The 72089-nt window shown below is 36.0% G+C and overlaps 3 protein-coding genes across 3 annotated transcripts; 2 read left to right on the top strand and 1 right to left on the bottom strand.

Annotated features, from left to right (window-relative positions):
- The first annotated feature begins 1403 nt into the window (after positions 1-1403).
- Positions 1404-3568, top strand: LOC143595632 (mitogen-activated protein kinase kinase kinase 1-like). The gene is made up of 8 exons (XM_077074604.1): positions 1404-2229; positions 2307-2391; positions 2471-2533; positions 2659-2816; positions 2908-2980; positions 3062-3121; positions 3196-3306; positions 3401-3568. Exons 1-8 carry the CDS (start codon positions 1502-1504, stop codon positions 3566-3568), a joined length of 1446 nt encoding a protein of 481 aa, XP_076930719.1. The 5' UTR covers positions 1404-1501.
- A 1759-nt stretch (positions 3569-5327) lies between these two features.
- On the bottom strand, positions 5328-8428 carry LOC143595627 (uncharacterized). Its single transcript, XM_077074601.1, has 4 exons — positions 8292-8428; positions 8109-8196; positions 5450-5602; positions 5328-5361 (listed from the first exon to the last, which is right to left on the bottom strand). Exons 1-4 carry the CDS (start codon positions 8422-8424, stop codon positions 5328-5330), a joined length of 408 nt encoding a protein of 135 aa, XP_076930716.1. The 5' UTR covers positions 8425-8428.
- A 28879-nt stretch (positions 8429-37307) lies between these two features.
- Positions 37308-63984, top strand: LOC143595626 (sucrose transport protein-like). The gene is made up of 4 exons (XM_077074600.1): positions 37308-38522; positions 39050-39113; positions 39193-39236; positions 63805-63984. The coding sequence occupies exons 1-4, from the start codon at positions 37308-37310 to the stop codon at positions 63982-63984; spliced, it is 1503 nt and encodes a 500-aa protein (XP_076930715.1).
- The last annotated feature ends 8105 nt before the right edge of the window (positions 63985-72089 follow it).

Below are 72089 nucleotides of genomic sequence, written 5' to 3'. Positions count from 1 at the left end.
GCTACAATCAGTGCTTCATTACCCATGAACCCGCCAACTCCCCCCCCCACCCCACGCACACAAACATCTCACTCTCTCCTCTCCAGAAGCCATGAGTTGTAACACTTATAATATTGTAAAAGTTTTATGGAAATGGGGAGACGGCGGTGTTCTCGAAGTACCTAGTGTACCTACTGCCATGTACTCGAACTAGGGCTGTCCCTTTTACCCAAAACTCGAAACTCAAAAGAAAACCCATACCCGAACCCGAAAAATCCGAACCCAAGATAAGACTAACCCAAACCCGAACTGAAGTAATTTGGGTTGGTTCTCGGGTTTGATTTATAAGTTTCGAGTCAACCCGTAAAACCCGAATAAACTTTTAGTTTTGAAATTAAATATACTTTTAGGTATAATAGGCTAAGTATTAACCACTTAAGTTATTATTATAGTCTGGCTTTTATCGACGGTTGTATTCCAACTATTATGGATCGATTGTTTATTGTTGATTTATGCTTTCGGTTTATTACTAATATCAACCGTAATCGAACAACCAAATCACACCCGATTGAAGACGATTATAGCTCGAGTTAGTTCACTCTTCTTTTTGAATTGTTTTATCAAGTTATGTTGGTTTATTATTTAATTATTTGCGTTACGAGCAAATAAAAATATGTTGTTTTAATTTTAATTTTTAAAATTTTTTTGTTGTTTTTTTTTGGTTTTCTAGGATACTGAAACCCGAAAAAACCCCAACCCGAAAAACCCGTGAGAGATTTGAGTTGGGTTTCGGGTCAAGATTTAAAACCTTGCAACACAAAGAGACCCGCGCGAGAGACCTAAACCCGAAAAACACCTCTAACCGGAACCCACCCCACCTCCGTTAGTATGTCCCAAATTACTTTCTATATATTTTCAAAGGTAATAGCTTAGAGCATTTTCATCTCTTCCTCTATCTCTAAATTCAAAATTACAATAAAAAGTAAAAACATTATATTTCCCTCTTATTTACAATTAAATAATATTTTCATATTTTTATCTGTATCTTTACTCTCTCATCTATTCACAATCACTTTCAACAGATATTAAAAAGTTATTAAGAGTAAACAATAAGTTTTCAAACTTCATTCCTCAATCTTTCAACCACAATACCTAATATACTCTCTATATTATAAAAACACAACTCACTTAATCCCGTGGACAAGATGCGAATGCTCAAAGTTATTAAGTATATTTAATTTTTTATATATAGTAAGTTGTCGTGTTTATCATCACAGAACTTATAGAATATTATTTCCCGGGAAACTTCGTTGAAGGTAAATTAGAACTAACTGTCTGCGGTAACGATATTTTGAAGCCAGCCCACACCTCACCATACAACACAACACAACACAACACAACACACCATTATTATTCCTGCGTTTACCCCTCTCTCTCTCCGACGACCCAAACCCTAATCCAAACACACCTCCATTCCATTAATGAACCAATTGCCAAACAAAACAGACCTCCGTGTCTCTCAATGCGTCACCTACCTCAATTCCTCCTTACTAACAACAACAAGAAGCCACGTAAGCCGAAGCTAGAGCGTCTGAACGCACGGAAGAACATTGACTACGAGTTTCATTCGGAAGATGCTTCTTCGCGGTTTCGAGGTACTCAATCGCTTGAATTGCCTACGAGCTTTAGAATTGATGGAACTGATGATGTCAACCAGCTTGAGACTGTTTACCGTAGCTTAGGGTTAGAGAGTGCTGAAGATTTAGGCATTCCCATGTCCTCGTGGCAAGCTAGTAAGATCCGCTCGAGTTCGGATCTTCCGAGCTCGAGTTTGAATATTAAAATTGAACAATTACCTGAAAATGATGTTAGCGTTAGGGTTAGTGATGGGAATAGAGTTGGGAAGGGGATTAACGGTGTCCGGCCTCCGCTTTTATCTCCTCCATCGATTTCGAAAGCCTTGTTAAAAAGCTTGTGTGATGAAGAGGAAGAAGCGGAAGAAGGTGATTTGGATAATGTTAGGAGGCGGCTTGAAAGAACGACGCTCTCGACGTTTTGTTCTTTTACGACTTCGAATGATGATGATTCGTCTAGTACTACCACGGAGCCTCTGTCCAGTGTTTCATCGAATGGTTGCGGGCCGAATATATCCACTGATGGAAGATTTAGGCATATCAAGATTACGAGCTGGCAAAGGGGACAGCTTTTGGGGCGTGGGTCGTTTGGATCGGTATATGAAGGCATTTGCGAGTATGTGCTTACTGTTTATTATTAACAATTTAACACCAGAGAAACATTTTTTACGATTACATTTGTTATTCTTGCAGTAGTGGATATTTTATTGCTGTGAAGGAAGTCTCTTTGCTTGATCAAGGGGAACAGGGAAGGCAAAGTGTTTTCCAACTTGAACAGGTAAGCAAGGCGTATGCTTTGTACTATTTTAACATCATAGGGTGTAGTTATCATATCTGATCTCTGTTTATTTGTCCAGGAAATTGCTCTTTTAAGTCAGTTTGAGCATGAAAACATAGTCCGATACTATGGGACTTATAAGGTATCGCTTTCAATTATTATCAGTTTGATGCTTCATGGGCTTAACCTTCTGTTTTTAAATTATAATATATGAATGAATGTAAATATGTAATAGCTTGATATTTAAATGATGCGGTTGGCTTGCAGGACGAGTCAAAGCTGTATATATTTCTTGAGCTTGTGACAAAAGGTTCTCTTTTAAGTCTCTATCAAAGATATCATCTTCTAGATTCTCAAGTTTCCTCATACACACGCCAGATCTTACGTGGTCTTAAGTATCTACATGATCGCGATATAGTGCACAGGTACAACTAATTTATGCAACTGGTTGTACTAGGGGCTTCATAGAGTACATGATTGGCTTCTAATGTCGAAATGTTCTTGTTTGTGTACCAGGGATGTAAAATGTGCAAACATATTAGTCGATGCTAATGGCTCGGTGAAACTTACAGATTTTGGATTGGCAAAGGTCGCTTCACTTTTCATTTATTAAATTATTTCCTTGTGATAGTTATTCTTTTTGTCTTAAACTATTCATTGTCTTACATAGGCCACTAAATTCAATGACGTGAAATCTTGCAAAGGAACAGCGTTCTGGATGGCTCCTGAGGTTTGTCACAATATATATCTAGTTTAATTTTTGATTTAATTCTGTTTCTCATTCTGACTTAATGAAATTTGCAGGTTGTTAATCTTAGAAATAAAGGGTATGGACTTGCAGCAGACATATGGAGCCTCGGCTGCACCGTCTTGGAGATGTTGACACGTAGTATTCCCTATTCTCCAATGGAATGTGTATGCAACTCTCTCTCTCTCTCATATGCATGTATGCATATGGTTATAACTTATAAGTTAATTGACAGCATATTGTTATTGTGGTGATGAACAGATGCCTGCATTATTTAGAATCGGAAGTGGTCGTCCTCCGCCAGTTCCAGATAACCTTTCGAGAGAAGCAAGGGATTTCATATTTCAGTGCTTTCATGTTAATCCGAAAGACCGCCCGACCGCTGGTCAACTCTTGGACCATCCGTTTGTTAGAACATTGCTTCCCTAGTCCACGCATTTGCAGTCTGCATACTCCTTGAAACTTCAGGTTTGAATTCATCATCAAGTAGAACTAAACAAGGTGTCTGTGTGTTTTACACCTATTTTTACACTAACATATTGCGTTATATGCCTTTCTTGTGACAGATGCAATATCTCAAATCATACCTTATGAGGTTATGATGAAACTGCAAAGTCCTTTGACTACTTCAGTTTTGGGTCTGGTTAAAGTTCTTATTGGAGCATATCATATTCTTTTCATTGTTTCTCCCTCGGGGACGGATCTGTTGATGCTGTGAGAAATCTTTCTCGTTCTCTGGCGTTGTGTGTTTGGTTTGTAAATTAATTATTTTGGGTGAATGATAGTTTGTTTGTTTATAGATGTAGTTTAAAATGTAAATAAAGGCAGAAAGATTATGTTTGATTAAGTGATGATTAGGAAGCACATATGAGCTGTTGTATTAGCAATAAATATGATCAAGGATATCAAGATAAGTTTGTTACTTAGTTATCTTACTAATGTTATCCTAGATTGGTTTGTTATGTGTATTCATTGTATTATATTTAGTAGATAATATTACATAATCAATTCATCATTGAGTTTACCAAATAACACATCGAATAAGACAGCCTCCGGTCCTGCTACTTGCCGCCTACTAGTATTAAGCCATCTTGCAGTTCTCTCATGACAAAATCGGCAGTTCGGTTTCTAACCTATTCTTGTTAAACTGGTTTCAATGCCGGTCTGGTTCCTAAACAGGTTTTTCTTGACACATTCCAGCCTAGAGATATTTGCAATTGAGGATGTGGTCACCGACTCACCGTGATACTTTTTGAGGATTTGAGGTTTCTAACACAAAAAATGGTCACTTTCTTAATCAAGTATGACCATCACATTCCTACTCAAAACTCATGGCTGCCGCTCTTGCTACTACTGATAGATTATGTTGCATCGCTCAATTGTTGCCCTCTGGCACGTTATAATCATTCGTCCAGGCCTCTGTTATCCCAGTAGTACATTACATTCATGCTAGTCAATTTACATGTTCCTACCATGGCTCATTTTCAGCCCATTAGGCAAATTCTTTGATAAGTTGGAGACACTCTATCTACGGCTCTCATACAACATCACTCCTTGTGTATTTGGATGTAGATTTGGCTCATTGTATCAAAACTAGACGGTCAGCAGATGAGTTCTTTTTTCTGGGTGGCATTAACTAGTAGACATCTTAACAGGCCTTTCACCCCCAATTTTTTGAACATCTCTGTGCCAAGCTTCGTATTGATCCTCCGCCTATTCGCTTAAAGGGGGTATTACTGTATTAGTGATGATCAAGGATAATAGATAAGTTGGCTGCTTATGTCCAGTTTGCCTAATAGCATATTACCTAAATTAGTTTGTTATTTATATCCATTCTTTTTTTCGTTTTTCTGAACGGCTTATTTATATCCATTCTATTATATATAGTTGTCGATGCATCGTCATCCAATCCTACATGTTAAGCATCCATCTTTAGGAACCATTTTTGCCTATTTGGCATTTTGTAATATCAAAATTTTAACCATTATGTTTTATCATTTTGATACAAAACAAAAGGGCGATACACAATACACAGGAGAAACATCAGCTGAAAATATAATTCGGTCAAATCACTTTTACCTTAAGAAAGGTCATAAACATTGTCTCGCTATCATCAACAAACATGTACAAGCATGAGTATGTAAAACCACAAATGACACCTGACACCTTGAAATGAAGACCTCACTCTTTACTCCGAATGCGACGTCCAATACACAAGTCCACTACACATCAATTATTATGAATAAGCTAAATATCTTGTTAGTAGGACAAGTAACACATTGTATTTTCAGCAAATAAAGAAAGACCAACCTAATTAACACAAGCACACACTGCAAAACACCAGCAGTTCCCGTCCAAGCTGAAGGGCCTTCAGGCACAAGTGCATCTTGAATTAACAATCCTACTGATGCTGCCAATGAGACAAACGACACAACATAAGCTAGAAAAAGCCAAAGTTTCAACCTGCAATATTACACACAGTTAACGCCAGTTTTTGGGGCATGGTTGTATAGGACACAATAAAGCACATGGCTGATAGAATACAGTATAAATGCATACAAATTACAACATGAAGGCTATAAGCTAAGCTGAAAACATACACGTTTCTAGAAAGATAGCTTACGAATTGGATAAAATGAAGGTTATAAGCTAAGCTAAGCTTACAGAAGACAATAAAAATGTTTGAAAAACACAGGTTCCCTTTAATAGTCCAATGCCAATGAATAATTTAAAAAAGTGCTCCATGTTAAGTGATTGCTGCACCCATGTCAGCAATCAAGAGTGAAGTACAAACATATAATCAAGTAACAAGAATACGAAAAACGTGACACCTGTAGGCTACTTTCAATTTGGGAAAAAAGTTAATCAAGTTAATCTTCCATACTAATCTCAACAAAACTCCAGATTAAAGTCGCCTACTCTAACGGATTATTAGTGTTCCTAACAAGATAAACCTCTAAAGAATTAAAGGTAAGAATGTAAAATACGTATCAAAATATGATATAATCGTCTTAACAATTTTAACATACATGATACATCAACATCAAATTCTCGATGTTGTTCTTAACAATGAGGTCCAGAATAATCAAGAAATTGTACATGGTACAAGAAAGCCTTTACATTTCTAAAGCAGATCTAATCTAGGTTTTTTTAAGCTTGGAGATATTTGGAATCAACACAAAGTGCCTAGGGATACTGGGGTCTGGGGCTTCTATGTGGATATGATACTGACAACCCATGATCCATGTTATATGCTCGCTACTAAATTCTTCATCTAATGACATCAAAAAACATTTCTGTTGACACATTCAATATCAGGTTTATGGATTTACATTTCAACAATGAGATAGTGATCCACATATTCAGAGAACCTTTCGTTAGCAGACCATATGCATTAGCGTAATGCAGTAAACTGACAATATGTTTGTGATGTGGTTGTCCCGGATCTCAAGGATATTAATAGTATTTTGAAAACCTTATTAAGTTACACAACTTGATCATATCAGCACCAGACGTGATTTAGATCTGATTTTATCTTCCATGTTCCAGGTTTGCTTAAGGGTCCATATTTAGACTAGTAGGCCTAAATGGTAGCAGATCAAGTAAGAATGTAAGATGTACACACCTTTGACTTTAGAACTTTAGATATGGGCAATAACGTGTGGTGTCCAATATTACTATTAAGTGTTAATATTATTATGCGCCTTACCTAGCTCAGGCATATACCTGACATTAAGCTGCTGAACACAGTTAGGCACCATGATAACTATGGTAGATACATACGTAAGTAGTGTACAAATGATAGGATTCGATTCTGGTTAATGGCAATGGAAATTGAATGAAGTAACATAAACTGAAACTAGAAATGATATGAAGAAGATGATCCTGTCGGATCTTACAGACACAATAGACTAACACCGAATTGTTACCAGGACTATGCCCTCTCTAAATGCTAAGCAGAGAGCCTAAAAAACTGAATAAAACTCTCCTTGCCCCCTAAGGAGTCATTGATACCTATCTATAGAATATAAGTTGCACTTGACACCCTCCTAAAAGTGACAAATGACATTTAGACTAGAAACTAGAACATGATTCCTATCAACAACACACAAAAAAAATCCTTGGTAGCCTAAGAAAACAATTTCCTGTAAGAGCATACCCTTGTAAAATTGTGATGCCTAAAATCAGCATAAACACAACTTGTTACTCTATGAACAAGCTGTAATCTCTATAGAGATTAGACTTACATGAACTGAGTAAACCATTACTAATTAAACTAGCGTCACCAAAAAAAAAAAAAAAAAAGAAAGAAAGATAATTTTTGTCTACAGCAACGAAAATAGAGTTACTGGTTTACTTTATCTATGGACTGTTTAATAGACCCCCCCCCCCCTTTTTTATCTGTGCCCAATATTGTTTCGTTATTAAATCCATTTATGATAACTGCCCGCAGATCCCAAATCCTCATCACCATCATCCCTACACTACCCAAAATTAACATGATGTCAAACAAAAAAAATAGCAGCTAAGCAACACAATACAAACATGGTGCATATTCATTCTCAATCAGCCATCAACATAGCATGGCATACTCCATCCAGCTCAAACTAAGCGTGTCATTTCATAAAAGTGCATACACTTAAAAGAATTTAGAATGATGAATGCTTTGAAATGTAAATTACCGTACGTACATAGATCACTACCGAACTCATTTTCCAACAAACATTTAAAAGATAAAACAATGAAAGATCATAAAAGGGTTAATAGATATTAACCGTGAAAATAGATCAAAATCAAACATTGCGAAAGGCATTCATTTTGTTAAGTAAAACACACTACAATAACAAAAGGTATAGAATCATAATTAACTTCCTCATCCACATTCAAAAAAAAATAATAAGAATATCTAATTAGGGCTTAAATAACTTAATTTGGGGCAAAAACCAAAAACTAAAATAAATAGTCGAACCTCCATTCGCCTTCTTCGTAGGGAGAGTAGTCAATATCCTCTCTTCTAACACAATTAAACATCAAAGCAGCCAAAGATGCAAATATTCCTATAATAATAAATAAACTAAAATTAAATTAAATTCATAATAATAGTTGAAAGAAAAGCAAACCCTAACAAGCAAGAGAAATAGAGAAAGAGAACCAGGAAGGTAGTGAAGAAAGGAGACTTGAACGAAGCTGCAAACGACGGCGTCCACCCAAAACCACCACCCGGCTCCGAATACAGCCCCCGCGACGCCTGGTCCGAAGATGGCCCACAATTCAGACAGATCCATCTGATTGATCGATCGAATCAGTTTCTCAATATCAACTGTGCTGCCTGCCACATAAGCTTCCTTCTGGAATCTGGAGGTCTCAAGTATATGATAATTACCCAATTATTTATTTATTTATTGCCTATCTATCAGCTTATTATTATCTTTTTTCATTTTAATAATCCAACCATAGCTTGAGCTTGACTTGTTTAACTTACATAAAGTTTGAGCTCGACTCGTTTCGGTCTTTATTTTTAAAAGCTCAAACTTGACTCGTGAGTAATTTTTTAGGATCAAGCTTAGCTTATTTACTATTTTTTAATTAATTTTTAATATATTTGTAATTATTTTATAACTTTTAGTTATATTTTATATATAACATAAAATATATTATTTAGTTACTTTTATAACATTATATAGATTAATCAATAACTATAAAACATATATGTTTATTACCAACCTTACTTTTCGGCTCTGACTCTTTTCAGCTCAACTAGATCAAGCTTTTTCACGAGCTGATCTTAAGTAGCTCGCGAAACGTTTGACTCATCTAGACTAGTTGGTTGTTAAGTTTTCTCAACTAAGTAGGTGTAGAATGGCTAAAATGTCTTCCCTGCTAAAAGACAAACATACTAAAAAGTTTAACTGATAACGGCTGTCCCACGCTACAGAGCATCTAGATGCACTATATCAAACCATTTGGACCAGGGGCTAAACATGAAATACATGTAAACCACTGGAAACATCCGACCAATTAACTATTTAATAAATTCTTGTTGCATTTTGTTAATATATTTTTTACTAGGATAATAACCCGTGTTACACACGGGTGAAAAACATATCAACAAACAATATAAAATATAAACTATGCATTCAGTCAACACAAATATTTGACATAAGTTTTTTACCCTCAGATGTTACAAAAGATGTTAAACTATATCTATAACATAAAAAAAATACTTTATAAATAAACAATGCAATGAATAAGAAATAATATAACATAAATGAATCATTATACCTGAAAAAAATAAAAAACACATATTAGTAGAAGATTTTGTAATATTAATTGAAAACTAAGTTTACAAATACATACCAACTTTAAACTGTATCACATTAAATTTTTGAAAATCTCTTTGTAAACAGCTTTATTTAATTTTTTTTATATGTTCCTAATTGTTCAAAAGAACGCTTTTTTCTTTTTTCTATAGAGTGTATTTTATAAATAATTTTCAGAGATATCTATATTTTTATAGTATTTTTCATGTCATTTCGTAATAAATAAATAAAACTTAAAGAACATTCAGGTTGATCACCATTCACCGGCTCTTCTTCTTTCCTCAAGAGTAATTAAATCATTGACAAGGTGGTTATTAATTGGAATACATAGACTTAATCATGAGTTAATTGCATTAATTTGAATAAATAGATTTAATTGTAGAATTAATTGAATTAAATTGGAATGCTTATTTTAATTTAGTGGATTAAAATAATTGTGAATATGTGAAAATTATTGATACGGAAATGTGATTACATAGAATCCTATGTGAATAGGTTAGAATAAGGACATATGAAGAATCAACTTGCTTTAATATATTAGTAAGATTTTATAGATTAAATACCTAAATTGCTTTTAAGTTCTAACAAGTTTTATCTCCGTGTTCCAGCAGAAAATTGCTCATATGCAACCAGTAATAACTAGATAAAAGTGCGTTTGTAGTGAAAAAAGTATTGTGATTGTTCGTTAATAGAATTATAGAAGTTACATAGTATAATAATAATTATTGGAATATTAATAACGATTTTAAAACAATTACTATAAGAAAAGTATTTAGTAAACATGAGCGTTTAAAGAAGAAGAAGAAGAAGAAGTTTCTATTGTTGTCGAGTAGTTGAAGTGCGTAATTATATTCCGTTGATAAAAATTTATACTTTATTTTGATTCCAACTTCAAGATCGGTATCGTGCCAAAATTCTTAAACCGAAAATAAGTAAAAACTTAAACCGGATATCGTACTAATTATGGGGGTACAACACCGGTTCAGTATCGATAGTCCAAGAATATTGTAACTAAACCACAAAAATGAATGTTGGTACCACAATGTTGTTCGGTCAGTATGAGTATGGTACCGGTTCTCGATAAAAAATGTTATCATTGGTTTATGATACCAAAAAATACTTTATTTTAAATATATATTTTTTTAACATAGCTATGCATGTAGACTTTTTAAAAATAAATAATGAAATAGTTATTAAGAGAAAAAATTAAATGATAAATAAATGGGTTAAGGATGTATATTATTTATTGTGTAAGTGGTGGAATTGGAATTTTAAAAAATAACAACCCTCATCAATTTTTGATATGCATAGTTACTATTAGTAGAAACACAATTTTTGATACGTAAATTTTATTTAAAACTGCGATGTGAATGTTAATTTACAAGTCGTTGAAATTGAACCTTACAAATTTTAACACCCTCTGCCCCAACACACAGGCTCCTCGTTATAACTTTTCGTAAATAGTTAAATGCCCTCGTAATATTTAAACTCGATTTCTTTTTTAAGTCTTTGTTTACATAATATATATCCAAAATCATCAAATTTTAATACAACAAGAAAATCGGCTAATAGAACCACAAAAGACAACATCATCAAAACCTTGATCGGGTGTTGATGTGCTGCAAGTTGACTACAGTTTGTACACAGTGCATTTGGTGTATGTTTTGGCCTTTCGTTGGGTCTGCAATGTTTAGAAGATATGTATGTCAATATAAAAGCTAATATTTTAAGTTTTTAACATCCATACTAGTAGAAAAAATATTATTAGGGCTTAAAGAGTGCTTGCATTTATTGCACCAAGCTACTTATTAGCAAAGTTTCCATCTTTCTAACATAGAAACAAAACAAAAGATGAAAAACTAGGAATAAAAGAAGTAGATGAAACTTGAAATACGGCTATCACCGTCATTGTCATTCAATAGTGATTAAGCTGAAGTAGGGACGTAGGAGGCCATCTTGAAGATCAAACCATAGATACCAAGACCATTCATGCGTTCTAGGCCGACTTCATAAACTTCAAGTTCACCAAGGCTTCCATGAAGCGGTTGGCCATTCTTCCTATCTTCCTAAATACAATTATAATATAAGGCATAACCTTATGAGTGAATAATTTTGTAAATGAGGATTTTGGAACACCGTTTTTCAACATCATCCATATGTCAGAAATAGGTTGCCATGCACCTTCGTAGTCAAGCACGACAAGAGACTCCTTGAGCTTAGATATGCCGAGATATCTGAGGCCTGCTAAATTATATAGAATATCTACATGTCTAAATTCTTCCCTTATCAAATCAAATGAAATAATCCGATTATTATTTATAATTAAATCATAGACAACCCAATGGAAAACCCCGTCCACATTATTCGAAAAGTGTATTGGTCCATACGGATTCATTGATATGTTTCTCCAAGCCCCTAGATCTTAATGTAAAAACCGCAACCACTGTTTTGAAATGAATCTGGATTGAGTCAGATCTTTAATAGGAACCCTTTGAGATTTCCACTTGAATTTCTAAAGGAATGTTGGCAGACATCTTCACATGGTTTTTCTTTTTTTATTATGGGGTTGTTTGAATTTATGTTTGTATAGTAGGGGATGGAAACATGGAAGTTCCAAGTAGGAATATATAAAGTTTAGATAGAATAGGCCGGTCATGAATTTTGGGCCACTGGGCTTCATACGCAACGGTCCATATGAGTTCATATACATTGGTCCGAAAGTTTTCTATGTAGCCCGTTTAACTTTTGATACTAGAAGTTTGTTTTAATGTACGTTATATTCAGCTTACATCGAAACAGAAGGCAAGCGGGCAACAAGCTGCGCCGCTACCCCCTTTTGAATCGCAAAACCCAATCTTTTAAAAACTATATTTGCTGATCTTGGAGTCATAACATTACTATGCATGATCCGCTGAACACGGGTAAGTAGCTCCACAGCTTCAGGCGCGAGGAAACCAAAAGGGTCAAAAGCAAAAGGAATAAATACATGTTGGTTGTCAAGACACGCCTTCTCATGTTTTGCCACCTTACTTGAAGCAACTTTTGATTAGACTTGAATTCGACTAAGAAGCGAATTATTAGCCAAAATATAAATTTAAATAATAATAATAATAATATGTAAAAGTGTTCCAGAAATAACGGTGATAATCAAAATTAAAGAAAAATAAATGAATAGAAAGAAGAAAATAATAAGCTTACCAATTTAATCTTAGTGACAAAAATTGCACCCACAGTTAAACGTCAAGAACTAATTCGTCATGAATTTTCATTTTGGTCCGAATGAACTATATGAGAAAAATCATAGTGGTCAAACCCATAACTTACTGCTTTAATTACTTTTTATCTTTTATACAAAAGTGATATCTATTCTTTAAATATGACAAGTCTTATTATAAAATTTAGTTAAAGGTTAAACAGATAGTTTTTTTATATATAGATTGTAATATGTCTATTGTTTAAAACATATTATTTTTTAGTTTAATAAGCCATAAAGTAAATCGTCCCCTGTATAAATTATCATTTTAATAACATTTTTTTTTTCTTTTGTGATACATAAGTTAAACAGACAGAACTTATGATAAATGTCGTTATTTTTACATTACATTTTCGAATTTGTTGGTACAAATGTTTTAGTAGTATCCATGCAGACTTATATCAAAAGTTAACTTTCATTAATAAAGAATTGAAAATACTTTTTGAAAATTATAAAAAAGGTAAAATATGTTACTACTAGTATTATTATCAGTATTATAAAAAAAATGAACACACTTTTATAAATCATAAAACTTTTGAATAAAATAATAGTTAATAAATAAAATTAACAAAAGTAAAATATTTAATAATATAAATGAATTGTACTAGTTAAAAATTTAAAAACAAATGGAAAAAAATATTTCTATTATATTTCTGAGTTGTAGATTTAATTGTTTTGATTGTTCAAATATCTAGCTAACATAGTTCATGCTCGGTACTACAATTCTTCGCAACCTTCAAAACTTGCGGTACCATATGGCATACGGATGAGACGATGTTCCTATGAGTACCGCAACGCTACCTCCTCCTACCTCCCTCCAACCCTCCACTCTTACAACACTAGTGACCATCGTTATCATATTCCCCATCCTTTAATATTTTTTTAAATAAAAAATATTTTAACCTTTTGTTTTACAAATTATGCAACATTAATAATATTTAATGTATTTTATTAACAACACATTATGCTAAACATTTTTTAATAGAAAGTAGTCAAATACATTTATATCACTTAATTTAATTGTATGAAATAAAAGCTTCTTATTGAAATTTCCATAAAAGTTGTTGGCCGGCAAATCCATTAATAATATCAATTAATTACATGATAACACATTAATATCAACTACTTCAATGCACTTGTTTTGTTGGACAGCCACGTGTAAGGAGTTTACTAATGCATCATAATATGATTGTGTGTTAAAATGTGATCGGTGGGATGGTGGAAGTTTTGACTACTCTTCAAGCGTCATGGTCGGCACCACAATACCGTCCATCCTTTAAATGTGGTAGTACCGAGGTGGTGTTCTCGTTGGTACCGCCCTATCACATCCGCAATCCCGCTCACATCACTCATGCACTACCTCCGCTTAAGATATCAAGTCAATTGTCGTATAAATGCTAGGTGTAATTATATATTTGCATCAAAGATAATGTTTTGAAACATAAATGATAAAACTTAGTATACATGTAATACTACCTAAATCAGGATATCTCTTTTTTTTCCTTTTTGTTTATACTCTCTTACCTTATACTTTTTGATTATAATTAACTCAGTAAAATAAGTGAAGAGCATGTCAGATAATTACGTAATCCTATATAATATTTTGATATGGATGATTAAACTTTATTCAGTTTGTTCTATGTTTTTCTTGTGTTGTTAACATAATGCTCACAAAACACTTTGTTACAACTTCGTGTCTATACACTTCGCTAGCATATAGTTTATTAAGTTGTTATAGATTTTTCTACTATGCATCTACACATTTTATGCAAATGTGTGTATGCATGTAGAATAAAATACAAAGTGATAATCGTATGGGAAGAAATATGAATATTTTTTTAATCAAATTGATTTAATGATTAATTAGCACAGTGGTAATTTGATAATTTACTAGATACTTGTAATAGTTGGGAGTGTATAATAGGGAATATGCCCCTTGTGTTAAGTTTTTCGACTAGCTACATCAGTTTTTTTTAACTCAAATAATTATTATTTATGTTATCATTTTTTTTATAAAAGTTATACCATAAAATTCAGAATTTTATTATATTTAATATGAGTACAATATTTGATACTGCAATTAATTAGAACTCACAAAGTTCTCTTTTGAGGATGATTAATATAAATTATTACTCAATAGAATAGCAATCAAGTTTTGAAATTGCTTTAATCAGGTTATTTATAAAATATTTTGTTTCGATCAGGTTACCAAAGTGTTATTTGTGTTCCAATCCTAGATATTTTACCTGGATAGCATGTTATCTAGATTTTTTTATTTTTAAATTGTTTGACATTACATAATATTTTTTCTTTAAATTGTAAAAACTAGTAAAAATTAAGGAAAATAATTTTTAATTGTGAAAAATTACAAAAAAAAATCTGAAAAATTGCAAAAAAAAAATCTGAAAAATTACGAAAAATTACAATATAATTAATAATATCTTTTTTCTTTTTGTATAGAAACAATTAATAATTCTACTATTAAATATTTTAGTATCACTTAACAATCTTTTTGAATTTTTTCTAAAAAAATGATGGTTTCTTATAAAAAAACCGCTACTTAAAAAGGGTGATTTCTTACTACCTTTTTTTTTTTGCAATTTAAAAATTATTTTTCTTAATTTTTAATAATTTTTTAAATTTTATAAAAATATTTTGCAATGTCAACCTATTTAAAAATCAAAAAAACCTATATAACCTACTATCTAGGAACAATATTTAGGATTGAAACACAAAAAAAACTTTATTGACCTGATTAGAACAAAATGTTTTATAAGTTATATAATTAAAATAATTTTAAAACTCGATTATTATTCAATAAAGCAATCACCTCATATAATTAGCATAATAGCATGATAAATGTTCTCTTTTGTTCATATGCCTCATACAAGCCTTTCAATGCTTAAATTATTCCACAAATAAAGCCAAGTCAACCGAAGCAATGCCACACGTGACAAACAAATCAAGTCAAACAATCCAAATGTAAATATGGAATATCACACGAGTGAATAAAATCAACTGAAATTTTTTTTTTCAAAAGTCTTCAGATATCGATTGAATGAAATGTTTGTAAACCAAAAGTTATTTCAATCAATTTTTTATAAAACTCAAATAGGTTTATAAAAATTAAGAACTCTATATATTTGTCAATATTATTTGAGTTCAAACTAGTATTACCTAAAGAGAGAAATTCCAACATGGCTACATGAATCATATAGAAAACATAGACTAGCTTAAAATGGATAAAGTAAAGTTATTTAAAAAATTAATTCAAATCTTTCAAAAGTAAGGCTTACTAAATACTAATCATGTGTGAAGACCTTTTAAATAGGTAAGGGTCAAATATCACTCTTGCTAAAGATAAAAATCAGTTTTTTTCTTTTTTCTTTTTTCTTTTTTTTTAATTTAAGAGAAATACCATAGAAATATGAATTTGAATCATTTGATATTGTTCCAGCACATATAAAATTTTCTGGATAGTTGTTTGGGTAAGTAGACTTTATTAGGCGGTAAAAAAGTTGTTGTCTTGATTCCACACTTATCACTCACACCCCTTGCAATAAAAAAAATTCAGAAATATTTATTAGTTGGTTTCTCTTTCGCTATGTCATATATTCCAATTATTTGAAGAAGTTCAAAAGCAAAGCAAGAGAAGAACTTCAAGCTTTAACATTACAAAACTTGTATTAGGTGATCATTGCATTATTTTATAAGACGTAGAAAGCGATCACTACCTTGAATTAATGAGATGCTTGTAAAGTAATCACTACCTACACCTAGCGAGGCAAATGCATATCGGTGATCTATACCATTCTATATAAGCATTTAGTGGAGCAATTTTTTATGTAAAAACAATGAAGTAGATGATGTAACTGGACCAGTTAACATCTACTTGAAACTTTATAGACTGAGTTTCATCTTTTCATCTATTAACTGATCAACGGTCCAGACCAACTTTGCACACTTCACACGATTTTTTAAACTTCTAATTTGATATGGCAAATGTGTGCATACATATACATATACATATACATATACATATATATATAGAGAGAGAGAGAGAGAAAGAGAGAGAGTGAGTGAGTGAGAGAGTGATGCTCATTCCAAAACATTGCATTATTGCAATTTGCAAGAGAAAAAAAATATTAATCGGTTAAGAAGTCATACTCAAATCAATAACATGAAAACACTTTATAATTATTCACCAAACACAAATGTATGCATTCCTACTTCCTAGTACACTTTAGTAACTTAAATTGAACGAAATGACACATGAACCCTACACCGGTTGTGGTTATGACGATTTCAAAAGTGATCGCACCAATTTTGATGTAGAAACTCTTTGTCACAGGAGGTTCATCCGTCTCAACTGTTCTCTAACTTCTATATTCTCTAACTTCTATATAGATGATAATATGTTGAAAATCTAAATTCTCTCCTTTGAAATAGACCAAAACCAACGGAACACCACCAAAATCACCAAACTGGTGTATGATGCGCCGAGTCGTCGAACTTGAACACCCACACGATAATCAATACTATCTATGTTGATTCAATGCGCTACTTTTGTTGCTAGAGCAGCGTATGATACACCACTCGAGGTATTATACGGCAGGTGCCTTCTCCGGTTCTTTTGTTCATCTATTAATTAGTTGAATGTGCCCAAGACTCGTTTGTTCATGATGTAACCCCGTAATTGTATGTAATCTTCACTGCTACCAAGCACATATAAACGTGAAATATAGTATGCTTTGAAACACAATAACAATTAACAACAATGATAAGGCACTATAAAAACAACATATCAAACCCACATATCACACGTTTCTTCCAAGTCAAGTCTAAAGTTCTTGTGCATAGCCCTTAGACACCCACCAGGCTTTATATATGTCGACGCTTTTTGTTCACTTGTAAATATATGGCAAGAACCATGTTTGATGTTGCTCTAAAAATGTTTTTCTCTAATTTCATAAAGTTGCAACTTCGGCATCATATATTGTCCTATTTGGACACATTTATGATTTCTCGATTCAGTAGTTCTCATATCTAAGCTTGTGCTTGTGTGACAATCCAGCTTGATAGAACAACTGTCTACCGCCAAAAATAGTCGCACTAAGTATTTTCAAGCATCAATTGCTAATGTTGCTCAACTTGACATAAATAGTCTTCCTCTAGCTCTCTTTGTCATTAAGGTGCTGTTTGTTTTTTAAGAGGTAAAATGTCTGCAGTCTGCGAACCACATCTGCAGACATCTGTGGAAGAAGAGGTGGACCAAATATCTGCAGTATACAAGAAGAAGACTATTTGTTTTTAAACGTCTACAGAGTGTTATAATAAACAGAAATTTAAGTAAACCGATTCATTATACCTATCTTTTCTACAAATTTTCTTCAACCAAAAATTAATAATAATTGAACACATGCAACAATAAACAAGCAACAACAACATTCATTATATCAATCCTTTCTACAAACTTTCTTCAACAAAAAATTAATAATAATTGAACAATTACAAGAATGGTGAATATTAAAGTAATCATTATACCTAAACTAATAATAAGGTTGGATGTAAGTTAAAAAAATTATCAAATATGAAAATTACACACTGATATGTTGGATATGCTGAGAAGAGGTTGGAAGAAGTGAGAAGTGGAAGGTCCAAGTCTTCATCAAGAAGAGGGCGCGCAGACGTTTTTTAATGAAACGTCTTCGAAAAAACAAACAGTCTGCAGAGGGGCAATGTCTGCGCGTGGTCAGGGCGGCGCAGACAAAATAGATCAGGAAGATCTTTTGTGAAAAAACAAACACCCCCTAAGAATCTTAAAGATTTCAATCCAGCTAAAGAGATTCTCAACAAATCTTGGACTTGAGTGTAGAAATAGTGACACTACGAGAACTAATAACACTTGGAAAAGTGTTACGAAGTTATTTGATACACATCTCTATCAGAATGAGTTCATAAATTGTTTGCACACAAGAATTTCCATTCATAACGCTTCATACATTTGCATATATATTATTTGTGCACACTAGCTAGTTTATTCATCAAATGTAAATTAATATTTTAAAGTTTTACGAAAGTTAATATTCGAAATACTTCATGTTGAATCCGACTACAAATGTTTTTAAACTTATTTATGTATGATTTTTAATATTTTTAAGAATTTTTCTAAACATTTGGATTTTTGTTATATTTTCTATATTGTATATTTGTTCAACAACAAATGTTTTGTATAAACTAAAGCATTGCTCAATTTCCTGTGCAAACTATTTGAATTTAACCAATTAAACACAAAGGCAACCAAAAGTGTGACATGAGTAAGAAGACCACCTCCATATAAAGTCTGGTTGATCTTATGTTTATATATTTATGATGTCATCAGACTTTTAAATGCGGCATGATCGGTGGATTAGTGAATTAGATGACTAATTTTATAAAAACTCCGGTTCTAAAAACATTTATTATTATAACAATATAAACATAAAAAAAATTGTTAATAAATATATTAATCAATTGCACTTAAATAAGAAGTGTGTAGGCGAAGTTGAAGTGGTTTTCAATATGATAATCTATAAACAATTGCGTTGCGTTAGCAAACTCTGCATGCACGGACACGTAGCAAAGTGTGTAGACATGAACGTGTCAGAATCAACTGGTTAAAGATACACTTTGCAACACAATCAAAGATGCCATGTGTAAACTTATAGCCGAATTGCGTAAAGTTTTTCAAACCGACCAACATGTTATATGCAAACGTGTAATTTTTAGTTTTGTAAAGTCTCTTTTATTTGGATCAAATTGGTAATATGATAAAAATAAAAAAAAATTTTGAAAATTAAAGTTTTACAAATGAAAATAAACTTGATAACAGATCACTTATGTATTAAAAGTTGTTTATAAAAATTAATTGAAGTTGATTTTGCTTGCTATACATAGAAGATATTAAAATCATTTAGTTTTAATTCGTTAATTTTTTTTGGGATTTTTTTTTATCAAGTGAGTCTTTTAAATTATGGGATTCTTTATATTGATAGGAAACCATTAAATTTCAAATACCATAAATTAAAAATAGTGGGTTGAATTTTTATTAATGCACAGTTTAAAATACGTAAATTTTTATTATAAAACTATCTGTCTATCTTTTCCATTTTATTTCAAGTAAGAAAAATGTGAAGTTTTCAAAGATGCATTAAAGTTAAAAATGAGTATAAAAAACAATGTTTTTAAGAAAACAATGCAATAAAACTATAGGAATATATTAATTTATTGGTCCAGTAGTATTACTATTACTTATTACGATGAACAGATATATAAAAAAAATAAAATAAAAAATCGTCACTCTGTTAATTATTTATGAGCGTAAACAAGTGTATAAATCAAATTAGAAAAAGTCATCTCCCACCCTTTCCACCATCACTCACACACGTCATTGACTCCTTGAGTCCTTGGTCTTTCCCTAAACACCACGATCCTCATTTGTTTTTCCTAACATCTTTTGAATAAATAAACTATATAATACAAATCAAATAATATAAAATAAGTTATTTTCTTTGTAAGTGTAACGTTTTTACCTTTTTCATGCATGCGTTCAGGTCCGGCTTTGAAAATTGAAAAAAAAAAATTTTGGCCATAAGTAAAAGAAATACTTTATTAATTTTAAATAATTTAACTTTTAAATTGGTTTACTTGGTTGTTTAAAAACCTTTTATATAAAAAAAGGCTAAAAACATGTCTCAAATGAGACTAGAACCCACAACCTTTTGATTGAGAGTCATACTCTTTTTTTGCCACTAGACCAAACTAATTGTTATGTAATTAAGTTTAAGCATTAAATATATGCATATTGTTTTTCATAAAATACATATAATTTTTAAAAAAAATTCGGGTATAACGGAGCGTCAGGCCTGAGACCGTCGACCACCCAACCCCTCCTATAGACCAGTCCTGCATGCGTTCTAGCTACTTGCTAGATATTTTATAAACAATAGCCACACTTTATTATTTCAACACTTACGGATAAAATTGAACACCAACTAATACCACTTTTATGTAATGAAAAGAATTATCCACTTCTAATTCAACCGTTTTGATAAAAATCACCACTCCAATTAATGCTATTTAAGACTTGTGGAATAATTTTTATCATATCAATAGAGAAAATAATAATATATAAATATATTCTTTAATAAATACATCTTTATCATTACAAGAATCATCCACTTCTAAAATTTCCTTTTTAACAGCAAAGATTTATTATAAAATAAATGATAGACAAAGCGAACCAAACATTTAGAATATTACATCAAAAGAAAATAATTCTTTAACCACTCGACCTAAGATAATTGAATTTACTGATCCGGATATTAGTACGATTTGCATATATCCAATTATCCACTTCCAATATTTATATAAAATCGTACAAAAACTCAATCCGGTTCCCGATTTGCAAACATCACTATTGCAAAATATTACATATTTATACCAAATTCAAAACCAAAATTACATATATTTCTTCACTTAATGAAAAAAATTATTAAATTAACTTATTCACTTTGATTTAGTTTATTATAAAGAAATTTAATTTATCCTATTTGATTTATTTTATTATAAAGAAATTATAAATGACTAACTTACCTTTCTTTTGTCCTAAAACTTTATAATTTTATAAAACTTCATATTCACTCACTTTAACTATTTTCTTTTGTTCTTTATTATTATTATTATTTTGGTTTTTTCTGTATCTTTTTGTTTGTTTTACTTACTAGTGAAACACTAAAAGCAGAAGAAAAAAAAATCACCCGCATAATTATTAAAAAAAAAAGTCAAGAATAAAATAAGTTAAAAATGGAATGCTTTGTATAATAATAAAGAAATTACCTGTGAGGCTTTTTTGCATTTAAAAATGAAATCTTTGTGAGAATAAATGGAACGATTATTTATCTTGATACAAAAATTCACGTAGTTCCTACCTACAACATCTCCCTGACTCCCTCCCGTAACCCTACCCCCGACCGCCGCCACTATTCCCTCTCACCGGAAAATCCTCCCCTCCACCTCACCTCAGCCACCACATCTCACCTCAGCCACCACATCTCTCTTCCACCACACCTCTGCCAACACACCGGAAAACCCTCTTCCACCACACCGCCGCCACTCTTCCTTCAGCCACCACAACTCACCGGAAAACCCTCTTCTCTCACCGATTACAGTCGCCGCCACCGTCCCAGCCGGAAAACCGGCTCTCCGCCACTCAGCCACCACCACATCTCTCCGGGAACTCCCACCTCAGCCACCTCCCTCCACAGTTGCCGCCCCGACCCAGCCACTCAGCCACCACCCTCCACAGTCAGCCACCACCCTCCACAGTCGCCGTCCCGACCCAGCCGGAAAACCGGCTCTCCGCCTCACCTCAGCCACCACCACATCTCACCGGGAAAACCGCCCAGCCTCCAACCCTGCTGCTTTGACCACGATCCTCGGCGGCATGGATTCAGAAGAATGGGAACATCCACGTAATCGGAAAGGGAAACGGAATGGTGTCACACCCGGCCCTGAGCGGCGGAAACAGCCGGGCGCGCACGAGTGGGGATTGATAATTAAGCACGGGCCATTGCAAACATTCAAAGATTTTCATTGCGCATGAATTGTTTAATACAATACATTACATTGTTCAAAAATTACATAAAAACATCCAAGTATAAAACTGTTGAAGATTTCCAAGCCATATCCCCTTGCGCGGTGGGAACAACCACGCGCATCGAAGGGATAGAACTAAAATCTTCCAAAAAGCTAGTTTAGATGTTCAGCGTGAGGTGCTCTAAGTGTGACTCCATGCGCTACCTAATTATCTCCTGAAAGACACGTAAAAACATTTGAATCAGTATAAACTGAGTGAGTTCACAAGTTTTAGTAACTTGATAAAAATCATTCTGAAACATTTCTGGCAACCTCATTAACATCTGCTTGGTAAAATCGTATTAACACATAATTCTGACAATATTCTGATAAAAATCGTTCCGCGGGTTACGCGTGAACAAATTCTGGATACGGTGCTCGTCTATGTAAGTGGCGCAGCCACTACGAGCTAAAATAACGTAAAACCGTCCCGCGAGTTACGCGCAGACGTTTCTGGAAAACTATGCTCGTCTATGCAAAGAGGCATTGCCCCTACGAGCTAAGGATACTGTCCCGCGGGTTACGCGCGAACAATTCTGAGAAACTGTGCTCGTCCATGCAAAGAGGCATTGCCCCTACGAGCTAAGGATACCGTCCCGCGGGTTACGCGCAGACGTTGTGCCGGAAAACAAGGCGCTCGTCCATGCAAAGAGGCGCGACCCCTACGAGCGGGCTCAACCCCATAGTACTGCCCCATGCCAGGCACTCGTCCATGCAAAGAGGTGCGACCCCTACGAGTGGGCGGATCAAACCAGCAGTCCCTACCCTTAGAGTTCCAATGGTAAAGTGATCACTTACTCGAGTTCTAGCGCACATACATTGAAAACCTTAGATAACCGTTTGCATTGCTCATCATGAAACATAACTTAAACACATAATCGCTTGCATAGCTTGTAAGTATACCATGATAAAACATTATTTAAGTACGTGTCCCTCGCCCCGAAAGCAGTTTAAAAACAGTGAAAACAGTGAAAATAGGGGCTGTGAGACTCACCTGAGGTTCTTGTTAAGGGATTAATCGAGATTCGGGTTTTCTTGGTGTTGGCCTCGGAATCGAAGGTCTAGAATACGATTAAATAACAAGTATATATATTAAGATCAAGAAATAGGAGAATATAAGGGTTGGATAGTAGGTCTCAAGGTTATATTCTCGGCTTACCTAGTAACAGGATCGGAGCTGGAAACAACGGATGCTTGGGAAAGGATTAGTGCAAGTTTGTAGTTCTTTGAAGTGTGTTTTGGGTGATAATTTAGGCTACAAATTTATAGGCAAACTCAAGGGAACACAATCCCTTGCTTTAGGGGATTGAAATCTTTTCATATCTAAATGTAATGATGATAAAGTATGGAAGTTATTATTATTTACTTAAGAGTGGAGTGGTGGATAAAAGATTTTGATTTGATTTGGACAGAACATGCAGGTCTGGGGTTGGTGAGAATAGGGTGGCTGACAGTTGACTTTTCATGTTACAGTGTGCTTTTTCAGGTACTTTTGTCAGTGTACAGTAAAAAGTGGAAAATCTCTGAAACACGCTACTGTTTCCTTTCGGGCGGGAGTAATCTCCTTAACTGGAGAATAGACCAAGTGTTCTGCGCGTATAACTTGGTGCGCATAGCTTTCTGCGTATAGGACATGTCTTTGCTGCGGGTAGGTGCGTAACCTTCTCGCAGTTAGGGACATTTGAGTTTCATTTGTAGATTCTCCAGGTGGTCTTGGTATTTCAACATAGTGATCAGTCATGTTGAAGTCAATTCCATCTTGGAGCTTCAGACAAACTAGCTCTCAACGTTCCCGCCATGCGGGTAGGTTAGTTCCCTTCCGCACGCGCATAAACGATGTAGGATGCACCCGCCTTAGCATCATGCGGGATGGTCAACCCATAGACAACATAACGTTTAAGTTACATGAAAACATAAAGCCAAATCATTCACGCATGGCGCATATAACATATGCTCACGCTGGTTCTTAACATGGTGCGCTCGCGCAGGTTGCACATAACAACTGCACGCGCTGACTAACATGGCGCGCTCGCGCAGGGCGCACATAACAAATGCACGCGCTTAATATTTACAATCACCTAATTATTAGGTTGATTACTTAGCTTATGGGTTTGGGAAATTACCGGTTGTCACATTCTCCCTTCGTTAAACGAATTTCGTCCCGAAATTTAGGAGACGTTGCTGGCAGAAGCCATGTTCTGAAAGAGGTGTGGGTATTTTGTGCGCATCTGGTCTTCTCTTTCCCAAGTGAATTCAGGCCCACGCCTCGAGTTCCATTGAACCTTTACTAACTTGATTTTGCTTCTGCGTAACTTTTGTTCTTTCCAATCGGTTACTGCTATGGGTTCTTCTACGAAGTGCAGCTGTTTGTCAATATGAATTTCTTCCAACGGTAAAATCAACGTTTCGTCAGATAAACACTTCTTGAGGTTGGATACATGAAACGTATCATGAACTCCACTGAGTTCGGCGGGTAGACGGAGTTTATAAGCTACTGGACCGATCCTCTCCAGGATCTCAAATGGTCCAATGTAGCGCGGATTTAGCTTTCCTCGCTTACCGAAACGGGGGACTCCCTTCCATGGAGAGACTTTCAAAAGTACTTTATCCCCTACTTGAAACTCCAACGGTTTCCTTCTCATATCAGCATAACTTTTCTGTCTGTCGCGTGCTGCCTTAAGGCGATCCCTTATCTGAAAAATCTTGTCTGTTGTTTCTTGGATCACTTCTGGACCAGTCATTTGCTTGTCGCCCACTTCAGCCCAACACAGTGGGGATCTACACTTGCGCCCATATAACGCTTCAAACGGCGCTGCCTTGAGGCTTGTGTGATAACTGTTATTGTAAGAAAATTCAACCAACGGAAGGTGGGTATCCCAACTACCTCCAAAATCGATCGCGCACGCGCGCAGCATATCTTCCAATGTCTGGATCGTTCGTTCGCTTTGTCCATCCGTTTGGGGGTGATAAGCCGTACTCATGTCCAGTCGAGTACCTAACCCCTCTTGTAATGATCTCCAAAACCTTGAGGTGAACCGACTATCTCTATCAGAAATGATGGACACTGGGACTCCATGTTTTGAAACTACTTCTCGAATATATAGTCGGGCTAACTTTTCCATTTTATCAGTTTCTTTAATCGGCAGGAAGTGCGCTGACTTAGTTAGCCGATCTACAATAACCCATATCGTGTCGTAACCCCCAGGTGTCCTTGGTAGTTTGGTGATGAAATCCATGGAGATTTGTTCCCACTTCCACATGGGAATTTCTGGCTGTTGAAGTAACCCCGACGGCTTCTGGTATTCAGCCTTTACCTTTGAACACGTCAGGCACTTACTGACATGTGTCGCGATGGCGCCTTTAAGATTGGGCCACCAATACAACATTTTAACATCTTGGTACATCTTGTCTGCGCCAGGATGTACGGAATACCGCGTCTTGTGAGCTTCGTTTAATACCTGCTCGCGCAGTCCTCCCTTGAGAGGGACCCATATGCGGTTGGCAAAATATCGAGTGTTCCCTTTAAGTTCCAAATTCTTAATCATACCCCCAAGGGATTCAGTTTTAACAAACTCTGGTTTCAAGGCTTCTTGCTGAGCGTCTCGGATGCGCGTAGAGAGCTCTGCGTGAATTGTTAGCTTTAGGGCCTTGACCCGTAGTGTTTTTATTCGCTCCTTTCTGCTTAGCGCGTCTGCTACCACATTCGCTTTCCCCGGATGATACTTGATCTCGCAATCATAATCGTTCAACAATTCAACCCATCTTCGTTGCCTCATGTTTAAATCCTTCTGATTGAATATATGTTGGAGGCTCTTATGATCCGTAAAGATTACACATTTCGTACCGTAGAGGTAATGGCGCCAAATCTTTAGCGCGAAGACAACCGCTCCAAGTTCTAAATCATGCGTTGTGTAGTTCTTTTCATTGGTCTTGAGTTGGCGCGAGGCATACGCTATAACTTTGTCTCGCTGCATAAGGACACATCCGAGTCCCTGGTGTGAAGCGTCGCAGTAAACGACGATGTCATCCGTCCCCTCGGGTAAAGATAAAATTGGCGCACTACATAACTTCTGTTTCAACATTTGAAATGCCGCTTCCTGATTCTCGCCCCAAATAAACGCCTTGTCTTTCTGAGTTAGCGCGGTCAGAGGTAGAGCTAACTTGGAGAAGTTCTCAATGAAGCGTCGATAGTAGCCAGCTAGTCCAAGGAATTGCCTCACCTCAGTTGGGGTTTTTGGCGCTTCCCAGTTTTCGATGGCTTTAACCTTAGAAGGATCGACGTGTATTCCTTTCTCGTTTACAACGTGACCGAGAAAGTGAACCTCTCTAAGCCAAAACTCACATTTAGAAAACTTTGCATACAACCTTTCTTTCCTTAACAATTCCAAAATCAACCTCAAGTGTTGCTCATGCTCGGCCTTGGTTCGAGAGTAAATTAGAATATCATCTATAAACACAATCACAAACTTGTCCAAGTATGGTTTGCACACACGGTTCATCAGATCCATGAATATAGCCGGCGCATTAGTTAGCTCGAAAGGCATCACTAAGAACTCATAATGGCCATATCTGGTTCGGAAGGCTGTCTTTGGCGCGTCTTCCTCATGGACCCTAAGTTGGTGGTATCCTGACCGTAGATCTATCTTCGAATAATAACTGGATCCCTGCAACTGGTCAAATAAGTCGTCAATCCTCGGTAAGGGGTACCGATTTTTGACTGTCAGCTTATTCAGCTCCCTGTAGTCAATACACATCCGGAACGAACCATCCTTCTTCTTAACAAACAGTACTGGAGCTCCCCAAGGTGAAAAGCTTGGGCGTATGAAACCCTTATCCAAAAGTTCCTGTAACTGATTGGATAGCTCTTGCATCTCAGATGGAGCTAATCGATAAGGCGCTCGGGCTACTGGCGCAGCTCCTGGGACCAAATCAATTCGAAACTCGATTTGTCGCGGTGGCGGCAATCCGGGCAGATCTTTAGGAAAAACTTCTGGAAATTCGCGCACTACAGGTAAGTCTTCAATTCTTCGCTCATCTCCCTTCTCTATTACATGCGCCAGGAAGGCGTAGTACCCTTTCCTTAGGCACTTGCGCGCCTTTAGGCACGAAATCAGTTTCGTCGCAACTCCCTTTCTTTCCCCTTGAATCATCAAAGTTTCTCCGTTCAACAGTGGAATCCGAACCTGCTTCTCATGACAAACAATCTCCGCGAGATTCTCGACCAACCAATCCATACCTACCACAATATCGAAACTTCCCAAATCTATTGGCAACAAGTTTATATTGAACTCATGACCTCCCATGACTAATACACATTGCTCAGTCCTTTCATTCGCGCATAACTGCCTACCATTGGCTAGTTCTATAGTATAAGGTTTGTCTAGCCTACTGGTCGCTAAGCCCAGGGAGTTTTTAAACTCATGGGATATAAAACTTAGGTCAGCGCCAGTATCAAATAAGACAGATGCATAATGACCGTTAAGCAAAAACGTACCGGTTACCACATTCGGCTCTTCCTTTGCTTCACCCGCGCCGATCACAAAAGCTCTCCCGCGAGCTTGGTTTCCTTTCTGTGGGCAATCCCGACTGAAGTGTCCAGGCTTCCCGCATGCGTAGCAGCTGTCGCTCGATCCAGCTTCTCTGATGCGACAATTCATCGCCTTGTGTCCTGGTCTGCCACATTTGGCGCATTCGATTTTTGCGCATTCACCCTCGTGGTGATACTTGCATTTGCTGCACCATGGGCGAGGCCCGCTGTATCCTTTCCTTGATGGTTCCGCGGCTTGAATCGCGTAAACCCTTGTGCTTTCCTGCTTCTTGGGCGGTGGCTGCTTGAAGTCTGACCCTCGGTGGGAGTTCCATTTCCTCTTGGAGTCAGAGGTTCGCTGCTCGTTCAAGCGAGCGGTCAACATACCCGCACGAACCGTATCCCTTGTAAGGGTGATGGCTCGCGCAACCGCCTCGTCAAAGGTCGGAGGTGCGGCGGCGTTGAGCGGGACTCTAACGACAGGAGGTAACCCAAAGATGTACCTCTCGATTTTCTTTTCTTCTGTGTTTGCCATGTCTGGCACCAGCTGGCAAAGCTCGTTGAAACGATTGGTGTAGGCATCGATATCCGTTCCTACCATGGTGTGGTTCCAGAATTCTTGTTGCAAGCTCTGAATTTCTGCGCGAGAGCAGAACTTTCTCATCATCATTTCTTTCAATTCTTCCCAGGTCTTGTGAAGAGCAACTTCTCGCCCCAAAGTCTTTACTTGGAGCTTCCACCAAGACGAAGCTGCTTCTTGGAACATGCAGGTCGCGTAAAGGACCTTCTGGTTTTCACTACATCCGCTGATGGAGAGAACGGTCTCCATCTTGTCAATCCAATTGTAGAGCCCAATGGCTCCTTCGGTGCCTTTGAACGGCCAAGGCCTACAGGCCATGAATGTTTTATAGGAGCATCCTTTGTTCAAGGCTCCGGATTCGGGTTCTGGGGTCTCGTTCTCTTGGCGACCCTGACTAGATTCGGCCTTGCTGGCCTCATGCGTTGCAATCGCCTGCGCGATTATTTCTGCGAGCCCCTCGGGTGTCATGGTAATTCCCTTGGCTCTGGTTGGAGGCATTCTTTTCATAAAAAGAAAATATAACAAACTTAGCGCATGTACTCAGAGCACATAATGTTCTTATCTCTAGACACTGTGACCCGTGTTCCTAAGTGCGTGTGTGATTTTTCTTTTGAAAATATTCTTTTGAAAATATTCTTTGAAAAATATTTCATGCGATTCCCCAAAGGTTATAGTCTAGGTTAAAAACTTCTTTTCCTAGTTCGCTATAACCAGTGCTCTGATACCAATCTGTCACACCCGGCCCTGAGCGGCGGAAACAGCCGGGCGCGCACGAGTGGGGATTGATAATTAAGCACGGGCCATTGCAAACATTCAAAGATTTTCATTGCGCATGAATTGTTTAATACAATACATTACATTGTTCAAAAATTACATAAAAACATCCAAGTATAAAACTGTTGAAGATTTCCAAGCCATATCCCCTTGCGCGGTGGGAACAACCACGCGCATCGAAGGGATAGAACTAAAATCTTCCAAAAAGCTAGTTTAGATGTTCAGCGTGAGGTGCTCTAAGTGTGACTCCATGCGCTACCTAATTATCTCCTGAAAGACACGTAAAAACATTTGAATCAGTATAAACTGAGTGAGTTCACAAGTTTTAGTAACTTGATAAAAATCATTCTGAAACATTTCTGGCAACCTCATTAACATCTGCTTGGTAAAATCGTATTAACACATAATTCTGACAATATTCTGATAAAAATCGTTCCGCGGGTTACGCGTGAACAAATTCTGGATACGGTGCTCGTCTATGTAAGTGGCGCAGCCACTACGAGCTAAAATAACGTAAAACCGTCCCGCGAGTTACGCGCAGACGTTTCTGGAAAACTATGCTCGTCTATGCAAAGAGGCATTGCCCCTACGAGCTAAGGATACTGTCCCGCGGGTTACGCGCGAACAATTCTGAGAAACTGTGCTCGTCCATGCAAAGAGGCATTGCCCCTACGAGCTAAGGATACCGTCCCGCGGGTTACGCGCAGACGTTGTGCCGGAAAACAAGGCGCTCGTCCATGCAAAGAGGCGCGACCCCTACGAGCGGGCTCAACCCCATAGTACTGCCCCATGCCAGGCACTCGTCCATGCAAAGAGGTGCGACCCCTACGAGTGGGCGGATCAAACCAGCAGTCCCTACCCTTAGAGTTCCAATGGTAAAGTGATCACTTACTCGAGTTCTAGCGCACATACATTGAAAACCTTAGATAACCGTTTGCATTGCTCATCATGAAACATAACTTAAACACATAATCGCTTGCATAGCTTGTAAGTATACCATGATAAAACATTATTTAAGTACGTGTCCCTCGCCCCGAAAGCAGTTTAAAAACAGTGAAAACAGTGAAAATAGGGGCTGTGAGACTCACCTGAGGTTCTTGTTAAGGGATTAATCGAGATTCGGGTTTTCTTGGTGTTGGCCTCGGAATCGAAGGTCTAGAATACGATTAAATAACAAGTATATATATTAAGATCAAGAAATAGGAGAATATAAGGGTTGGATAGTAGGTCTCAAGGTTATATTCTCGGCTTACCTAGTAACAGGATCGGAGCTGGAAACAACGGATGCTTGGGAAAGGATTAGTGCAAGTTTGTAGTTCTTTGAAGTGTGTTTTGGGTGATAATTTAGGCTACAAATTTATAGGCAAACTCAAGGGAACACAATCCCTTGCTTTAGGGGATTGAAATCTTTTCATATCTAAATGTAATGATGATAAAGTATGGAAGTTATTATTATTTACTTAAGAGTGGAGTGGTGGATAAAAGATTTTGATTTGATTTGGACAGAACATGCAGGTCTGGGGTTGGTGAGAATAGGGTGGCTGACAGTTGACTTTTCATGTTACAGTGTGCTTTTTCAGGTACTTTTGTCAGTGTACAGTAAAAAGTGGAAAATCTCTGAAACACGCTACTGTTTCCTTTCGGGCGGGAGTAATCTCCTTAACTGGAGAATAGACCAAGTGTTCTGCGCGTATAACTTGGTGCGCATAGCTTTCTGCGTATAGGACATGTCTTTGCTGCGGGTAGGTGCGTAACCTTCTCGCAGTTAGGGACATTTGAGTTTCATTTGTAGATTCTCCAGGTGGTCTTGGTATTTCAACATAGTGATCAGTCATGTTGAAGTCAATTCCATCTTGGAGCTTCAGACAAACTAGCTCTCAACGTTCCCGCCATGCGGGTAGGTTAGTTCCCTTCCGCACGCGCATAAACGATGTAGGATGCACCCGCCTTAGCATCATGCGGGATGGTCAACCCATAGACAACATAACGTTTAAGTTACATGAAAACATAAAGCCAAATCATTCACGCATGGCGCATATAACATATGCTCACGCTGGTTCTTAACATGGTGCGCTCGCGCAGGTTGCACATAACAACTGCACGCGCTGACTAACATGGCGCGCTCGCGCAGGGCGCACATAACAAATGCACGCGCTTAATATTTACAATCACCTAATTATTAGGTTGATTACTTAGCTTATGGGTTTGGGAAATTACCGGTTGTCACAAATGGTCATCAGGCTCAAGGTAATAACAAGGTTTTATCGAAGTTTTTTGTCTCAAATCTTCCCCCAAAGTGTTCTTCGCAAGACTTAAAAGATGTTATGGGTAGTTTTGGTCGTTACGAAGGTTCCTATATAGCTAGGAAGCTGGATAAATGGGGCAAGAGGTTTGCTTTTGTATCGTTTTCCGAGGTGAAAGATGTCAATCGGTTGGGAGATGAGTTATCAGACGTATGGATCGGTTCGTATAAGTTGTTTATTGCGATTGCTCGGTTTGTGGATGGTGGGAATCTACATAGACCCGATTCTGGTAATAGGAGGAAGACGGCTTCGGTTCCTGTTTATAGTCATGCAAAACCTAGTGGTCAAACAAAACCTAGTTCCGAAGGATCCGATAGGAATGGGGTTCCCTATGCATCAGTTGGTAATGGGCGTTCCTTTGTTGATTCCTTGTTAAATCGGAACAAAGTAGATGAGATTAAGGTGGATGATTCGGTGGAACGGTTTTCTCATTGGAAGGGATGTGCTCTTACGGGGAGGGTGGTGAATCTTCACACGTTAACGTCTCTGAAAAAGTTGGTTCGGAAGCATGGTTGGAGATCATTAGAGATTAAGTATCTGGGAGGGCTTTCAGTGGTGTTGGTATTCTACGTTAGTGGGGATAGGGATGCCTTCCTGAATAACAAAGACAAATGGTCAGACTGGTTTGAGTTTTTAGAACCTTGGTCTGATAGAAATGGAGTGGAGGAGGGTCGGATAGCCTGGCTCCAAGTTCATGGGGTTCCGGCTCAGTTGGTGTTAGACGAGGTATTCGATTTGATTGGAAGCAGATTTGGCAAGGTGGTTCAATCGGCTTCCTTATCAGGTGATGAAAACAACTTATCGTATACTCTCATCGGTGTGTTGAGTAAAGAGTGCAAACGGATTGTGGATCGGGTGGACATTAATTGGAGGGGAAAAATTTTTAAAGTGTGGGTGGATGAAGATGTAGGGGAATGGATACCGGAATGTGTAGTAGAGTATGAAGAGGATGATGGTTCCGTTTTACCGGAGGAGGATAAGTGTGATGATAATATCGTGCAGGATGAGTCCCATAATGTGCATCGTGAAGAGGGCGAATGTTCTCAAGCTAATGAGTTTTCTGTCAGGGAACATGCTGTTAATGGGTTGGATGGTTGTGTGAACGATAATTCTAACGTGATGGTCGGTGAATTTTCGAACTCTTATGATCTTTCTAATGAGGAGGCGGTTGAGAATGGTAACGTTGATAGTACTAATGTTTCTGTGTTGAAAGGCAAGGGACATAAGAAGTTCAGACGGAAATCTTTATTTTCTAATCGGAGTGGGGGTAGTGGTTCTAGGGAGCGTCCTAAGAAGAGACCAAGGGAGGATAAAGATATGTTTGATCTTGATAGGTTTATCGGTATTATGCACGTGCCTTCGGATGTTACTAGGGGTAACGAGACAGGTGTTGAAGGAGTGTTCTTAACACCGGATCTTAACAAAGGGATGTCTACTAATACGGAGGTGGTTCGAGACATCGAGGGAGAGACTGCGGAGGCCTCGATGAATGGTAGAGGTATAGATCCGGTGCAACACCAAGGTCCGATTGAGGTGGAGTTGGAGAAGACCATTGAGCTGAGTAAGGCGTTAGGCGTTGAGAATTTGCAAGATTTTGTTTCTAATGTTAAAGAGGTTCTTGTTTCCGAAGGCTATCAAGAAGGTGTTCAATGAATGTTTTTTCTCTGAACATTCGTGGGTTAGGGAGTTCTAGCAAAGCCGATTGGATTCGAGGTCTTCGAGTCCATCACGAGGTTAGTTTTATTGTCTTACAAGAGTCGCAATTTGTTTCCTTGGATTCTGTGGATGTGGGACGGTTTTGGGGTTATGGTGAGTATTCTTTTGATTGGGTTCCTTCATCTGGAAGGTCGGGTGGGTTATTATCGATCTGGGATTCTCAAGTCTTTCGTATGGAAAGGGTGGTCAAGAATAATAATTGGCTTCTAGTTTCGGGCACTGTGAAAGGAAAGAGGAGCTCGTATCATATTCTCAATGTTTATTCTCCTCAAAATCTAGTTACTAAACGAGCTCTTTGGGGGGAAATTCGTGATTTGATCGAGGAGGGTAATGGGAGGTGGATTGTGGCAGGAGATTTTAACTCGGTTCGGTGTGCTGAGGATAGGCGGAATTCTTTGTTTAATGTGGGTGAGGCCAATGAGTTTAACGACTTCATTGATGATTCGAATCTTCACGAGTACTCCTTGAAAGGGAGGCGTTTTACTTTTGTCGCAGGAAATAAATTAAGCCGTATTGACAGAATCTTCGTTAATTGGGATTTCTTTATGGAATGGCCGTGTGCGGAGTATATTGCTCTCGAAAGGAATAAGCCGGATCATAGTCCGTTGGTTTTGAAAATTGGTTCTTCCAAGAACTATGGTCCCAAACCGTTTAGGTTTTTCAATTCATGGCTTGGTAGAGAGGATTTTGGGACGTTGGTTAAGAAGACGCTTGTTGATGGCTCGTTTCATGGTTCTCCGGACGCGAGATTGCTGTATAAATTTAAAGCTTTGCGTGCTGCTATCACTAGATGGGCGATCGATTGTAAAGCCAAAGAAAAGGAGGAAAGGGTTTTATTGGAGCAAGAGTTGCGTGACTTGGACCAAACCTTGGAGGTCCGGGATTTGTTGGAAGAAGAGACATGGTCTTTAAGCGAAATTAAAAGACGGCTAGGCGAGTTGGATAATCATTATTACCGGGATTTGAAGCAAAAGGCTCGGTGTAATTGGGCGATTCATGGAGACGAAAATTCTCGATTTTTTCACGGTTTTATTAATAAACGTAAAGCTTCAAATTATTTTCCGGGTTTGGAAGTGAATGGGGCGTGGGAAACAAACCCGGTTCTCATTAAAAAGGAAGTTTTGCGATTCTTTGCTGGTAAGTTTAAAGAATCTATTACACATCGGCCTCGGTTGATTGGATATGGGTTTTCGGTCTTGTCTTCGGTGGAGGCGGATTTTTTGATCAGTGATTTTTCCGTGCATGAGATCAAGAAGGCGGTTTTTGATTGCGGTGGTGACAAAGCTCCTGGGCCGGATGGTTTTAATTTTAGGTTCATTCGGTTTTATTGGGAGTTGTTCGAGAAGGATTTTGTGGATATTCTTGATCATTTTCATAAGGTTAAAAGTTTTTGCTCGGGGGTTGGTTCGTCTTTTATCACCTTAATTCCTAAGGTAAACAATCCGTCTTCTTTGGGGGATTTTAGACCGATAAGTCTCATTGGTTGTATTTTAAAGACTGTGTCGAAGGTGTTAGTGAATCGACTCAAAACGGTTATGAATATGATTGTCTCAGAACATCAGTCGGCTTTCTTATCCGGGAGATATATTCTTGATGGCCCTTTGGTGGCTAATGAGGTTATTGCTTGGGCTAAGAAGAGGGAAAGAAGAATTTTTATGTTCAAGATTGACTTCGATAAAGCCTTTGATAATGTGAATTGGGAGTTCTTGTTGTCGGTTCTTTCTCAGATGGGTTTTCCTTCGGTTTGGTGCGATTGGATTAGTGGTATCTTGTTGGCGAGCAGATCGTCTGTTCTTGTTAATGGGTCTCCTACATTCGAATTTGGATGTCATAAAGGCATTCGTCAAGGTGACCCGCTATCGCCTTTTCTTTTTATTATTCTGATGGAGGCTTTTTCAGGTATGTTGAAACAAGCCTGTGATATAGGTGCGTTTCATGGTATTACTCTTCCTAATGAAGGTCCTACTTTATCCCATCTTTTTTATGCGGATGATGCTATGATTATGGGAGAGTGGTCTTCTTTTAATTTTGATAACTTGAAACGTATTCTTCGCATATTTTACTTGTGTTCGGGGCTAAAGATTAATCTCCATAAATCAATGTTATTTGGAGTAGGTGTAGAAGATGGTGAGATCGATATCCAAGCCGGTTTCATGGGTTGTAAGCCGGGTAGAATCCCGTTTTCTTATCTAGGGATTATGGTTGGCGCTAACATGAATAGGGTGGTTAATTGGGAACCGGTTGTGTCCAAGTTCAAGAAGAGGCTATCTAAATGGAAAGTTAATTCGTTATCTATGGCTGGTCGGTTAACCCTTATTAAATCGGTGCTGGATAGTCTTCCCACTTATTATTTTTCGCTTTTTAAGGCACCCAAGAAGGTTACCAATGATTTAGAAGCTTTGATGAGAAGGTTCTTATGGGGTGGTTCGGATGAAGTGAGGAAGATGTCATGGGTGGCTTGGGAGGTAGTCACCAAACCTATAAAAGAAGGGGGTTTAGGTATCGCTCGTTTAGAGGTTAATAATCAAGCGCTGATTACTAAATGGCTTGGGAGATTTCTAAATGATCAGCACGCGATGTGGAGAAGAGTAGTGTTGTCTATTCACGGGTCCTCGCGCTGTTGGGGGCTTGCTCCGGTTAATAATGGAGTTCCCGGGGTTTGGAAGAATTGTGTTATGTTCTGGAACAAATTTAAGGTTGATGGTGTGGGTTTTAATAGAGTGATCCGGGCCACAGTTGGGAATGGTCGCCAAGTTCGGTTTTGGACGGATTTGTGGTTGGGTTCGGCGCCGGTTATGGACAAGTATCCGTCCTTATATGCGGTAGAAAAACATAAAAATGTCTTGTTAGCTGATCGGTTGGTGGTCACTGGATCTTCTAGTCGCATTGTGTGGGATTGGCTTAGAGCTCCTTGCTCCCAACAGGAGGTGTTCGAGAAGCAGGAGTTGGAAGATCTCCTTCAAGAGGTGGTGATGGTTGACCGTGAAGATTCATGGTCTTGGGCGGTTGGTAGCTGCAAAGAGTTCGAGGTTTCGGCGATTAAAAGATGGATGGTGCGGTCCGTTGAGGATGCTGGGAGTTCCAGTTTCCAATGGAGCAATTGGGTCCCGAAAAAATGTAATATTTTTATGTGGAGGGCCGTTCTGGATAGCCTTCCAACCAAGCAGGCTTTAGCTAGACGTCATTTGTATTGTGATGATCATAGTTGCGCTTTATGTGAAAGTAATGAGGAATCGCTCGAGCACTTGTTAACCGGGTGTTTCATTTCTATGGCCGTTTGGAATGCGATTGGTTCATGGTGCAACATCCCTAGATCTTTTGTTTTTCATGTCAATGATTTGGTGGAAGTGCATAAGGTTTGTGGTGCGACGGGGAATAAAAGATTGATTATTCATGGAATTGTCATCATTACTTGTTGGAGGATTTGGCGGGCTAGGAATGAAAAGATTTTTTCGGGCAAGAACACTAAGGTGGCAGAAATGGTTGCGGACATAAAATCTTTGGGTTTTCTTTGGTACAAAAATAGATCTAAGATAGGGGTAGTGGATTGGAAAAGTTGGTGTTTATTTGATGTAACGTGATCGTTGGTTTTGGTTTTTGGTTTTCAGCGTCTTTCTCCGTCTTGGTGATAGTCGTTGGTTGTGTCTGTTTTTAATGAAAGTCAATTTTCAAAAAAAAATATATCTTGATACAAATTAATACCCCATAATTACAAAATGAAATTGTAACAGCTTATAAAACTTAATGCCAATTAATGCTGTTTATGACTATTAGGGGGACTAGACTCATCTCTCTTTCAAATACACGGAAAAAAGAAGAATTATGAATTATCCACTTCTTACATTTATTTGAAATTGTACAAACAACCCATCCAAATCCCCATTTTACAAACACCCCCAATCTCTATATAAACCCACCACCCCACCTCTTCAATTTCAATTCACTTCTATCCAATACCCATAAATTAATATTATTATTATTATGAAAAACACTAAAATCTCCGTGTCTCATCAACCTCCGATGACCTCGTTACAACTGGAGGCTGTCTCATCGGAGCCACCGCAACGGCCGATATGGCAGATAATAATGGTGGCCGCCATTGCCGCCGGCATTCAGTTTGGGTGGGCCCTACAGCTCTCCTTGTTAACCCCTTACGTTCAACTGTTGGGCATCCCACACAAATGGTCTTCCTATATGTGGCTCTGCGGCCCGATATCCGGGATGATCGTGCAACCGCTCGTTGGGTATTACAGCGACCGGTGCACCTCCCGGTTCGGCCGCCGCCGCCCGTTCATCGCTGGAGGCGCCTTACTCGTCGCCGTAGCCGTTTTTTTAATCGGCTTCGCAGCCGACATTGGCGTCAGATACGGTGATAGAATCGGGAAGAACACTGCAAAACCCCGAGCGATATCTATTTTCATCGTGGGGTTTTGGGTTCTTGACGTTGCGAATAATATGCTTCAAGGTCCGTGTCGGGCGTTACTTGCGGATCTTTCCGGTTCGAATTCTAGACGAATTCGAACCGGGAACTCGCTCTTTTCGTTTTTTATGGCTGTTGGTAATGTTTTAGGTTACGCGGCTGGATCGTATAATAATCTTTACAAAGTGTTCAAGTTTACTAAAACAGACGCTTGCGATGTGTATTGTGCTAATTTGAAAACGTGTTTTCTTATAGCGATTGCATTGTTGTTAGTAATTACGATTGCAGCACTTTTCACAGTTACGGAAGACGTGATCGAGCCCGAAAACGTTAACGGTGAAGAAAACAGTTTGGTTTTCTTTAAGGAAATTATGGGGGCATTTAAAATGTTGTCTAGGCCAATGTGGATATTGTTATTGGTGACGTGTCTGAATTGGATTGCTTGGTTTCCGTTTTTTTTATTCGATACCGATTGGATGGGTCGGGAGGTTTATGGTGGTAAGTCAGCCGATAGTAAGCTTTACCGCAAAGGAGTGAGTGCTGGGGCGCTCGGGTTGTTGTTGAATTCGGTGGTGTTGGGTGTGGTCTCGTTAGGAATAGAGCGAATGACGCGGGTTTGTGGTAGTGTGAAGCGGTTATGGGGTGGGGTTAATATGTTGTTTGCGGTGTGTTTGGCTATGACGGTTGTGGTGGCGAAGGTGGCGGAGTCTCAACGGGGGTTTATGATCGTTAATGGTGAACCAAGTCATGAACCGTCTAGTGGTATTCGGACCGGTGCTTTAACTCTTTTTGCGGTTCTCGGTATTCCTCTTTCGGTGAGCTCAACACTCAACACTCAACACTCAACAGTCTTTTTTGATGATTTTATTACTTTTAAGTCAATGAATTAATGTCGGTTATGATCACGATGAAAACATTTTCAATGGTTTGAATATTATTTTTATATAAATATTAAATGCCTTTTATGACATTTAAATATTTAATTTCTTTACATCATTCGGATAAGATGAGAATTGACAAATCAATGAATTGATTCACTAAACTTTATGGCGAATATTCGAAAATTTAATTAGTTTTAGAAAAAGTTATAATATGGTCACCTCATTACTCAAAAGTTATTTGATTGCATGTAACTGAATTTGTTTTTTTTTTTTGAAAAATAAGTAACTGAATTTGTGCACTGAATATTCTTGTATTACTAATATAAAATCGTCAAAATATAAATGAATTTGTTTTAACGAGTGTTAAGATACTTGCTAATTTGTTCATGTTATGGGTAATTTATGTGGTGCATAGTTATAGGTATTATGTTCTAGTTCTAAAAGCATTTGTTACAATTCAGGTAACCTTCAGCGTTCCTTGTGCTCTCGCCTCAATATTTTCCAATGATTCGGGTGTAGGACAAGGTAAAACTTGCTAATTTTGTTTCATAATTAATATTATATGTAGATCTTTGCATTTATTGTGTTTTTATTATTTGTACAGGTTTATCGTTAGGTGTTCTTAACATCGCAATCGTTGTACCACAGGTACGATGACACGTCTGTCTTTTTATTTTAAAGTTCGAGCCTGACTCGTGAATAATTATATTTTATGCAAATTTTCTTTAATATTTTACTTTTGGCATTACAGATGTTTGTTTCATTTCTAAGTGGACCGTGGGATTCGCTGTTTGGGGGTGGGAATTCGCCATCATTTGTGGTGGCATCAATCGCAGCAGCAATAAGTGGAATAATGGCGTTTACAGTGCTTCCATCGCCACCTTGCGAAGCTGTACTTTCAAAGGTTTCTGGGGTAGCAATGCACTAAATAGAGTGTGCCGTTTTCATACTTAATTTGGGTCTTTAACTGATCCTGTTTTCTTTGTAACTTAGTTAAAACAAATTGGTCGTGAAATGGTTGTGTTTTTGCTCATTTAGTTGGCATGCAATATTTTTATCATGCCAATCGTATGTAGGTCGGATGTTTTGGTATAATTTATAAATTTAGTACATTTTATATATAACTTATTGCTGTGAAACTTGGGTATGTTATAGAGTGTTATGAGGTATGTTGTTTTCATTTCGAATGACTTAAATATCCTCATCTCTTTTACATATGAAAATTATTATTTTTGTTTCCTGACTTATGCAATTTTATGGTCTTACAAAGAAACAGAAATTAATGTGGCATGGTACACTGTTATCAAAGTAGTCTCTTATTTGATACTAGCTTTTGAATTGGTACATTACATGAGATTTGTCAAACGAAAAAAATAAATAAACTCTATTAATTGAAATAAGAGTGAATTCATTAATCCTTTTAAGTCTTGTCTGGTACTCTGGTAGTTAAACCTGTTAGTGTGTTCTTTACTCGAGAGTCGAGGGGCAGTTTTGTTCTTTTTTTTTTTCCAAAATACATTCGAGCTTCTCACATGAGGGGGCTTGCGAATTAGGACTGAGATTTATCTGGGGAGAAAAATGACAAAACTGCCTCTCACATGAAGAAACATGCTGATGGGTTTAACGACCAGACTTAACGGGATTAGTGAATTCAGGTTTAATGGTAAGTGAAATGAAACCACAGAGACGAAAATTGCAAATTTGAAATTATTGGACTAAAACCGCAGATTTGGACAACCACAGGGAGGAAAACAACAGCTTACTCTTGTAATAAAGACACAACTTAAAGGTAAAAAAGAAATGAAATATATAGTATAAATAATAAGAAGTTTAGAATCTCAAATTTACATCAAAGAAACGGATTTAATATTGCTATTAGTTCAATACTAATGTGAGTGCTGTGAGTTTGAAGAAGCAGTAAAAACATATTTAAACGGATTAACAAAAATAATAAAACCAAAAAGTTATAAGTACATAGAATGATGTAGTTCATGTCATATGAAAGTAAATTACAGGAAATGTTGTTTTTTTATATAATCCTATTTCTTTTGTTGAAATTGATTATGTGATAAATGTTTGTGAAAAAAAAATAGAATTGACGGTTTCCAAAAAACAAACAATTCGGATTTATAATTTTTAGCAAAAAGCATGAAATATATGACTCCAAATTTTTTAGGTATAATTAATCATGGTTTTAATGTTTAATTTTTTTAAAATGATTATGTTGAGAAAATTAAATTAAAGATTCAAAATTAAATAATCACATTAATTAGAAATTTAAATTAAATAGCATAGTTAAAACTTTATATATATGAAGTGAGAAATTTTGCATAATTCAAAGTGAATTCATGAGCCATTATTGTTAAAAAATGTTGACTTCTTTAATAAAAGGTAAAGCATGCATCAAACATAATTGTATTTTAGCTATTAAATTGTTGTAAGTATTCATTAATATGTGCATAATATATTGAAAATGTTGTAACTCATGGGTCAAACCATTTTCGCCCAGGACCCATGAATAGCATGGATTAAGGAGACGAGAGATTAGAATATTAGTAAAGAATTTTATTCTAAGACTAGGTTATTGACCCGTGGGCGCCACGGATAGAAATATAGAAATTTTTCAATAAACACATACAATTTCAAACGACAATATTGGCCGTTCTTATAAGTTCATTGAACTTTTCTAGAATCGAAGGATAGACAATGTCTTAAGGCATGTAAACCATATCCAAAATATGTACACATCCCTATCTTGTCAAATAGTTTGGGGAGTTAGTTATTAATCTGCATAATAGTAATATGTTATCAACCACGAGATTTAAGCAAGTCTAAAATCGCTAAATAGGTTATTAATTTTCTCCATTTACATCTTTGCTTCTAGCTTTTCAAGATGGTGGTATGTATGTGAAGAAACACTAACCAGACCCCAGACAGATTACTGGTAACCTGGGGGTTGGAGAGATGTTTCCCACGAGGGGTTAGACCCTTGGAAGATGGTTCTTCTGATAACCTGCAAAACAGACACCGTGAGCTCGTCACTGAGAAGGGGGGGGTTCCTCCTTGTGACCACCCTCCGGCGTGAGAATCAGACTAGATTGCTCTTTAAATATAAAAGTATATTAAGAGATTGCTAGAGCAGATATCAGGTATAATATGATGATAATGTAGTAAGATATGATCATACCATTTGTGGTATTTATAGCCGAAGGTAGGTTTCCAAGGGGTTTAGCCGGCCCAACACGCTACCAACTGTAACCTATGCACGTGCCCTGCCTGTGAGTGGTGGATAGGTAGCGGCTGACACAGAGCAGGCGTGTCGTGCACTCTTCCTCTTCTGCCAACTACAGGCTAGGCACGTGGTATGGCAGGAGTTGGTGGGTAGGCGGCGGCTATTGGTCACAGTGCTGTGGCGTGCTGTCTGCCATGCTGCTGTCAGTGAGCTGTCGCATTCTTGGTCAGATCTTTTGTCTGTACCTCGTCAGGTATCACACAAAAGTTTGGGGAGTTAGTTATTAATTTTCTCCATTTACATCTTTGCTTCTAGCTTTTCAAGATGGTGGTATGTATGCCTTCGAGTTCTTTAGGCTTCACCTCGCGCCGCTCGAGCATTTAGAAGTGCGCTTCTTGTGTTTTTCACTAGATGTTCATGCAACCTTGTAATAAGTATAAGAGAGCGCTAGAGGATTTAAGAAGTTTAAATTTAAAATGGTGATAGTTTTGGTTTGTAGATATAATTAAGCCTACGTATAGGTTAGCACTATGTAGTTAAGCAAGGGGCACACGTCTAGGCACTTGAGGTAAGGAAATTCAAGGTGTATGCATCTCATAGACACGCATTGCAACGATTGTTGAATATGTAGTCGCTTTTTGCTCTTTTTTGGGAGTTAGGATTGCTTGGTCACCAAAATCTGACCAAAAATAGAAACAATAAGGAACCGAATCGAAACAAAAATAAACCCTAATAACCAAATTTAACTATGGTGAGTGGGTATAGTGAGGCAATTGCATGCAAAAGTTATGTAAAGGCCAATTGACATATAAAAGATGATGTGTATAGACTTTTAGAGAGTTCAAGATAGACAGACAGAAAAATTTGAACACTTTTATACAATGAGAGAATTTTTAACAGATAAAAGTAAACAAAAACTTAAACTATATTGTTGAGAAAAGAAAACCAAACCCGTAGATACATCCCACAGGTAATCAGTCCTCTGCAAGATCTGTTCAAATAGATTCAGTTTTTGTATATTTCCCCGCTCATTCTAATTCTTCTTTGTATTAGAAACACAGGTCTCATTCTTGGCATTTCGCGGTTCAGTTCTGCATTTGATAAGGTATTTTGATTATTCAGTTTGTTATTGCTTTTGTGTTCTGAAGTCGATTTAATTACTCTATAAGGGTAAATTTGGAACTTGACAATCAGGCATGGAAAGATTGGCAACAATAAACAGTGGATATTTTGGATCTAATCAATATGCACTTGAATTGGATGGTTAGCAGCAACATTCAGGTTGGTTTTAACTTTTTAACCTAAATTTGATAACTAAAGTGGTCAAAGATAATAACCGACATGATAATAAAGTGGACAAAATGATCATCATGCAGTTTTTTTATCAGTTTGAAATCTGTAGTCAATGCTGATTTTTTTAACTAACTTTAGCTTTTTTTATTGCATTTTTTTAGACATGATTGGCATTTGGTAGCCAACAAGTAACACTATGTTCTTTTAAGGTTCATAATTGTAGTTGTGAAGATTCATGTAAATGACTACAGAATTTGACAAAGATTAGTTCGGGTATTGTTGAAACAGTTGATTTTAGCTAAAACAGTTTTGGTTACGGGTCAAAATTGAAATAATTTGACATGGGCAATTTGCAATTTGATATTTTTTAGTCAAGTTACTGAAAAGTTTGACATTTAGAAAAAGAAAACAAGTTAATTTAGACATTCACTTCATTTTAATGGTCAAAATTTTGTTTGGGAATTGTTGACTAAAAGTCAAACGGGTCAAAATTTGATTCTAATTTTTTTTTTGGGTGAATTTACTATTGTAAAAAAAACAAGTGAAAGTATTAAAAAAAAGCTTAAACAAGAGGTATACTGTTTATTATACCTCCACTTCTACCAATTGCTGGAAACGAGGTGACATTTGTATTCTGTTTAAACAACTTAATTCAAATAGGTATATTTTCGCATTATCATTAATATTTAAATTATTAATTACTAACTATTATAATATTTTAGAATATCTTAATCGAATTAATCTAATCTCAAAATCACAAACTTGAAAAGCTATGACTTTATATTAATTTATCTTTAAACTCGTAAGTACTTAAATTAACTAAACTTGACTCACCAAAATTTTCGTTAACTATGTTTAAACTTATATTCTCGATCTTAGAAACTTCATTCCTAAAGAATACGATCTTTAAGGACTCTGCATGCCATTAACTATTTGTTATAAATTAAACCTTTGCGTAATTCATCCACTGAATAAAGTTTCCTTTATCAAAGTTAATCTATTATGATCTTGTATCTCCATCTCATCTCCTAAATCTCGATTATTACAATAACATCTGTTTCATCAAATCTATTTTCTTTAATTTTCAAAATTTTACTTTTAAAAGCAAACGAGGTTTCCGAAATCTCAAGGTTTATTTAATTCAACTAGAACATTTATTAATTATAATTTGAAAATTATATTTAGAATCATCAAAACAATTGTTTTCTCTTAAAAATTTTATTTAAAACGTTTTATAACCCACATGATGGAACAGATTATGCTGACCATCCGACGATTTAAGTAATTATGGGTCGACACGTAATTACCAAAGTCCTCGCATGGAAATCATAATACGTAAAATTGTATGTCATGATTTAGAACCTAAGGTAGCTTGGGTAACGGTACGAATGACGAAAAGATAAGGACATGGTGGATACGCCGTTGGTACATCCTATATATAAGTGCCCTTATCGGATTGCCATTTGAAGCGTTGCTTCGGTTATTGGAAGTTCTATGTTATGATATTTTTCTTAAAAAGTTTAAATTGTTTTCAAAACGATAATGTTTTGGTTTTCCTTAATTTCGGGACGAAATTCCCTAAAGTATGGGAGACTGTAACATTTCGGATTTTCCAAACCCATATTCGTTTACGAATGAAACATTTTTAGATCTTTATATTAATCAAAAACAAGTATTTATAAGTAATTAAGTTTATAATATTCACTTTAGGCCCCTCATCCTCTACATATTGTTCATTTCCTATTTATTTCCTAAAAAGTTCAATAAATGACAAAATATCAAAGTTAAAGGACTAAAAGTGTAAAAATGAAATTCCACCCTTGGTTAACCGAAGCGCCGGGCGGCGGCCACCCCCATGGTGGTCGCGTAGCGCATGGGAACCCCTGCACCAGAATCGTAACTTGTTTTCGTTCGTTAACTCGTTTAAGGTATAAAATCGTTTATTTTAGGCATATTAGAGAGAATTAAGGGCCAAGAAACAATCCTATAACTGAAACATAAGTATAATCTCGTTTCTTATCATCCAAGATCAAATCTTTTGATTATATTCATAAAAGTATGATTTCCTTACCTAAATGGGCCAAAAGCCCAGAATTAGTTCGTTTTATGTTTTTCTATATAAACAACCATTAAACATCTGTTGTAAACCTTAATCTAACTCTAATACATCTCCTCCAGCCATCACCTACCTCTGTTCATCCTCCAACCCTTCGGTTTTTGCATCTTCGTTAAAGATTCAAGACTTGTTCGTTGACTTTGCTTGCTTTAGGATCTTTGACTTCCGTTTCTCGTCAATCCTTTCACTTTTCGGGTAAGTTGTAAACTGATCGTTCATACACATTCCCTAGTCAATAGCCATCAATAAATTTCGGTGATTGAAGGGTGTTGACTGGTCAATCACTTAAAACCCGATAAAGGGTAAAACAGTCAACAAGTTTGACTTATCGTTTTCTTATGCTTCTGGTCGGATTCAACGTTCGATACAGAAGACTTTTATTCTCGTAACGAAATTTTAAGGCTACTGCCCAAAACCCGACTTCCGACTCGCTGTTCGGATTCTGGTCAGTACCAGCTCGCTTAAACGTTTAATTCAACATAACTAGAGTTCTACTCATCCGTTTGGATTGATTCCAGTGGCATTAAGTTCGTTTTTATTTATAGTTTCATATCACAAAGTTTCAGGTTCTGGTTCGTTATCTCATTTGACGCGTATTGGACGACTCGCTTATCCGTTGACTCGTTTATTCTTAATTGTATTCACTTGCCTTTAATCTAAGGTGAGTTTGATCATTACCCTTTTTATACACTATTTTCAAATGTTTTGGGGACATACGCGTACTTACTCATATTTTCTATGCTATATAAATACACTCAAAATCGCAAACATAATTATTGTGTGAATATCAGTTGAATGTTATTTGCTAATTGCTATATATTTAATTGTTTACTTGATAACGTTTCGGAGAGGTCCAAAATATCCCCTTTTGTATAGGGTTCTCATTAGTATGATCATACGACCGTCTTAGTAACCGGAGCCCAATTCGCTTGGCAAAGGTAAAACGACAACCTTAGTCATTGTAATCAACGCCCGATTCGCTTGGCAACGATTTCATTGGCACACACGATTTGGTTATATGCATGATTGTTATGATTCGATTGATTATTATCACATGGTTGGTTTGCGCATTTATCATTTATCAACTATATATATATATGCTATTATTTAATGTTTCAAAATTGGTGATCATCTCATTCAATATGTGTTGTTGACAAACTCCATTTTCTACGCATATGCAGATTGTTTAGATTGACGTATGGAAATTTAGTTAAGACCATAGGTTATATTGAAGACAAACTTAAATTTAATTGATTGTATTTATTTATTTGAATTGTTTTGTTGTATTTGATTATTGTGTGTACATTTGAATTAAAATAATTAATTAGATACTGTCACATTTTATTTATGATAGTATCTTTGAGCTGTGAGCAATTGGATCACGCCCCGGCATTTCCGCCTTAGGTTGGGGTGTAACATTTTACTCTATATAATGCCACCAATCTGCATTTTATTACTTTGTTTTACCATTGACAGGAAATCACACATCATTTGCAATCATGCATAATCATATACATAACCACACACTTAATCATAGTAATGTCTAAGTAGGGTTAGAAAAAAGTATAGGTTATCGAAATCGTATGCGTTATGAGAATTTACGAAAAGAACTTACCCGTTGTTAGCATAAATTGGATGGTTTAGAAATGGTATAGTTTTCCATTCTTTTTTTTCCTTTCATTCTTAAAAAGTCAAAGTGTGACATTTGAGCCAAAACAAGGTACACCTCAGTATGTATTTACCGATTAAGCAAATAAACGCCTTTCGCGTAACAAACGAACGATTAACCGAACGGGTCGGGTGATGACCCAGATATCTCGGGGGGCCATCTATAAGTGATATACGTTTAATACAAGCTAAAATATTAGTAATATGGCCTTAGTTCGATAACAAACAAGTTAAACGAAAACATGCTCGTTTAACTACCCGCTATAGATTTAAACGCGAAAGATAATTACAAACCAAGCATTGTATCATCCGTTAAGCCAAAAAACATTTACCAAACACTTATTTGAAATGTTTTAAGCAATCTGTGAAAATATTTTTGATTTTTACAAACATATAGTATGTTTTTATAATTTTACACAAAACTAACCGAAAAACACTCGTTTTCGCACTGTTTAACGCACCCGATAAGTTTTTCGCGCCAAAAACCGAACCCGAACTAAATTTGGACTGGGCTTTTCGTGTTTGGGCTTGTATAACCAGATCATTGGGCCAAATCAGCCCAAAATGGGCCCATATGGACTTCCGATCGGCCAGCCACCCCACCCCCCATTTTTTTAATAAAACTTGTTACCTAAGCTTTTTATTTATTCCACTTGATAAAAAATGGAGTCCAAGCAGCTGCAAGTTATTTTTCCAGAAATCTTCCAAAACCCTAAGGTAACAACTTAAATAGGTAGCTTTTAAACTTGTTTAACCTTGATTAATACCATAAAAACATGTCTTAATTGCTAAAAATCATTTCTAACCATGTAAAAATCCTAAAAATGGTCCATAAACATGTTTTGATCATACACATGGTAAGGAACCTGTTTTGATAGTTTTTTTTGGCCATAAACACGGATAAAGGGTTGAAACGGCGTTTTTACGGTTCAAAAGTTCATTTTTGTGCACCAGCCGAAACCCTAAGTTAAGGGCTGTTATGTTGATGAAAAATTGCTTGGTTTGTGATATAGGACCTGTACCTAGCCTACATAGGAGCACAAGAGCTTGAAAAGTTGATTAGAAAGGCGGAAACGAACCAAAACCGCGAAGGTAATGCTGAAACACTCGCTTACGGGCTGTTTAGGTTAAGGTTGTTATGTGCATATTATTAGGCCTTGAAATTTTTCAGGGACATCAGGGACCATGTCATTGAGTCCCTGTTCAAATTTGGTAATTATTCGACCATTCGAGAATATTTGGCGAATTAATTACCGAATTGGGACGTTTATTTGGGAAAAATAGCTAAAATACTTCAAAAATTTTGAACGTTTTATGGGAACTCATATTTGATGTATTTTTATCATATATGAATTTTGGGATCATTTGGAGAAGTCTAAAGGTGTTTTGTGTATATGCGTTCGTGTGAATTTTTATAGCCGAATTTGGGCCGAAAAGAATATCACACGAGCTTTTTACATTCTGGAATTGATACAAGTTGTTTTGAGACATGATTTGAGTATTCAGGAATTTTTGTGGAATTTTTGGAAATTTTTTGGGATAAACAGACGATTTTTAGGTGAAATATAGCTGATAAAATAAATTTTTATAAATTAATAAATCAGAAAATAATTCCAGAAATATTTTTATAAAAATATAAATATTTTATTTGATAAGTGGCTAAATTTTCATAATTTAATGATTAACGGTTATTTAATTATGCTAATTTGAAGATTAAACAAATTCAGTTTTTATAAAAACCGGCAAGTTCGCGATTAACGAACCTGCGGGAATATCAAAACACCAAGAGTGATCAAAAATCATAGTTTTGGACTAATTAAGTTAAAACGAACTTTTTTATGAGAAACCTGGACAATCCGGGTGGATTGTGCGTGTTTCTTCTTAAATTAAACTGAATAAACGGAAACGGGCCCCGTGGCTAATCCGGGACCCCAATATGTGATCTTTCTTTATAACTTAATCATTTTATTAACCAATACATTTAATCAAGCTTACTTCCCTATAACTGTTTTCTGAAAGCGTAAACGAACAACTTGGCCCAGCTGGGAAAACGGGAATCTGAGCCAAATTTGGTTTTAAGTATTAGACATTGAACAACATCACAACCTAAGCCTATTGCCACTTTCTATTAACCAATACATTTAATCAAGCCAAATTTGGTTTTAAGTATTAGACATTGAACAACATCACAACGAACAACTTGGCCCAGATTAGTTATACAGCCCAGTTTAGTATTGAGATTATAATAATATTAAAATATTAATATTATTATAATATTGATTATAGGAACTACTGATAGCGGACCGAACAAACCACGAGTTGATACAGTACTGATTATCTACTAAACCGTGAATTTCATGACCCCACTATTTAAACAGTTTTATGAACTTTTGGGGTGAAAAGCATGTTTGATTACATATACATACCTGAAACATGTATTGATGTGAATTATCTAAGTGCTAACCCACGAAAGTCCCCATGATCACAGTGATTAACTTCGAGCCGGTGGCTTGTGAATAGTACTATTGGTTTGACAAACCCAAACGGAATCGGCCTGGTTGCCGTATCACATAGCGCCGTTTGCACATGACCATATTTATATATTCAGGCATGTTGTGGGCGGAAGGGGAACCACAGTGGTTGATTGAGCGTGAAAAATGGATGCACGCAGCACATACAGTCAAGGCTTCACTGTAGCTTAGCATAATTACATCATATACATACATACATACTTATTTCATAATTACAAGTGTTAACTTGTGAATACTCATTACTGTTTTCTTGAAACTCATGAAACTCACAAACTCTAGTAGTTGACCCGTTTTAAACTGCTTTTCAGGTATACCTAAGTCGGAGTGATCTGTTACTCGCCTGAGGTGTGTGGTTGATGCTATGTGAATAGAAGCAAGGGCGTTAGTAGTAAGAACGTATAATTAACGAACTAGTTTTGTTTGTATCACCTAGACTGTAAAACAATGATAAAACAAAGAGATGTAATATATTGTAAATTAGTTTATAATGTTTCTTTATAAACAATGTGTTGATACCAGAGGTGTCTGTTACATTCCCGTTTTACGCTTCCGCATTGTGCTAGTCGGGGTGTGACACAAAGTCAGGCAGCCATATCAAATTGCTACAAAAACTTCAAAGCAAATTAAATTGTAATACTCTTTAACTACTCTCACACTTCGAAAACATTATAACGCACAATGAATTAAATTAAAATAAAAATTATATATTCAAAATAAAATTAAATAAAAAAACTAAATAAACCTGCGTCACACGCTGGCTAAAAACTAGTATATATATACATATATATACACGCACATATATATATGATTATGTTCATTTCGAAAGTCAACGACAAAGGTAACCTCGACCAGGGGCGGATCTACTATGTTGGTTGTGGGTTCACGGGAACCCACTGAGTTTCGAAATTTTAATAAAAAAACGCCTATATAAAATACTTGAGTGAACCCATATATAAAATGTTTAGTGAACGATTTACAAATAGAGGTTACGGTCTAGTGGTAAGTACTCCACCCGCATACTGTGAGAACCCGGGTTCGATTCCAGTACTTGCATGCATATTTTTTTTAATCCCATACAGCAGACACACAGCCACCACTTCACTTGACAAAATTCCATCGAACCTCAAGCCAGCCAAACCAGTGCAGCTACCGCCTGCCGCCTTCCAACAACGCTGCTTGCCTGCTTTCCTCCCTAGCTCCCCTTCATGACTTTTTATGTGAATTTTCCATTAACTCGTTCTGGTATGCTTATTTTTCATTTAAATTTGATGTTTTGATCGAACATTTTTGTTTATTTGTTGAAACTAGAATGATTATGCTGAAATTTGTTGAAACTATTAATAAAGTTATTGTTCGGGTTAGGAAAAGGTGGGAGTAGTCCACAAATATCATGTTAGCTGCAATTCATCCTTGAGATGTAAGCTACTATGAAGGTAATGAAAGATCATCATCTGACATTTAGTTTTCTTTGGTGTTCGTTTTGTTTAGTTATCATTTATCAATTGATATAAGTCAACTGGTCAAGGCGGTTACTTATCATATGGGCAGAATTAAAGATCTTTTCTATTCAATCACACACTCATATTTGAACCTCATATTGTATAAATGGGATTAAAACTATAGCTAATAGAATAGGCTAGCATAAATCACTAAGCTTATTTCTGTGACTACAAATGACGTTTTGTTTTTTTAAAAGCACCTAATCATATGACAGCCTATTGGTATGGATGTGAATACCGGTTGCCTTCACTCACCATCATCACTAGCCAGTAGCCACCATAAACGTAATAAAACAAATAACAAATTTACTAATTGAACACATTTGAGATGTTTTTAGTCTTATTATGACCCGAACCCATTAGTCCGTTAGACAACCCGACCAACTCATTTTGCCATCTATAGGCGACTTATAGGTCACTAATACTTGGTGTCTCTACTAAACCTTATCTTGTGCGTGCTGGTCTTGGTTTTATATCCGACCCAAACCATCGAACCGAGCCAAAAATTTATCATGTAACAGTGAACCCATTGGAAAAAATTCCTAGATCCGCCACCGACCTCGACTGAAATCTCACCGGAGCCACTAAATGTCATATCTCATTCTCAACAGTACAACCGGAGGAAATCTCATCGGAGCCACAAAATTTGACATCCCAGTCTCATCAACCAGACTGCAATGACTTCTGTGCAATGGGAGGAAATCACATTGAAACCGCAAAACGTGACATATGAGTCTGAGCAACCTCCAACATCCCCATTACAACTCGAGGCCGCCACGATAGATAGTGCCGGTGGCCGCTATCGCTGCCGATATTAAGTTTGGATGGGCGCTACCGCAATTAACCTCCTATGTCCAACTGTTGGGAATCCCGCAAGTGGGCATCGTATACTTGGCTTTATATCCGGGGTGTACGTCCATCCAGTAGTTGGGTATTACGGCGACAGTTGTATCTCGCAGTTTGGCCTCCGGCAGCCATTCATCGTCGGAGGCGCCATGCTTGTCGTCGTAGCCATATTAAGCCATTTTCTTAATCGGCTACGCCGCCGACATTGGCGTCAAATCGGGCAATGTAAACCGGATCGTACTTGTGGCCGTCTCATCGGAGTCGCCATAGCTGACATGGAATATGGTAATGGTGGCCTCTATCGCCGCGGGTATTCAGTTTAGGTTAGATGGGCGTTACATATATTGTTGTTAACCCTCTATGTCCAACTATTGGGAATCCAACACCAGTGGGCATCCTATAGCTGGCTATGTGGCTTGATATCAAAAGTCTTTGTCCAACCGGTAGTTGGGTATTACAGCGACAGATGTACCTCGAGATTCGGCCATCGGCAGCCATGCATCTTCAGAGGCGCCATGCTCGTCGTCGTAGCCATTTTCTTAATTGGCTACGCCGCTAACATGGTAACATTGGCGTCAAATTCGACGATAGAAACCGGATCGATACCACAAAACCCGAGCCATATGTGTTTTCATAGTTGGGTTTTGGATTCTTGACGTAGCGAATAATATGCTGCAAGGTCCGTGTAGGGCTTTACTAGCTTATCTTTCATGTTCGAATTCTAGACGTGTTTGAACCACGAATTCACTGTTTTTCCTTTTTCATTGGTGTTGGTAACATTTGTGGTTACGCGGCCGGATAATATAATAAGCTTTACAGAAGGTTCCCTTTCACTAAAACAGTGGCTTGGAATATGGTTTGTGCAAATTTGACATCCACTTTTTTCATATCTATTGCATTTTTATTGATAATTGTCCTTTTAGCTTTGGTCTTAGTTAAATAAAATATTTTTTGAGGCCGTTGAGGTTAAGGAAATGAAACGAAAGGGTTTGTTGTTCGTTAAGGATATGGTTGACGTGCACTTTTGCATGGTTAGCATAAAACTTTGCAAAAACCAATGGGTTTACATAAATTTAAATGTGTCAAAAATATACTTAACAAACACGAAACCCATTCCTTTCGTTTCCTTAAAACTCAACGTTCTCCAAAATATTTTCTTTAACCAATAAATATGAAAAAAACGGATTTCAAATATGCACAAACCGCATTGCAAGCAAATTGTTTTAGTGAAATGGAACCCTCTATAAAGCTTATTTGATCTGGCCGCGTAACCACAAACGTTACCGACATACATAAAAAGGAAAAGAGTGAATTTGCGGTTCAGATCAGTCTAGTATTCGAACCCGAAAAATCAGCAGGTAAAGCCCTACACGGACCTTGCAGCAAATTATTAGGCACACTAAGAATCCAAAACCCAACTAAGAAAACACATATGGCACAAGGTTTTGTGGTACCGATCCAGTTTCTATCGCCAAATTTAACACCATTGTTGGCGGCATAGCCGATTAAGAAAACGGCTACGACGACGAGTTTGACACCTTCGGCGATGAATGGCCGCTGGAGGCCCAAACCGCAAGATGCTTGTCGATGTAATACACAACTACTGATTGGTCGAACACCCCAGATATCGAGCCACAGAGCCAATTATACGATGTCCACTTGTGTGAGATTCCCAGCAGTTAGACATAGTGGGTTAACAACGATAGTAGTAGCGCCCATCCAAAAACTGGACACCGGTGGCGATAGCGGCCACAAGTACTATCTGCCATTCCGGTCATGGCAACTCCGATGAGAAGGCCTCGAGTTGTAACAAGGATGTTGGAAGTTGCTGAGACTCAGAAATCACATTCAGTGGCTACAATGTGATTTCTCCCATTGCAACGACATCGTCGCAGTCAGTTGATGAGACTGGGATGTCACATTTGGTAGCTCCGATGAGATTTCCTCCGGCTGTAACGACTGTTGAGACTGAGATGTGTCATTTTATGGCTCCGATGAGATTCCAGTCAAGATTTCCTTCGTCATCGACACAAATGAGACATTTTGTGGCTTTGATGAGATTTCAGTCGAGATTTCCTTCGTCTTCGACTAAGATGTGACATTTTTGTGGCTCCTATGAGATTTCAGTCAAGATTTCCTTCGTCGTCGACTGCGATGTGACGTTTGTGGCTCCGATGAGATTTCAGTCGAGATTTCCTTCGTCGTTGACTGAAATGTGAGATTTTGTGGCTCCGATGATATTTCTTTGAGGGTTAACGAAGACATCTTTGTTTTGAATGAAGAGGAAGAATAGGTTGGCTGTTCCATATAGAAATTAGGGTGTGTTTTGTAAATGAAGGTGGGGATGTAAAAGTTGTTTCATCATAACTTCTACTACCTCTTCTAATGAAAGTGAAAAAAAAGGTAAAAACGCGTGTCCTTTTGTGATCCTATTGTTGGGTTTATGCCCTAAATTTCATTCTGATCCTTAATTAAAAGAAGTGACATGTATTTATATATAATGTATACACACACGTAATGATCAATGAATGAACATCATTACATCTACATGTTTGAAGTTGCCACCAAAGAAGAGCAATCTTTGTTAGACTGTTATAATAGTTGCGAGTTATCCGGTTCTTAAAAGTTGTCGCAACCGGTATTTATGAGAAATATTTGCTAAATTACTTTATCTCAATTTCAGTCCATTTGAAATTGGTCTTGTTAGAAGGTTTAAGTCAATCTATTTGAAGTGAACTTGATGAACTCGATAATGTTATCTGCTTATGGTGCTAAGAAATGTTATACCTAACAATTAGCAACTATGATTCAATGCGATTTAGATAAATAACAAACAATATAAAGTAACAAAAATTAAAGTCTATGAACACTGAATAGATATCTTATCTCTGCTAACTAGACTTTAACATTACCAATACATGTTTTATGCGACACTTGATGTTTTCCGAAAAAAAAAAAAGATTGTACAGATCAACCCAACTTGAAAACAAGAGAGTAACTGTGTACGATTTTGTCTAACATAAAAGGCTTGCTACAGGTACAAATCCAAAAGTCTTTCACTCGATTAACTAACGGTAAGGGTAGTAATTATATGTTCTTCAAAACTAAAGCAATACATGAATATTTTTCACTCTTAAGCAAAATAGTCACAGATTGAACCAGAAAACAAAAAATTCACACATACCCATTATGCAAGAAATTTAGAAGGCATACTCAAAGTGGTTCCTATAAGACATTACTAATTACAATAAGTTACTAGGAATAATTTGAGTTGTTTGTAACATGTCGTGGATGTGCTGTTAGAAGTGGCATCTTAAAACATAACATTAAGTTCTAGTCTACTTACCTGTGAGTCAGAGATCTGCATATATATATATATATAGGTATTGGATTTTTTCAGAAGTTTTTTTACAGCGAGAAGTGCGAGAAGTAATATCATCCAATCATATCTTTTCTTTTAATATTTTAATTTATTTAATTATAAGGTTTATTATGATCATTTTATTTTAATATTAGAATTGGTAAATCCTAATTACCAGCAACCGTTTCAACATTGTTAATCAATATCAGTCATCTGATATGTTATTCCATCATTCCCATCATTCAATATAAACATTTGATTTCATAATCCCAGATGAATAGCATCCCAATATTAGATGTTTTCAGTCATGCTATTGATATGGATTTTGATTTTGACAATCACCAAGGTAATGTTATGCCTAATATTAATATGCTCCCGATCAAGCTCAATTCAAATCAATATGATTTGGCTACTCAAGAACAGCAAATCTAGGTGTATATCTAATCCGATTTCCCCTTCCCCCTTCCCCTTTGTATTTCCCAGTATGATCATATTATTTATTAGGGTTTCATAAATTAATATCAGGTTATCATAGTATATGACAATTTTCTATAAAATCAACTATTTGTTTGATAAATGATTTTCTATAAAATCAATTAAAAGTTTTTCTTATCTGTATATAATTCTAGTGTTGATTTCCTTCAATTTTTGTTATGTTTCCCAACATGTGTTTGATTATTTGTTTTTAGTTATGAAAGATCAATTTCATTAACTTTTAGATGTCTTACTCAATATACAGCCATAAATGTCCAATTATGAGTTTAAAACTGTTTATTTTCCTTAACTTATTATACTCAACTGTTTCATAAAGACCTTATTCCACATTACACTAAACACATAACTAATATTTTGGTACAACTATTCCTCTTATTTTGGTTTTTAAATTGAATTGGTTTTATCGAATTCTATATCTAATTAGGTGCAATGGGTAATGACTCAACTACACATAATGTTAGACAATCAGCATACCGAGTAACGATTCTGACGGTAACTTATATTTTTTGCATAATTTATCATGTTTTTCAACTTTAAGCATTACTCAGAAATTGTTCGGATCCAATCAAAGATATATGTACGTTTGTCACCTGTGTAGCTGTGTAAACTGTGTATGTATGTTCATACATAACTAATATGCGTCAACGGTTATCACCTGTCTATCTATGTTCATACATTTGTATGCACGAATCCAGACAAATATGTGCGTACGTTTGTCACATGTGTAGCTTTGTTTTTCGATGTTTGTTTCTATGTGGTTATATCTAATATTATTCAAACATATGGTCTATTACAGTTGTTGTTCTGTTTGTTTGAAATTGTTATTTATTTTTACATGATTAAAGGTACTTTTGTAAGTTACTAAAGTAAGGTCGTTCAACTAGTTACGAGTTTGCTTTTTATAGTCTAAAACATCAAACAGCTTCTGCAAATAGTGGTTACTTTCCTGTGTTGGTGACTTCACTTTATGGAAGGACTGTCTTTTTTCGAGACGTATCAAATGTTATGAGTTTTTTCAGTATTTGTTCATTGTATATGTTGTTTTTGTCAACCACTTAATGATGTTATGTTGTTGATGTCATATGTTGAAGCACTATACTCTGTAGGTCTGATACTTATTTTTTTCATCGCATGTCAAGCTGCGTGTATGCTGTAGCTATGTTGTCCTTTGTGTACAGTGGCGGATCCAGGAATTTTTTTTAGGTGGTTCCCTCTTAATTTATAAGGTGGTTCTTACGCGTCTTCTATATATCCGTACACTATTATTTCGAAACTCGGGTGGTTCCGGGGAACCACCCGTTTGTATGCTGGATCCGCCAATGTTTGTGTAGTTAATGGTATATTGTTTTTTATATCTTACTAGCATATTGTTGTGTAGTTCAACAATTATGTAAATACTGACTTGGTTTATGTGTTTGTATCTCAACTTGTTAAAAGTAGTCATCTTATGTCCTCTATAGTCTGCATCTGTTGTTATTTTTATTTGACTACCTAAATTCATTATGTTCCTATACTTATATAGTTGGCCAACATTTGTAACATTTACTAGACATTATAATCATATTCAAACGGTTTGTGACAGGAAACCATCATCTTGACCAGATACAAGCTGTTGATCCAGAAAACAGCGAGTTGTTAATCGGACAGTCGAGTGTTCAACCGGTTATCAGCCTTGAACGTAAGAGTTATCAAGTTTAATTCACTTTTATTTTCTTTCATTAACACTTACTTAAATTTATCCAAGTATTAGTAGCTAGTTTGAACTTTTAAAATTAATATTATATGCAGAAAATGACGAGCCAATTTGCTTATACTCGTCTGATGGGTCAAAATGTTGGATCCCAAATGTCCCGTCACATGAAAAACCTTCGATTGGTCTACAATTTAAAACTTGGGATGACGCGGTTGCTATGTACAAGGCGTATGCAGCCAAGGCCGGTTTCGATGTAAGGATGTCAACCATAACATGGACCAAAGGTGCCATTTCTCATAGGTATATGGTGTGCAGCAAAGCCGGTGCCCCACGTTGCAAAGATGTCGATACCATGGACACGTCATCGTCCGCTTCCAAGCGACGCCACACGAATATAAAGGTTCCAGGTTGCAATGCGTGTATCAAACTTAAAGTTCCATCGAACTCTGTCGGTTTTGAGATATATGATTTCATAGAGGCTCACAATCATGAGCTTGTTAGTGATTACAATATGGACTTAACACGTGGGAGAAGACAGTTACAATTTTCAGACAAGGAATTTATTCAAAATCTTCAAACTACAGGTTTTGGTCCAGTCGTTGCTCACCGTGTTCAGTCATCTTTGAAGGGTGGACAACATTTGGTCACGGGATCAAAGACTGATTTTAAGAACCATGCTCGCAATGTCAGGTATTGTGTAGCTGATGCGGATGCTCAAATGATTGTCGATAGGTTTACCCACAACATGAGTCATTTGGAAGATTTTTTTTCCAATTCAAAGCTGTTGACGGTGTGCTACGGTCTATATTCTGGTCTGACGGCATATCTAGATGCAACTACAGTATGTTTGGTGAAGTGCTAGCTTTTGATGAAACATACTCAACAAACAGGTATCAAATATCGTGTTACGTTTCTCGTCAACGAATTATTTGTTTGTATTCATACCAAGTGTATATATATATATATAGAAAAAGCATCCACGGATAAACCAGAATCATTTTTGTACTCGTATCTTTCTGATTTTATGATTTATTAACTTATATCTTAATGACATACGTTGTTGCACATGGGATGTCTATTATTGCATAGCAACAATGATCGTTGGCGTGCACCAAACTATTTTCTGTAACCAACGCCAAAATCATAATTATCCATAACAACCCGATAGCTATTAGGAAAGATGATTTCAAGTCTGTAAAAGCCTCGTTACATGCCACAGTTTTAGTGAATGGGAACACCCGGTAAACTGGTTGTGTGACCCGGTGGCATTATTAAGCACATTTCCAATTGACATGAAAATGAGAAAAGCGCATTGGACGTTCGGATCCTTCTAGCATTTGAACCCGAAAGATCGGCTAAAAACGCCCCACACGAACCCTGCAACATGTTGTATGCGATGTCTAGGAACCATAGTTATTAAAAGCGTTGCGCTTTGGTGCCTAGACGATTTTTTAGGCGAAATCGGTGGTCACACGCCTAACATGATTGAAGGCGCTATTTTTGGAGGAAAGTTGGCAGTTTCCTTTTTTTTTTTACTTTCTCTTTTTATCCTGATTTTATTTGTTTGTCTTAAAAGACTTACCTAAAATTCATCATATTAACAAAATTAACTCTAATCTCTTTCTTCTCTCTTACACAAAACAAAAGCACGATTTACAAAAGCATGATAAAGATGTTTTAACCTGCTTGTTAAAATTATGTGGTAGAAACAAGAAGTGTTTGTAAGAAATAATGATTTTGAATAGAACAATTAGAATATGTTAAGTTTGAGTGATGTCAATTTTTTTGAAGTTTTTAATTGTTACTGGTTAACGCAGGCCTTTACGTATCTTATTGATAATCGTATTTGCAAAAAAAAAAAAAAGTAATCATGAATGTAATCATAAAATAATTTTTCCGTTTTCATTTTCATTTAAACTTTTGTATGATTTTGGTTAATTTCTTTGTGAAGTTGAAATAATATGCATAAACTGATGGTGAAGTTGAATGGACTCAGACATTGAGGATTATGCTTTTGGATATTTTGGGTTTTCACATGATTTTGTTACTTTATCTTGCGGATTATGCTTTTGAAATATTTTGGTATTTGAATAGAGTGAAATTTGTCATTACAAATTTTGTTTGCGATTTTTTTATTTAAGTGCGCCTTTATTTTTAGGCCCGCGCTTTTTTTTGCACCTAGCGCCTAGGCCCTCGGAGAGGCCTATGCGCCTTAAGTGCGCCTATCGCATTTGATAACTATGCTAGGAACCTAAAGCTGGCCACGAATATACAAACAGCTCTGGGTTTTAGGGTGTCGTTTCCAATTCGGTTGCCAAACTTTACGCCTATGTCGGCGGCGTAGCCTATTAAGAAAACGGCTACGCCCTGCACGGACCCTTAATCGTTTCTGTTGGACATTTGTGAATCCAAATGTTAAGTAATATAGAATGTAGCTTTAAGGTTTAATGAATATCATAACATATTTAGTGAAGCTTGTAATAGTTCACAATATTATTATTATCATAACTTTAATCATCAGAATATGTCCATGTTTTAATGAACCATGGAATATTATGTAATACCATCAACATTTTTTCTCATTCTATCGGAATAAATTTAGTTCACTGCAAATCAAAGTAGTTAATTATAAAAGTTCATTATAACAGTTAGTTGCAAGATTTAGTGAATATCATAGCATGCAATATTAATTATAATAGTTACAATAGCAGCGCTTAATTAACTTACCTTAAAAACATTGGGGAATCATGCATCAATTCTACTTCGTGTATATCGGGTCTACCCGATTTTGGGTATTTCAACCCAAATACGACCCGATTGTTTTATCTTGGGTTCGGGATAGGAGTTTAATCGGGTAGGGTAAATTCAATCCGGGTTATTCGGGTCGGGTTTGGTATTTGGATACGGTTGAAAAGCACACCCCTATATTACACATCTATCTTTCAATGCATAGAAAAAACTAGACACAACAGAGCACATATTGTTAAAGCCTGAGCTTGACTCATGAACAGGTCATGAATAGTTTTTAGGTTCTAACTCACCAAACTTATTATTAATTAGTTTTATATGGTTTACGTATTTTGGTCTCAGTGCTTGCTGGACCTTGGGACTCACTGTTTGGAGGAGGGAACTTGCCATCCTTCATAGTAGCATTGATATCCGAAATTTCGGATACCCGAACTTCGGATATCCGGACCTTTCGGATAGTGATTTCACTATCCGAATCCAAAATTTCGGATATCCGATCGGATAGTGAATCGGATATCCGATATCTGAAAAAAAAAACTTTTAAAAATAAACTTACAAAATTTCAAGAATCCAAGTTTTTCAATCCAACAAACTAAACACAAATTGTTCAAAACACACACAAACAAGCAAATAACTCACAATCCATTGTTCAAAATAAACACAAACCATTGTTTCAAAATATCTAACAAAACTAAACACAAATTGTTCAAAACACACACAAACAAGCAAATAACTCACAATCCATTGTTCAAAATAAACACAAACCATTGTTTCAAAATATCTAACAAGTATTATTTCCTATTTTTATGTACTTGTGTAATGCCAATAACATTTTAATGATTTACTTATATGAAAAAAAAAGATGAAAGATTTGTTAACTTGAATGATAGTGCCGATCTTGCTTGAGTTATGGTGGAAACAAGAAGGTGTTTTAAATTTTAATTTCATTTCCTCCTGCGTAACGATTAATTTGTGCTAACATTAGTTAGCCAATTGCAACCGTAACGGTTGAAAGATGTTTTTCGCCATTGAAGACTGTAAATACAAATTTGCATTTTATAAAGAAACAAATTTTCCGCATACATTTTTATTCTTTTACTGACTTTTTTTTACCCCATTGATCAGCCACTTAATTTAGGTTGGGTAATATCTTGCAACGAATGATACTCAAAGCAGATGTTGTGATCGAATGCAATCTATGTATGATTGGGTTATTCAGCTTGTGCTTAAAATATCATATTCTTTGACAAAGCTATTGGGGGTTAAAATATTGGGTGTTAACTGTTATTAGAGTGGTGATTATAGATAATGTTGGGAGGTATGTTGTTTTCATTTGAAATTACTAACATATTCATCTAATTTTATATATGAAAACTATTGATTATTTTTGTTCCTTAACTTTTTTATTCAATTTTATGGTTTTAGAAAGGGAGGAAATTCAGTAAGGCGTGTTACTAGGGGTGGCAATCTTGACCCAAACCATTTTAATGAGTCAACTTAGGTTGCTTTAAAAATTATATGGGTTAGTTTGGATTATATATTTTAACTAAATTGGTCAAAATGGGTCACTTGAAATTCCACCTTATTTTCAGGTCAAAATGGGTTGACAAATTTAAAAACGGGTTTTGGATTGGAACGAGTTTGTTTTAGGTTTTGGCTCGGATCAGGTTTCGAGCCGACATGAGTTTTCGCACTGGACGGGTTGGGTTTCGGCTTCTTTTTGTTCAATTTCGGATTCATTTTCGGTTTTTTGTTTCGTTTTGGTCGTTTTTTCAGTTTCATTTTTGTTCGGTCTCAGTTTTTTTCGTTTTGTTTTGATCGGTTTTTTTCAGTTTCGATAAGTTCGGTCCTGTTTTGGTTTTCCATTTCGGTTTTGGCTCATTTCTCGGGTCAACATGTTCGGGTTGGAACGAGTCCGGTCGAAACGAGTTCAAGTCGGAATGGACCAAAACGGATTTCCAATCGATTTTTTTTATAACGAGGACAATGGAGGAAACATTTTTGTTACATTTTGTCGTTTTCGATTTATATTTTGAGTTATGATTTATTTTAGCGCCCCTTAAAAGAAAATTAAAAAAAATCATTAAAAAATCATAACTCAAAATATAAATAAAAAACAAAATGTAAAAAACAAAAATGTTTCCTCTGTTGTCCTCGTTCAACAAAACTGTCCTGAAACCCGTTTTGACCCATTCCGACCCAGACTCGTTCCAACCCGAAACTGCTGACCCTAGCCCGTTCCGACCCGAATCAAAACAACCCTTTTTTTAATTGACCTGAACCAAAACAACCCGGACTTCGTCTCTAGCGTCTTTTACTATGTGCAGTAGAATTTTATAGGTTTAATTTGCTATTTAGTGTAGGTACATTTTATCGCAGCAGCTAATATATATATATTTTTCAACTTTAATAGTTATAATATCGTAGCCATCCTTTTGATTTGGTTAGATTATTCTAGGGGTGACAAATGTGATCCATGGGTTAAATGAGTTTTAATAAAATATATATAATGGGTCAGAATGAGTCAAACTAAAAAAAGAAAATAATTGAAATGGGTTAAAACAGGTTGACATTTCTTAATTAGTTTTTTCTCCGGCGGGTCTTTATACTAGTTATATATAAAATCTACCAAAGTTAACAAGAATAATTAAATTAAAACCCCAAATTAGTTTGAAAATAATACACACTCACCTGTTTGTTTTTTTAAGCATGATGAAAACTTTTAATATTATTTTTTTAAATATTATATGTAAATGTATTTTCTGATATTTAAATATATTTTTTAGTTACCGGTTCTGGATAAAGTGAGAAATGATCATTTACTTGTGCGTATTTGAAGTTGTAACCAAGTATGTAGGTGGGGAAAAACAAACAACTGAACCGACTTGACTGAAACCGAACTGCTTTGAAACTGTCTATATAGAAGTCGGTTTAGAATCGATTGAAACCGTAGGTTTGAAATCGGTTTATAATTCTCACTACAGTAACTAACCGGACAAAAACCCTAAACAAAACCGAGATCATAAATTGGTTTTGACTTGTTGACCAAACCGAACTGGTTTAGAGTTTGAAACCATGTTGTGGACATCTACCGAAGTATATATACTAATATATGTGTGTATTTTAAAGTTTACAATAAGTGATCTATTATATATATATCTATATATAAGTTGATTTGTTATAATGAGTTTAAGTGAATTTGTTTTAATCAATACACTTGCTCATCTATGTGGTCCGTAATTATAGTTATCAATTATCATGGATCAACAATTTATAATATTTATTATTTAGTTTTAGTTCTAACAGTATTCGTTATAATTCAGATCACCTTTAGTATTCCTTGTGCATTGGCTACGATATTTTCTGATGATGTAGGCTTAGGACAAGGTAAAATTCGTTAATTTGTTTCAATGTAAGCTGAATATAACGTACATTAAAACAAACTTCTAGTAGCATGAAATTAATGAATTATTTGTTTGATAATTTATATCTTTTACAACTCTTTACATATTAAAAGTTTACATGTAACACTTTATGATTTTCTATTACGTGTACAGGTTTATCGTTAGGTGTTCTCAATGTTGCCATTGTATTACAACATGTATACTTACATGTTAGACACAATTTTTTAGAAGTTCATTTTAAAAAGCCTGAGCTTAAGCTCATTAATAGTTTTCAAATTTGAACTCACCTAACTTAATTGTTATTAATATTCCTATTATTTGGCATTACAGATTTGTGTTTCATTGTTAAGCGGACCATGGGATTCATTGTTTGGGGGAGGAAACTCCCCAGCTTTTGTGGTAGCTTCAATAGCAGCAACAATTAGTGGTATCTTGGCCTTTACTTTGCTTCCAGCGCCACCTAGGGAGGCTATACTTCCAAACGTATCTGGCCAGCAATGCACTAATTAAAGAGTGTATTATTTTGGAACTAATTTGGGGTCTTAATTTAATTATCTTGTTAACTTTGGTACATTTTACATATAACTAGTATAAAGATCCGCTGCTGGGTCTTAATTAGTTTTTTTTTTTTCTAATGTCACATTCGTAGCCATCCTGTTGTTTTATCATGACTTCAGCATCTTCAAAAGTTCAAATGAAAGTAAAAGATGGTGAGAACACGTGTCCAATTCTTATTAATCCTCAGCTAATTTATCCCGCTCTAACCCTTTTACCCATTTGGTAAAAGATGGTGAGAACACCTAGAACCCGACTTTCCTAAATCTCGCAGCTATCCTAGACTTTATTGGTACACAGTATAACACTCCCACCCCCTTCTCCAAGAAACGATTATGGATCACTATTGCATGCTGCATCTTGGATCATAGCTCAATCGGTGTTTGTTTAATTTGTGGACTTCAACTTTTACGATGTGACTAACATATTGACTTGATTAGGCTGTGTACTCGAATCCTAGGTAATTGCTTCTTAATTTTGCAAATTTTTTCTTAGCCGTAGTTTTGATGATGTACGAACCCTAGATTTTTTATTAATCGCCTTCTTATGAATTTTAAATGTTTACTATTTGTTTAAGCTTCAGTCCATTGCATTTAGGTTTGGTTATCAAGATATCAGTATTTTGACCCTTTTGTCCCGATTTATGCCCTAAATTTTGCTCTGATCTTCTGTATGATTAATGAGCTTCATTATATCTATATCTATATGTTTGAAGTTGTCACTAAAGAAGAGTAATCTTTTTTAAATTATTATAATAATTTATGAGTTATCTGGTTCTTAAAAGTTGTCACAACCTATAGTTAGGAGCAATATTTGTTAACTATTTGAAGTGAATTTTTCTCTACATCAGTACCTTTCTCCTCAGGGGAGCTCATAAATATCCAAAAACATGAATTGGTTTTGTTTTAACATGAAACAAATATCAAGTCGACCTACAAAAAGTTTTGACTGTCTAGTAAACTTTATGAATAATTAATAATATTTTATATAGGAATAAAATATCACATAGTTAATAACAATTCATATTTATAAGTTTTAATATTTGTGTAACTTTCACACCTTTTTTTACCACATTGAAGATTTGGGACATTTCATTTTATTCTCTATACTAAGGGCATCTTAAATGGAGGGTTTTCTCATGTATTGTATCATATGTGGCTCCTAGATAGAAGAGAGAAGAGAAGAGTTTGTAGTTACAAACCAATGTTGTGAGAGAAAATGGAGAGAGAAGAAGGAAAAAGAGGGATCGAGATCGAAAGAAGGGTTGGTTGGGTGATTTGTCAACCGAATAAATATGCTTACCTTTTTATAATACATTATACTAGTGTCGGGTGATTTGTCAACCGAATAATTATGCTTACCTTTTTATAATACATTATACTAGTGTCAATACGTTATTTTGTCTTTTATTAAATATGTTAATTAGACATTTTTTTATTTTTGTTTAAATACCTTAATTATCACATCCCAACCTAACGACGGAACATGCCGGGAGCAACATAATTTGTATTATAGCTCAAAAGACACTAAAGTGTTGTTTGTTTTTCTATATATGCATGTGGTGATTAATGAATGAACATCACTACATCTACATGTTTGAACCAAAGAAGAGCAATCTTTGTTAGATTGTTATAACCGAGAGTTATCGGTTCTTAAAAGTTGTCGCAACCTGTATTTATGTGCAATATTTGTTAAATTACTTTATTATTTCCAAATGTTAGTCCATTTGAATATGGTCTAACTAGGAAGCTTTAAGTCAATCTATTTGAAGTGAACTTGATTTGAACTCGATAATGTTATCTGCTTATGGTGCTAAGAAATGTTACACCTAACAATTAGCAACTACGATTCGATGTGATTTAGATAAATAGCAAACAAGGAGGTACCATCCTATAAAGCAACAAAAATTAGGTGCTGTTTGTTTTTCCTCAAAAGCACTTCTCCACCTCTTTTGTCTGCACTGAGAAGAGGGTGCGCAGACGTTGGGCTCTGCAGTGTGTTTGTTTTTCCGAAGACGTTTCATTAAAAAACGTCTGCGCGCCCTCTTCTCCCAGAAGTGTTAGTATTGTTACTTCTCACATCTTCTAACCAATTTCTTACCATCTTTCTTATTCCATCAGACACTCCCAAACTCTAATCCCCTCATCCTCTCCACTGCCACCCAACTTACCCACCATCAACCCGTCGCTCCACTGCCGCCCAACTCTCCCACCGCTGCAACCCCATCTCTCCACTGCTCCAGCGCCGCCGCCCCACCGCCGCAACCTGCCGCTGCCGCTCTACTGCTCCAGTGCCGCCCCACCGCTGCAACCCCGCCGTCCTCTATTCCCCCATATCAGGTTTAATTTCATACCTTTTGTTACTATTGATGTTTGGTGTGTAGGTTCTATTATTATTGAGTTTGGTGATTTTAGGGTTTATTGAACCAGATTATGCTATCTCGTAGTGGTTAATACATGTTTTGATTGATTTTGGTGATTGTTAGGGCTTATTGAACCAGTGTGTGTTTGTTTGTCTCGTGGTAATGAATACGTGTTTTGATTGTTATTTTTATGCTATAAACATTTTCATGATTTTACTTGATAATTGTTGCTATGTTAGGCGTTAGTTTGTGGAAAAGATAATTGCTTTGAAGTTACTTGAACTGTGAATGCTAGCTAATATATCAAACATTAACTTGTTATATGTCTTCTGAGATTAGATTAGATTAGATTTAGAATAGTTTTGGTAGTCTGCAGTTATTAAAAAACAAACAGTCTTCTTGTTGCAGACTGCAGAGTTTTGGTCCACCTCTTCTGCTACAGATGTTGGCAGATGTGGTTTCGCAGTCTTCTGACATTTTACCTCTGAAAAACAAACAGCACCTTAAAGTCTATGAGCCAACAAGTAAACACACTAAATAGATATCTTATCTCTGCTAACTTGACTCAGCATTACCAATACATGTTTTATGCGACACTTGATGCAAAAAAAAAAAAATTGTAGACCAGCCCAACTTGAAAACAAGTGTGTACGATTTCGTACATACAAATCCAAAAGTCTTTCACTCGATTAACTAATGGTAAGAGTAGTGTATTTGTATGTTGTTCAAAACTAAAGCAATACATGAATATTTTTCACTCTTTAGCATGCCAAATATCGACTCCAAAATAGTCATAGGTCGATTGAACCAGAAAACAAAAAATTCACACATGCTATTATGCTAGCAATTTAGAAGACATGCTCAAAGTGGTCCCTTATTAATTAATAACTTACTAGTAGTCGTAGATGTGCTGTTAGAAGCGGTGGTGGCATCTTAAAACATAACATAAAGTTTGGAGATGGATAGCATACTTACTACCTTAATTCATTAAAAGAGGAGAGCCTAGTCTACTTACTTGTGAGAGAGTGACTCAGAGATCTGCATATAGTGAAAAGAGAATCAGATCGGAAACAAAATAATGGCAGATCTAAGGATATAATACACCTACACCTACCTGGCTTGCGTTTCCAAGTTGTGATCTCAACGGCCAGAAAACATATGTCACCGGACTAAGCGGCCTAACAAAAGTCGCCGGAAAATCTCTTTGTGTCTCGCCTCACACCAAGATCTCGTCGATCGGGTAAACAGTGAAATTGAAAACCCCCCATATATATATACAGGGGAAGGATTTTTTGAGAATCATGTTGAGATTTAAGAAGTTAAGAACTCCATTTTAGGCCACACATTTAATTAAATGGATTGGAATATATGGTTGAGATTAAATCTGGCAAAAAAGTCAAAGTAGGAGAGAGAATAACGATGTAACTGATTACACTAACTTTTACGTCCGTTACACATGTGTAAAAAGTCGACTCGGTGCGTAAAAAATTCTGTAATTTTTTTACGTCTATGTAACCTACATATATTACGCATGTGTAAAAAAAATCGTTATACTGAGTTCTTTCAAGTTCTTAAAACTCAAAGGGGTTCTCATTTGAAATCTCTCACACATATATATATATATATATATATAAGAAAAAGAAATATAATAACAAGAACAAGATTAATACTCTCTTTTGTTGTAGATCTAAGCAAATAATTAATAAAAAGGAACCAAAACAAAGGTGTTTGTGTAAGATTTAAGTTTCCTCAAAAGTCGAAGCCCATGTTTATAAACTATCTTGTTCGATCTTGTGCTTTCGGTTTTCACCACCAAACCATCCAAAAAACACATTTTCAAAATAATTGAAATTGAAAAAACCGTTTAATCAATAATTACAAAACGTTTTATTTTATGGTTGCTCTATAAACTCATTTACAGGTGTTGAGTTTCCGTTAGTATACTTCTTACCGGAGTCGGGTTTTTTTTTTAGTTTGACCCTCAAAAATATTATCATTAAATGAGAAAAAAGAAAAAGAAAAGAAAGAAAGAATGACATCATCGGAGTTTTTCTGGTGAAGGACGGTGATGGACAGTAGAAAGAGAGGATAATATCTTGTGCGTTACAGCAGCTCATGACAAAAGAAAGAAAAAAGGAAAAAGTTCACAGGTTATAAGAAGCTCACTTATGACAATATTATACCGCTACAAGATATATTGGTATAGATGATTATCTCACCACATAGGTTTTTTGAACATTAGACGAGTCTATATAATTCGTATAGGCTATACAAGCCATATAACTACAGAATTTTGTCATTTTGTGTCGTAGAATATCGGGTTTTTGAAGCTTACACGGCCCATATAGACTAGGCTGAAAAAGTTGTCATCATGTCACCTCCGCCCATTAATAGTCAGTCATGTGAGAGCTATGCAACTTGTATAGCCCCTATTCAAGCCATATAGAGTTGCTAACACACAAGGGGGTGATATTTGAATATAACGACCCGATATATACCGGAGGCCCGGGTTGCAAACTTTTTTTTTTATAATATTTGAATGACTTTTCGTAATAAGCATAACCGAAACTGATCAAATTCATGTCGACTCGCCATCCCAACGCCCGGGCCATAACGCCCGCGACCAACCATGCATGGGTTTTGCCGACTAGCCGCCGCAACGTCTGTAACCGAAAACGCTCGGGTTTTACCAACATCCAAACTTTACTAACGGAGTAAACATTGTTTTTAATATTTTTTATATCTTAATTTGACGAATTTTTATTTTTGATTTATACGCTTGGGTCTCCCAGCAAGGTTTATACAGTGACCAACGTTATCAAAACTAATTGAAATTACGTTGACATTGGTTATAGCAAACAAATCATAATTGCAGGTACCTGGGAGCATACCGATAAAATTAATGAAATACGAACTAGTTAACCTAATATGGTCATAGATCTTAGGTTGTAACTTGATCATGAGCGAATTTGTTGATGTTGCAACCATCAGATATGGAACTTGCCAAACAAACATTGGTGGGAAGTACCAGAGGAGGAGTTAGGAACAGAAACAATGAGAAGCTCGAACCACTTAAATGGAGTAATCGATTGTATTTCGTCCTTTGTTCCCCATAGCACAACTGTGGATCAAAAAACACTGACAGGGAAAGACGGATTAAGAGCATGCTATTGATGACATTGCAAGATATGTCGGGGAGGCCTCCGTTGATTGTATACAAACAAAATACAAGTCCAAAGACAAGGTAAGAATAAGAAAGGGTTTAGATAACGAAGATATTGATTCTCCTAGAAATCAATACCTAAGTTATCATCTATTTTTAAAGGAGTATTGGCCTCATATAATCCTAACTAATCCGGATTGGCAATTACAAGTCCCAACTATCGAAATGACAAATATAATCCTAATTACGCATGTGGGTGGAAAATTAACGGAAACTTAATCAACCGTTAGTTTTTGGTGACGTGGCCGCTGACGTGTCTCTTAACCGGCTGATGGGGATGATGAGTTGTCATTAACCAGCTGACTGGAACGATGAGTTGATATTAACTAATAATAATAATAATAATAATAATAATAATAATAATAATAAAAACCCTAGCTCTACCTCTGTATTCAAAACCCCAAAATCAGAGCTTACAAGCTCCAAACGAAGAATAATAATAATAATAATAATAATAATAATAATAATGGACGGAAGGAAACAACCAGCCGGAGGAGCCATTAGTACCAGTCATCTCTCACTCCAACCTAATTATAGCTGTCGGAAAGTCCAGGTATATTATTAAATCTGCACAATTGTACATCTTCACTCCCTCACAACTAAGCCCAAAAATTGGATTAACCTTACATCAGGTTTAGTTTCTTAAACCCAAAACGAGTTTGCCACCGGTTCATCGGAGAAGATGTAGAAGTATTTCAGAAAATTAAAGCCTATTCATTCGCGTTTCACATAAATACTGCAAGTAATCGAAGCTCTCCGGATTTACAAAACCTAATCTGGATTTCTGATCGAAGACGGAAATCGACATCTCGATTTTCCGGTGGCGCAAATTCGAAAATATGGTGATTGATTGCAGATCTTATGAGGGAGGGGGGAAAGCGGCTAGGGTTTCGCCCCACGTCTGGTGGCTCCACGGTGTTGAAAGTGGTGGTCGGAGGAGTCGGATAGGCGACCACCACCTGAGGTTTCTCATGGGGTTCGTAGTGGTCGGAAAATTAAGTGACGGTGGTGGTGGGTTGAAGATGGAGATGGTGCTGGTGAAGGGTTGAAGATGGAGATGGTGGTTTCTAGTTTTTGAACGGCATATTGTGTTATTCAGGTGGTTTTAAGAATTTTTTTTAATTAATAGCCAACTCAGTAGCATCCCAGTCATCCGGTTATGAGACAGCTCAGCCGCCAAGTCACAAAAACTAACGGCCGGTTAAGTTTCTGTTAATTTTCCACCAATATGCGTATTTAGGATTATATTTTGTCATTTCGATAGTTGAGACTTATAAATGCCAATCAGGCATAATTTGGATTATATGAGGCCAATACTCCATTTTCAAAAGATAAACATAATGTTTTTTTTTTTTATAAAAACTACTTTTCTACTATAATATATTAAAAAAGTTATATTTTTAGGGTGAAGTTTATAATATGGATTTACCCAACAAGATATGCTATTTTCTCGTAAACTAATCAATGTGGTATGATGAAAAAAAATACGTTTTTATAAAATATTAAATGAAGAAATTTATAACAATTTCAAATATAAGATGTTGAAGGCAAAATAAAGTGTTCACTAATATTCGTTCGAATCTAGACGAAATAAAAAAAATTAATGTGACCCTCCTGTTTAAATTTTATGGGGTTCCGTCATTTCTCATGGTGTTGTAAAATGAAGGGTACGGGTGTTTAGGTTTCTTTTAATAGTTCCCTACACCTTCAAAATTTACTTGAGATATATTACAATTCTTTCAAGTGAAATGTTTGTATACAGAAGCACTCACCAACACCCTTCATAGCTTTTCATAAAAATATATACAACTAGGATAAATATCCGTGTATACAACGGTTGAGTAAAGTATATTAACAAAAGAACAAAACAATGTAAAATACTTATACTAATTTAATATTAGATAAATGAATATGAATATGTATTACAACGTTGAATAAAATAAAATTTTCATAAAAAAAAATAGAAAAAGAAAATTAGATGCTAAATTTTCATTAATCTTTAAAAATTTCTTCATATACAACATTTTTAGTTATGTTCTACATCGAATGTTAGAAGATTGACTTCATCTGTAGTTTTAATCTAGAAAGTGCGACATAAATCATAAAAACTATTCTTTTATATAATGTTTAAAATTTATTTAATCAAACTTTTTTACTAATCACACACAATTATTACTCAAAATATAAATTATTTAGTACTAATATTAATTTGATATAGGGATTTATATTTTTAAGAAGAATAGTGTTTAAAAAAAATTGATATAAGTCATACAAATACTTAAATAAACAATACACAAAGTTTAAAATAAATATATTATATTATAAAGCAATATAAATTGAAAACGTTTAAAACAAATATAAGCAACACACCGAATACTAAGAGTTTAAAGCAATGCTAATGCACAAAAACTAAAAGGTACTTTAAAACATATAAAACATTATCTTAAATATAAAAAACAGCTTCATATTTTCAAA

The sequence above is a fragment of the Bidens hawaiensis genome, unplaced genomic scaffold (assembly GCF_021521415.1).
Source record: "Bidens hawaiensis isolate Kalapana, Puna unplaced genomic scaffold, B.hawaiensis_p1.1 tig00045389_1, whole genome shotgun sequence".
NCBI classification, from domain to species: Eukaryota; Viridiplantae; Streptophyta; class Magnoliopsida; order Asterales; family Asteraceae; genus Bidens; species Bidens hawaiensis.
The sequence above is the reverse complement of the archived record's forward strand: the minus strand, read 5'-3'. Positions and strand labels throughout refer to the sequence as shown.

What these genes read in the sequence shown, in the direction of transcription:
- LOC143595627 (XM_077074601.1), bottom strand. Translation starts at nt 8,424, where the DNA reads ATGGATCTGTCTGAATTGTGGGCCATCTTCGGACCAGGCGTCGCGGGG. An exon ending in CTTTCTTCACTACCTTCCTG is followed by an intron (nt 8,197 to 8,291) that starts GTTCTCTTTCTC and finishes TTATTATTATAG; the next exon opens with GAATATTTGCATCTTTGGCT. An exon ending in TACGAAGAAGGCGAATGGAG is followed by an intron (nt 5,603 to 8,108) that starts GTTCGACTATTT and finishes GTAATATTGCAG; the next exon opens with GTTGAAACTTTGGCTTTTTC.
- LOC143595632 (XM_077074604.1), top strand. Translation starts at nt 1,502, where the DNA reads ATGCGTCACCTACCTCAATTCCTCCTTACTAACAACAACAAGAAGCCA. An exon ending in GATCGCGATATAGTGCACAG is followed by an intron (nt 2,817 to 2,907) that starts GTACAACTAATT and finishes TTTGTGTACCAG; the next exon opens with GGATGTAAAATGTGCAAACA. An exon ending in CGTTCTGGATGGCTCCTGAG is followed by an intron (nt 3,122 to 3,195) that starts GTTTGTCACAAT and finishes TGAAATTTGCAG; the next exon opens with GTTGTTAATCTTAGAAATAA.
- LOC143595626 (XM_077074600.1), top strand. Translation starts at nt 37,308, where the DNA reads ATGACCTCGTTACAACTGGAGGCTGTCTCATCGGAGCCACCGCAACGG. An exon ending in TTCTCGGTATTCCTCTTTCG is followed by an intron (nt 38,523 to 39,049) that starts GTGAGCTCAACA and finishes GTTACAATTCAG; the next exon opens with GTAACCTTCAGCGTTCCTTG. An exon ending in TCGCAATCGTTGTACCACAG is followed by an intron (nt 39,237 to 63,804) that starts GTACGATGACAC and finishes TTGGCATTACAG; the next exon opens with ATTTGTGTTTCATTGTTAAG.